At 35.4% G+C, this 60,948-nt stretch overlaps 4 protein-coding genes across 4 annotated transcripts; 1 reads left to right on the forward strand and 3 right to left on the reverse strand.

Moving 5' to 3' along the window:
* Nucleotides 1-4,668: 4,668 nt before the first annotated feature.
* LOC131633160 (uncharacterized) lies at nucleotides 4,669-4,986 on the reverse strand. Its single transcript, XM_058903879.1, has one exon. The coding sequence runs from the start codon at nucleotides 4,984-4,986 to the stop codon at nucleotides 4,669-4,671; it is 318 nt and encodes a 105-aa protein (XP_058759862.1).
* A 6,835-nt stretch (nucleotides 4,987-11,821) lies between these two features.
* Nucleotides 11,822-13,171, forward strand: LOC131633134 (uncharacterized). The gene has a single exon (XM_058903854.1). It carries the CDS (start codon nucleotides 11,822-11,824, stop codon nucleotides 13,169-13,171), a length of 1,350 nt encoding a protein of 449 aa, XP_058759837.1.
* A 14,963-nt stretch (nucleotides 13,172-28,134) lies between these two features.
* On the reverse strand, nucleotides 28,135-30,671 carry LOC131633135 (probable WRKY transcription factor 31). Its single transcript, XM_058903855.1, has 5 exons — nucleotides 30,366-30,671; nucleotides 30,116-30,226; nucleotides 29,307-29,867; nucleotides 29,093-29,206; nucleotides 28,135-28,707 (listed from the first exon to the last, which is right to left on the reverse strand). Exons 1-5 carry the CDS (start codon nucleotides 30,669-30,671, stop codon nucleotides 28,135-28,137), a joined length of 1,665 nt encoding a protein of 554 aa, XP_058759838.1.
* A 10,440-nt stretch (nucleotides 30,672-41,111) lies between these two features.
* Nucleotides 41,112-45,528, reverse strand: LOC131633136 (uncharacterized). Its single transcript, XM_058903856.1, has 5 exons — nucleotides 45,265-45,528; nucleotides 44,325-44,937; nucleotides 43,647-44,036; nucleotides 42,913-43,583; nucleotides 41,112-41,192 (listed from the first exon to the last, which is right to left on the reverse strand). The coding sequence occupies exons 1-5, from the start codon at nucleotides 45,526-45,528 to the stop codon at nucleotides 41,112-41,114; spliced, it is 2,019 nt and encodes a 672-aa protein (XP_058759839.1).
* Nucleotides 45,529-60,948: the final 15,420 nt, after the last annotated feature.

Genomic DNA, 60,948 nt, shown 5'->3' on the forward strand with positions numbered 1-60,948 from the left:
TTATGTGAGGATCAAAAGCCCTCTGGTTCTACTCATTTATTCATCATGTAGACCATTTAATTTAATTTTGAAGTTTTAGGGTTCATACTATTTTTCCAAAAATTCATGAGTTATAGTCTGAATTAATTGTTAATTGATACATGTCTGGACTCGTCTTGACAAGATACACAATTTCATGTTTACATTTTCTAAAATGGTTGAGATTTGGCTAAGGTCGAATTTCCAGAAATTTTGTTCTTGAGGTTGAAGATGAAGTTCAACTTGGTCTTAGAATACGTTTTCCCTTATAATTTTATCAGGTGCATTTGAAAACAACTTATAACGCATTTGTTCAATGGCTATGTTTTGCGCTGGTAACCTTAGGGGTGTGGGTTCAAACCTCCATAGGGCCAAGCTAATTTTTTAGTACTTGTTTCTTTTGTTTATTTTTAACAACTTTAATTATTTATTAAAAATAGCAAATTAAATCATTTTCACTTGATTTTTTGCACACTTCTTATTTAACTTGTCTATTTTATAAATATAATTAAAAACTCCAAAAATATTTAGTATTTAGTCATTTTAAAATTAAATCAAAATAATTCTTTTATATGTTTTTAAAGCTTTTAAAATCATTCCTTTGATATTTTTTCACCAAGTAACTTGTCAAAAATTTTGTGTGAATCATCTAGGGCTAGGTTAAAATCAACTTTGGTGATATCATGTTCCCTTAGACCAACTCTCCTTTAGGGCGTGGCTTTTAATCAATTTTAAAATCAATTAGGTTTAGGAGTTTCAAACTCTAAATTGAAACATCTTTGATTCTTATCTTCAACCATATCAATAAACTTATAGCTTTGATCTTTTCCACTTGTATATACTTGTTGATTTTCATCCTTGTATATTCATACCTTGTTTATAGTATTATCATTGTATATATACTTTGTTTACTAACCACATGCATGAGATATGCATCCATCATCTATCATATTTATTCATACATGAAATGATTCAAAGGTATAAACATCCTATTATCCATCATTTACATTTGAGTCTTATACATTGATCTCTTTGTTATACTCACTTGTTTACCTTTATGATACACATGTTATTACACACATCACTTGATCTATTCATGATTGATTGCTTATGTTATTGCTAAAATATCCAAAGGAATGGGAATGGTATTGACTAAAATTGTCAAGGTACTCAATCTCTCTTCCAAAACTCTTTTATCTTTGTGTTTAGTATTGTTAAAGCTTTGCACCTCACTTGTTTTGAAAATGGTTTTGTATTGTCAAAGCTCAACCTTTTTAAATCAACCATTGGTTTTGTATTGTTAAATCTCAATCAACCTCTTTTAAACCCTAGCCTTGTATTGTGAAAGCTTGGCTCCTTTTAAAACTTGTTAAGTATTGCTAAAGTTTAATATTTTAAAAACCCGTCGAGTATTGTGAAAGTCCAACACCCAAAAAGATTTTGCCATTTGGCTCTTTATTTTCCTTTTAATAGGAACTACAAAAGCTCTGACTTTCCTACTGCACTTAAGGGGTATGTAGGCTTGAGACGCAGCGTCTTACCGAGATCACTTTAAAACCTTGTTTTCTCATCCCCCACTCTATTTAAACAAACACAAAGGCATTTTATAAGAAAAATCATAATATTTTCAAAGAGGTTCCTATGGAGTACCATAGATGTGAGGGGTGCTTAAAACCTTGCCCTTGGATAACAAACCCCACGTACCCAAATCTCTGGTAAGTTTATTAGTTTTGATTTTAAAAACTTCTGTGGATTTTATTCGCTCTTTCTCCCATTTCCTTTGGAAACAATAAAGCACGGAGGCGACTCTGTTTAAAACATATAAGCTAAGTCAATTCAATGGATTTAGTCTCACAAATTCCACCGCTACAATAAGCAAAAGGGGTGAGAATATAATCCAAAAAATTATGTGGTATAATAACAACGAGGATTAAAATTTAACATGCACATACATTATTTACAATTAACCACAATAAAAAAATATTGCAAAACATATACAAAATTAATTATTCATTGTTCATCTCCTCTACTCCCATACATATTGTAACACCCCAATATAGATTTTTTTTATTTATTTAGATTATTTATGAATTTTTTGTATTTATTTAATTATTATGTGGTGGTATTTTAATAAATGGGGGAGATATTAAGGGAGTGTGACCTTATGGTGGGTGTGTGGAGAGTAATTAGAGGAGGATGCAATGAATTAGATTTAGTTTATTAATTAAAATAATTTTTTTGTTTTATTATTTAAATAAATAATAAGATAAAATAAAAATAGGAGTTTGTAGAGATATTGAGGACAAGGTAGGAATTAGAGAAAAAAGGTGAGGGTAAGATATGAATATAATAATGAGGAAATTAGATTTTTCTTTTAAAAATGGAGTTGAGGTAAATGAGCGTTGCTAGTATGTATAATTGTTGAGAAAAAGAGAAAGAGACAGGAGTTTGGGATAGGATAGAGGAGTCATTAACCTCCAATAGGATATCTTATGTAACACCCTTCTAGCCCCGCAGAATAATAATATAAATCCAGAGTAAAACATGTAACAAGGATGCTGCAATTCTCCAAAATCATTTTAAAACCACATGTCATGCTTATCACGAGGAAACTCAATAATTAACATTCATCGAAACATGTTAACACAGCAGAAATAAGTTCATAAGTTGAATAATGTTAAACCATTAATTATCATCTCCAAAAGGTCATCAACTCAAACCCAACAAAATTATTCAACAAAATAAAATTAAGAGTTATCAAACAACTCTAAAAAAAGAGCATTCTCCCATTGTTACAAGACCATAGCATAACACCCGACATAAGTCACACTAACAGATTAGTCTACGAGCTATCCTCACCAAAGCACAAAAAACCGCTACTCTTCAATCTGAAAAAGATCAATAGTAAGGGTGAGACATATTCACAATTAACAAATGTTATAAGCTCATAAACAATAAATCGTCATAAGTACATTACTCACCCTATAATACATATTTCAGATTTTAGAATTCTTTACACAACAACTCATAAAATACAAACAACATAATTCACCACACCACATTATAACATTGGACATCTTCCACTCATGTTATAATAATGCATACATAATAATGTAATGGGACTACATGCATGTGGTACTAATTCATCATGGGATTAACCCATCTGACCGATCTAAACATCACCGAGATACGACCCTGCCGACACTAATTCCACACAATAGGAATTATGCCTCCAATGATCCAAACACCACCCGGATTCAACCACCAAAAATGATTATGAATGCATGCAAAACATATAACATACCCACCATCATCACCGCTACGATGAACAATTTCATCTCAACATAACTCACCATTATCAACACCGAACTCAGTATGTTCATGTCTCAGCATAATTCAATAATCAATCAGACATCATCACAACAATCACGACATTAATATCACAATCATATCATCACCATATTACCACATTGTCACATTTATTAATATATGAACACAACGTATAAACTCACTCAAAATACTCAAATCAGGATTTTTTAAATAAAATCGAGTTACAGCCCGTCTCATCATTTTATCTTATAAAATATTTCATTAGCTTTACGACGATCAAAACAATGCTTAAAATGGTTCAACGGTTTGAAAGTTATGAGTTTTAGAAAATATTTATTTTTTTCAAAAAGCTACAGTGTAACCGGTTACCCAAATGGTGTAACCGATTACACCCACGAAAATGTTAATATTTTCCAAAAAGTCTTCAGTGTAACCGGTTACAAGAAATAGCGTAATCGATTGCGCTTGACATAACTCTATTCGCTATTTCTGAAAAACACTGGTAATCAGTTACAGTAACCGGTTACCAGCCCGAAAACTCAAATTCCAGAAAGCAACGCACAGTGTAATCGGTTACCGTAACCGATTACACATCCTATACAGTAGAAAAACAACATTTGAAAGCAACTCAGTCCATTCAAAAACCTCCATCTCGTACCAATACGAACACAACGCCAATACAGAGCCACATTCAGCAATTCACTACAATTCTATCATACAAAAAGTCTATCTAACATCACCAATCTTTCACAAACATTCAATTGCATCCAAATTATGAAATTGAACCTAAAACTTTAAAACCCCAAAACCTAGAACATATACAATTGGGAAGAACTAACCCACCTAATCAATCCTATCATTCATAAACCAATAATAGATGATAATCGGAATGAGTCCCCCTTACCTTAGCCAAAAAACTTGATTCTTCCTCTTCCTCTTTCTATGCTCTTTCACGTTCTTGCTCTTCTCCTCTTTTCTCCCTTTTGCTTTCTATTTTATTTTCTTTCTCAATTCCTTCTATTTTATGAAAATAGACTAATAGTTAGTAAGACCTACACAAAGAGAACCTCCCTTATACTAACCATCACGCCAAGCCCAATTATCTTATTTTCCATAATTTCTCAAATTAATCCAATAATATGCCAATTAATCCCAATAATTAATTTAAATTCTAATTAAGTTAAATAAGGGAAAATATGGGGTGTTACAACTCTCCCCCACTAAAAGAGTTTTCGTCCTCGAAAACGTACCTCAAGTAAATAATTTAGGATATGAGTCCTTCATCTGACTCTTCAGCTCCCAGGTCACATTACCACCTGCTTATCCTCCCCAAGCTACTCTGACCAATGCTATCCCTTTACCACGTAACTGCTTCAACTTCCGATCTTCAATCCTCACAGGCAATGCTCCAACTGTCAGGTTGTCTTTCACATGTAAATCATCCACTTGGATCACATGAGAAGGATCCACAATATATTTCCTCAACTGAGACACATGAAATATATTATGCATATTCGCAAGCATCAGCGACAAAGCAATATGATAAGCTACTTCTCCTACTCTTTCCGTAATTTGAAACAGACCAATAAAACGCGACATCAGCTTCTTCGACTTCAGAGCTCGGCCACCACCAATCATATGAGTCACTCTTAGAAATACATGATCTCCCTCTTAAAACTCAAGTGTTCTTCGTCTCTTATCATGACAGCTCTTCTGGCGATTCTGAGAAGCTTTCTCCTTCTCCTGAATCATCTTAATCTTTTATGTAGTAGATTGAACAATTTCTGGTCCAATCACAACACTCTCACCAGATTCATACCAGCATAATGGCATCTTACACCTCCTACCATACAAATTCTCAAATGGAGCCATACCAATACTCGAATGATAACTATTGTTGTAGGTAAACTCAATCAAAGTTAAGTAACTATCCCAAGAACCACCTTTCTCCAACCCACAACCCCGCAACAAATCTCCCGATTGAATCATCATCTTCGTCTGACCATCAGTTTGCGGATGATAAGTAGAACTCAATCTCAACTTAGTACCCAAAGCCTTCTACAAACCTTCCCAGAACTTAGATGTAAACCTTGGATCTCTATCGGACACAATACTCGAAGGAATACCATGAAGACTCACTAACTTCTTGATATATAACTGAGCTAACTTCTCCATCGGATAATCCATTCTCATCAGTATAAAATGAGCAAACTTTGTCAACCTGTCCATAATGACCCAAATAGCTTCACAATTCTTAACTTTCCTCGGAAAACCAGAAACAAAATCCATATATATGCTCTCCCATTTCCATTCTGGAATAAAAAACTATTTCATAACTCCATACGGCTTCTGATGTTCAATCTTCGACTTTTGATAAGTCAAACAAGAATAAACGAATTCAATAATTTCCTTTTTAATTCCAGGCCACCAAAACAACTTTTTCAAATCATGATACATCTTGGTAGCACCAGGATGAATACTCAATCCACTACGGTGTCCTTCTTCAAGAATACTCTTCTTAAGTTCAGCAATATTAGGAACACAAACTCGATCACCAAACTTCATTATGCCTGTAGATGTTGTTGATTGGCTGTAATTTTTGGTAAAACTCATTGTGATTTTATCATGTCAAAACTGGTGTCATGACATGCATTCTACTGTTGTGAAGTTTTACTTATGCAGGCCTTTACCTGATGTCAAGGCCGATGTCATGACATTCGTAGCTGTTACGTCTTATTCTGTTACTAATTATGGTTATGTGATCTGTTAAGATTCTATGCGCTTTACTTGGAAATATTGGATTATGATCTGTTCAAGGACGACGTTATTTGCCCTTATTTTAGGTTCCTTGATTTATGGAAATTAGTTTAATTAGGTTTAAAACTAATTTGGATCCAAGGCCCAGCTGCTGCGTTTTCTGAAGGCTATATATTATATGAAGTAGCGGCAGGCCTAATCAGGGTTTTTGTATTGAGAAGCTTTAAGAGGTTTTCGTGTTTTAAGTTTTTGCGTTCTAGCTTTCTTGTAAGCCAAACAATCATCATGATGATTGTGTTGGTCTAGGTGTTTTTATTTGAGTTGTAAGAAGTACTTGAAGCTTTTAAGCAAGAGTACCATTGTACTTGATTGAAGCTTTTAAGCAAGATCAAGTTGTATCCTTGAAGTGTGTCTTCTATTCATATTCTTTGAACGTTATTCATCACTGCTGTGATTGAGGGGGAGTGAGTGGAATCTCTGATCTAAGTAATATTAGGTTGAAGTTGCATTGGGTAGATATTATGTGAAAGGTGTAATCTTGAATTGTATTACTCTGAATTGATATTACTTATAGTGGACTTCCTCCCTGGCTTGGTAGCCCCCAGATGTAGGTGTGTTTGCACCGAACTGGGTTAACAACTTGCTTGTGTTGTTATATGTTCGTTTACTTCTTGTTCATTTGTTTAAGAATATTCAGATAGTAATGTCGTGACATCCTGTTCGACATCGCGTGTCTGAGTCCAGAATTTCAATTGGCATCAGAGCGGGCACCCTGCCTGTTTTTCTTACTGGGTGAGATCTAGGGACAACATTTTCTGGTACTATGGACAAGGAAGGTGGTGGATTTGTGAACAGACCACCCATTCTGGATGGATCTAATTATGATTATTGGAAACCTCGTATGGTGGCCTTTCTGAAATCCTTGGATAGTAAAGCATGGAGAGCTGCAAACAAAGGATGGGAACATCCTGTCACTATTGATAAGGATGGCAAGTCATCCCTCACACCTGAAGAAAATTGGAGCAAAGATGAGGAGGAGCTGGCTCTTGGCAACTCTAAAGCTTCGAATGCTCTATTCAATGGAATTGATAGGAATATATTTAGACTAGTGCACTATTGTGAACTAGCCAAAGATGTTTGGGATACCCTCAGAACTACTCATGAAGGCACTTCCAAAGTTAAAATGTCAAGACTTCAGTTGCTAACTACAAAGTTTGAGAATCTAAGGATGAAAGATGATGAAAGTATTCAAGAGTTTCACATGAATATACTTGAAATTGCTAATACCTCAGGAGCTTTAGGAGAAAAAATGTCTGATGAAAAGCTGGTGAGAAAGATCCTTAGATCCTTGCCTAAGAGATTTGATATGAAAGTCACAACTATAGAAGAAGCACATGATATCAGCAAGATGAAGGTAGAAAAACTAATTGGATCTCTTCAAACCTTTGAGATGGGGATCAGTGACAATACTGAAAAGAAAAATAAAAGCCTAGCTTTTGTGTCCAACTCTCAAGAAGAAGAAGAGGAAGGTAGAGAAGAAAACCTAACTGAATCTATAGCCATGCTTGGAAGACAATTTAACAAGATTATAAGAAGAATGGATCAGAAGTCAAGACCAAATGTCAAGAACACTCCTTCTGACACTAACAGATCCTATCATTCTAGCAGAAAGGTTAAACCTGAAGAAAAATACAATCAAAGCAAAGGAATTCAGTGTCATGGATGTGAAGGATATGGACATATTAGAGTTGAATGTCCCACTTATCTCAAGAAACAAAAGAAAGGACTGTCAGTCTCCTGGTCTGATGAAGATTCTGAGAGTGATGGTGAAGAAGAATCTGCCAAACATGTCACAGCCCTTACTGGTGTTTGTGTCTCTGGTGAAGATTCTAGCGAAGATGAGTTAACCTTTGAGGAATTAGCAGCATCCTACAGAAAGCTATGCATCAGAAGTGCTGAAGTTTGTCAACAAGGTGAAAAGCAGAAGAAATACATAGTTCAGTTGGAGGCAGATAACACAGGGCTTCGTGAAACTATATCTGGTCTAAACAGTGAAGTTACCTTGCTAACATCCAAACTTGATCAGATGTCAAAATCTGTCAAAATGTTAAACAGTGGTTCTGATATGTTGGAAGAGATTCTACAGATTGGAAAGAGTTCAGGAGATATGTCTGGTATAGGATTTGTTGGTGCTATGAAACATCCTCAAGCTAGCAGTAATACTAAACCAGAATCCAAGATGGTGAACCCGATGTCACAACATGTGACTCAACATCATGACAAAAGTAGAATGAAGAAGAAATTTCAAAGATGGAGATGTCATTACTGTGGTAGATTTGGACATATTAAGCCCTTCTGCTTCAGATTATATGGTTACCCAGACCAAGCTCCATACTACAGACCCAAGCAGATCATGCCCATCAAGAAGCAACAGTGGACACCTAAAAATATGGCCTTAATAGCTCATACATCTCTTAGAGTATCAGCCAAAGAAGATTGGTATTTTGACAGTGGATGCTCCAGACACATGACTCGAATCAAGAATCTTTTAGTAGATATCAAAAACCATTCTACTAGCTATGTAACCTTTGGTGATGGAGCTAAAGGAGAAATCAAAGGGGTTGGAAAACTAGACTGCTCAGGAGTTCCAAATCTGGAAGGGGTCTTATTGGTCAAAGGCTTGACTGCTAATCTCATAAGTATTAGTCAACTCTGTGACCAAGGATACCAAGTTAACTTCACTAAAACTGAGTGTGTGGTCACTGATAAAGGAAAGAATGTAGTAATGAGGGGAGTCAGATCCAAAGATAATTGTTACTTGTGGGTCTCTCATGAATCTAACTACTCAACTGTTTGTTCTAAAGAAGAAGAAACAAAGTTGTGGCATCAAAAACTTGGTCACCTTCATCTAAGAGGTATGAAAAAGATTATTTCTATGGAAGCTGTGAGAGGAATTCCCAAGTTACAAATTGATGAAGGAAGAATTTGTGGTGAATGTCAGGTAGGAAAACAAACCAGGATGTCACATCCAAAGGTTAGACATCTGACTACTTCCAGGGTTCTTGAACTGCTTCACATGGACCTGATGGGACCTATGCAAATGGAAAGCCTTGGAGGAAAGAAATATGTTTATGTGGTTGTGGATGATTACTCCAGATACACTTGGATAAACTTCATTAGAGAAAAGTCAGATGTGTTTGATGTTTTCAAAGACCTGTGTCAAAGAATTCAAAGAGAAAAGGAAAATGATGTTGTAAGAATCAGAAGTGATCATGGAAAGGAATTTGAGAATAAAAAATTTGCTGATTTTTGCTCCTCTGAAGGTATACACCATGAGTTTTCATCTCCTATTACTCCACAGCAAAATGGGGTTGTTGAAAGGAAAAACAGAACCATTCAAGAATCAGCCAGAGCTATGATTCATGCTAAGAAACTCCCTATTTATTTCTGGGCTGAAGCCATGAATACTGCCTGTTATGTTCATAATAGAGTTACCTTAAGGAAAGGAACATCTACCACTCTGTATGAGATCTGGAAGGGAAGAAAACCCACTGTCAAATACTTCCATGTGTTTGGTAGTAAGTGTTACATTCTTGCTGATAGAGATCACAGAAGGAAGATGGATTCCAAGAGTGATGAAGGGATTTTTCTTGGCTACTCTACAAACAGCAGAGCCTATAGAGTGTTCAACTCAAGAACGAGGATAAATATGGAATCCATAAATGTGGTGGTTGATGATGAGCACAAACAAGCAGATGTCACATATGATGTTGGAAAATTCTGGGAACACGCAGCTGAAGAATCTAAGAAAGAAGATGATTGTAGCCCCACTATTGCAAAAACTGAAGCTGAACCCTCTAACAAAAGACCATCTATAAGAGTTCAAAAAGATCATCCTAGTGAACTTATTATAGGATATCCCAACAGTGGAGTTGTTACAAGGTCAAGAGAACAGGTTTCAAACTCCTGTTTTGTATCAAAAATTGAACCCAAGAATGTGAAGGAAGCTTTGACAGATGAGTTTTGGATTAATGCTATGCAAGAAGAAATGGGTCGGTTTGAAAGGAATGAAGTATGGGAGCTGGTTCCAAGACCTAAAAATACAAATGTCATTGGAACTAAATGGGTTTACAAGAATAAGTCAGATGAACTGGGAACTATAATCAGAAACAAAGCAAGGCTGGTTGCCCAAGGATACAATCAAGTTGAAGGAATTGACTTTGATGAAACTTTTGCTCCTGTTGCTAGACTTGAGTCAATTAGATTGTTGTTAGGAGTTGCTTGCATTCTTAAATTCAAACTATACCAGATGGATGTGAAGAGTGCTTTCTTAAATGGTTACTTAAGTGAGGAAGTGTATATGGAACAACCTAAAGGCTTTGCTGATCCAAACCATCCTGATCATGTGTACAAACTAAGAAAAGCTCTTTATGGGTTGAAACAAGCCCCTAGAGCTTGGTATGAGAGACTAACTGAGTTTCTTACTAGTAATGGTTACAGGAAAGGAGGGATAGATAAAACTCTCTTTGTTAAAGATGAAGGAGGAAAGATCCTGATTGCACAAATCTATGTGGACGATATTGTGTTTGGTGGGATGTCAGACACGATGATTAAACATTTTGTTGACCAAATGCAATCAGAATTTGAAATGAGTCTAGTTGGAGAATTAACTTACTTTCTTGGACTGCAAGTTAAACAGATGGAAGACTCAACTTTTCTCTCTCAGAGCAAGTATGCCAAAAACATTGTCAAAAAATTTGGGTTGGAGAATGCTAGTCACAAAAGAACTCCTGCACCTACTCATTTAAAATTGTCCAAAGATGAAAAGGGCACAAATGTTGATCAAAGCATGTATAGAAGCATGATAGGAAGCCTGCTGTATCTCACAGCTAGTAGGCCTGATATTGCTCGTGCTGTTGGGGTGTGTGCCAGATATCAAGCAGAACCCAAGATCAGTCACATAAATCAAGTCAAGAGGATTCTGAAATATGTGAATGGTACTTGTGAGTATGGCATGCTCTACTCTCATGGGTGTGAACCAATTCTCACTGGATATTGTGATGCAGACTGGGCTGGAAGTGCTGATGACAGAAAAAGTACTTCAGGAGGATGTTTCTTCTTGGGGAATAACCTCATATCATGGTTCAGTAAGAAACAAAATTGTGTATCCCTGTCTACTGCAGAGGCAGAATACATTGCAGCAGGAAGTAGTTGTTCTCAGCTTGTTTGGATGAAACAAATGTTAACAGAATATAATGTCACACAAGATGTCATGACATTATATTGTGACAATCTAAGTGCCATTAATATCTCAAAGAATCCTATCCAGCATAGCAGGACCAAGCACATTGATATTCGGCATCACTTCATAAGAGATCTTGTTGAAGATAAAGTAATTGCCTTGGAACATGTTGCTACTAACCTTCAACTGGCTGATATTTTCACTAAGGCTTTGGATGCTAATCAATTTGAAAATTTGAGAAGTAAACTTGGCATTTTCCTTTATGAGGGATTATAGCAATTAACTGGGTGTGGGGCCAACAGTATCCTTCTCTCCAAATATTTGTTATCATTACATATTAAAGTGTATTTTCCCCCTCTTTTACACTTTCTCCAAACGGTTCCCATTCCCACAAAACCTATTTTCGGCATTCACGCTACCTCTCTGATTCGCTGCATTCACAAACCTCTCTCCATCATTCCTTTCTCTCTCAACATGTCTCAGACTTCTCCCTCGAAGAACACTACTCCTCGCTCTGAAACTGCATCCGACTCTAGGGCACCAAGTATGGTAGGTGATCAGGATGTTGTGCTGGATGTTGCGCCATTGAACTCGGTCCCAGCCACTGATCCTGTTGGCAGTATACCAAGAAAGATGCATGCAAGAAAATCAACTGGTGGGTCTGTTCCAGAAACGTTTTCTGCTCAGAATAAAGAAGGGTCTGCTTATGTCCACAATGCGATCACAAGTCTTGTCACAAGAATCTTACATGAAGGTCACAAGGTAGCAGGAATATCTGTTCCTCTGGCCCAAGTTCCTGCCCCTGAGAACAAAGAAGATGATCAAGTTGATGCTAGCAAAGATCATGTTGATGTTGAGACATCTGAAGCCAACAATGTTGAGGGTTCTGATGCTAAAAATGCTGATGCATCTGGAGATAAAGATGCTGAGATTCTTGAAACAGAGAAAGCTGAAGAGGTCAATGCTACTTCTCCTAAAGAGAAGCCTACTTGCCCTATTAACAGTGTAAATGATGTGGTGGATCTGGATAATCTTGATGATCCTATTGACATTGTTGATGATAACCTCATCTCCAGCATTTCCAACAGAGTCAAGGCTCGAAGGGGAAAGCAGGTTGATGATCAACATCCTCCCAAAACAAAGGTTGCTCCTCTAAAGAATGCCACCAAAGAAAAGATCAAGAAGGTCTCTGCTGAGCCTTCAAAAACTGGGAGCAAGGTTGCTGTGAAGAAGAGAAAAGAAAGAAGTGTTTCTGACTCCGAAGACAATGTCCTAAGTGATGTCCCTGACATCCCTTCAAAGAAGAAGATTGCTGTCACAAAATCCTCCACAAAGGTCCGTGATGTTCCTTTGGACAACATTTATCTGCACTATGCTTCAAATGCTATCCAGTGGAAGTTTGTTTATCAAAAAAGGCTGGCTCTGGAAAGAGAACTTGCAAATGATGCTCTGGAATGTCAAGGGGTCATGAAGCTCATCAAATCTGTAGGTTTGCTTAAAACTGTTACTCATTTTTCTAAATGCTATGAAATGCTCGTGAAGGAATTTATAGTGAATTTGTCTCAAGATTGTGCTGATGGAAGAACTGAGGATTTTCATAAGGTGTATGTTAGAAGAAAATGTATAGATTTTTCCCCTACTGTTATCAACCTCTATCTAGGTAGAGATGCTGAGGCTCAACCTGAGCTTGAAGTGACTGAAAATGAAGTTTGCAAAGTCATCACTGGTGGTAAGGTTAAAAAATGGCCCATAAAGAGTAAATTGTCTGCTAGTCTTTTGAATGTCAAGTATGCCTTGCTGCACAAAATTGGTGCTGCAAACTAGGTGCCTACCAATCACACTTCTACCATTGTTGTTGGCCTAGGAAGATTCATATATGTTGTGGGAACCAAGACAAAATTTGACTATGGGACTTATATATTTGATCAAACTATGAGGCATGTTGGTACCTCTGCTACCAAGCTTCCCATTGCTTTTCCATCCCTGATATGTGGGATAATCCTCAAGCAATACCCTGGAATTCTGAAAGCTAAAGATTCTGTATGTAAGAGGGAGAGTGCTTTGTCTTTCCAATATAAGCTGCTCCAAAGGTCAGATGACATGACATCTGCTGGGACATCACAACCCAGCAAGTCTGTGAACAAAACCTTTCTCATTGCTGAGCTGAAAGAGACTTGTAAAGAGTTGGACAACAGGAAGATGAAGCTTGAAAAGCTCATTCAAAGTCTTGAGCAGTCTGCAGAGGATGATCATGCTGGTGGAAGTGATGGTGACAATATGGATGAAGACAAAAATGCTGATAGTGGTGATGAGGAAGAGGCTGAGGATGGTGAAGATACTGAAGATGCTGGGAGTAGTGACGCTGATGAAGAGAATAGTGGCTCTGGTGATGAAGAGGTTAGTGGCTCTAGTGATGAAGAGACTGATGGTTCTGACAATTAGCTCTACTTCTGGTGTTTCTTTCCTGCTGATCTTTTGGTTGTGTTTGGCTCCTTTTGTGGCTAAAAAGGGGGAGTGATGGTTGTTGGTTATTTTTGTTGGTTATTTCTGTTGGATATTGGTTGTTGGATTTTTTGGTTTTTCTGTGGTTTTCTGGTTTTTTGAATGTCTTCTGGTTTCCTTGACAATGATAAGTGGTATTCTGTAACAGATGATTAAATAGATGTTTTCTGGTTTTCTAGTGATTAAACAAGCTGGCTGTTGTTTTTCTACAGAATTTATTTTTCTGTTTTCTTGGTGATGCTGGCTGCTATGTGTGCTCTGATATTTTATGGTTACATCTATTCGTGTTTTAGCCAAAAATTTGCCAAAGGGGGAGTTTGTAGATGTTGTTGATTGGCTGTAATTTTTGGTAAAACTCGTTGTGATTTTATCATGTCAAAACTGGTGTCATGACATGCATTCTACTGTTGTGAAGTTTTACTTATGCAGGCCTTTACCTGATGTCAAGGCCGATGTCATGACATTCGTAGCTGTTACGTCTTATTCTGTTACTAATTATGGTTATGTGATCTGTTAAGATTCTATGCACTTTACTTGGAAATATTGGATTATGATCTGTTCAAGGACGACGTTATTTGCCCTTATTTTAGGTTCCTTGATTTATGGAAATTAGTTTAATTAGGTTTAAAACTAATTTGGATCCAAGGCCCAGCTGCTGCGTTTTCTGAAGGCTATATATTATATGAAGTAGCGGCAGACCTAATCAGGGTTTTTGTATTGAGAAGCTTTAAGAGGTTTTCGTGTTTTAAGTTTTTGCGTTCTAGCTTTCTTGTAAGCCAAACAATCATCATGATGATTGTGTTGGTCTAGGTGTTTTTATTTGAGTTGTAAGAAGTACTTGAAGCTTTTAAGCAAGAGTACCATTGTACTTGATTGAAGCTTTTAAGCAAGATCAAGTTGTGTCCTTGAAGTGTGTCTTCTATTCATATTCTTAGAACGTTATTCATCACTGCTGTGATTGAGGGGGAGTGAGTGGAATCTCTGATCTAAGTAATATTAGGTTGAAGTTGCATTGGGTAGATATTAAGTGAAAGGTGTAACCTTGAATTGTATTACTCTGAATTTATATTACTTATAGTGGACTTCCTCCCTGGCTTGGTAGCCCCCAGATGTAGGTGTGTTTGCACCGAACTGGGTTAACAACTTGCTTGTGTTGTTATATGTTCGTTTACTTCTTGTTCATTTGTTTAAGAATATTCAGATAGTAATGTCGTGACATCCTGTTCGACATCGCGTGTCTGAGTCCAGAATTTCAATGCCATTTTTGTCAATTCAAAAATCACCTCCTTTAACTTGGTTAATCAGAGTCAACCTATCGACCAAATCAACATCAGTTTTTTGACCCGCTCTAATTTCATCAAGAATACCACTTGTCAGCTTTAGCATACCCAATTTAACACTATTCAGAATACCTTCACATACCAAAATCAAGTATCTGAATTGTTAAATTAAGTCCAATTCTCGCACCATTAACATAGACATATGTAAGGACTTCCTACTCAATGCATCAACAACGATGTTCGCCTTACCCGGGTGGTAATTCAGCCCAGAGTCATAATTTTTAAGGAATTCTAACCATCTCCTTTGCCTCATATTGAGTTCTTTCTGATCAAAGAGATACTTCAGACTCTTGTGATCATTTAATACTTTAAACCTCGAATCATACAGATAATGTCTCTACAATTTCAACACAAAGACCACGACTACCAACTCTAAATCATGAGTCGGATAATTCTTTTCGTGAACCTTAAGTTGTCTCGAAACATAAACCATTACCTGTTGATTATGCATCAATACACCACTTAATCCCATCAATAAAGCATCATACTACAAAAGATTCCGCCGGATTCGAAAAAATCAGAATATGAGCACTAGTCAACCTCTTCTTTAACTCTTGGAATCCTTTTTCACATTTCGAAACCCAAATGAATGCTTGACCCTTCGTAGTCAACTTAGTTAACGACAATGCTAAATTTGAAAATCCTTCTATAAACTTCTTGTAGTAACCTGCAAGACCCATACAAGGCAAATACTTTCCCACTAGCCTGATTCTTCCTTGGTTTCGTACACTCTGGAGTGATATCGCCTTCTTCACCGCAATTATAACAAGTAACAAGTTTTCCCTCTACAAGCAGTCGAAATATGTCCTGTCTTACCACACTTAAAGCACTTCTTCTCTTCACTCTTGCACTCATTCCTATGATGTCTAGTCTCACCAAAGTTATAGCACCTAACAGGAGCAATAGAGTCTCCTCACTCGGCCTTTTCCAATCACCCTTCTTCGAATTACCTCTGCCATATGGCTTACCTCGATCCATAGGCTTCTTACCTATTTTGTCAACCAACTCGCGGGAGTGAGATGACTTCACCTTGATGTTATCCTCCTCAAAGATCCTACTACAATCCACCAAATCAGCAAATCGGCCAATCCTCTGATATCTAATACCTTGCTTGATTTCATCATGAAGGACATTCTCAAATTCGATACACTTAGAGAATTCACTAGCCTCATCATTGTTGTAGTGAGTGTAGTACTTAGCCAATTCCACAAACTTGGAGGCATACTCAGGAACTGACATACTACCCTGCATCAGCTCTAGGAATTCAATCTCCTTTCTTCCCCGAACATCTTCAGGAAAGTACCTCCTAAAGAATTCTCTTCTGAACACAACCCAAGTAATTGCATATAAAATAATATTTTTTTATATAAAATATAAATCTGACTTTATTTTTTCAAAAATAAAACATCGATTTTTAAAAATTTAGTAAGTGAATTTTTTGCGAAAAATAAAAAAGGCAATTTTTTTCCAAAAATAAGAAAACTCCATTTTACATCGAAAAATTAAAAAAGTAAATTTTTTTCAAAAAATAAAATAGTCAATTTTTTTTACAAATAAAATAAAAAAACCAATTATTTCGTAAAATAATAACATCGATTTTTTTTAACAAAAAAAGTCGGATTTTTTCTGGAAACAAAAAAAGTCAATTTTTATCGAAAAGTTAAAAAACTAACTTTTTGCAAAAATAAAAAAAAGTCTATTTTTAAAAAATAAAAATGTCGACTTTTTAAGAAGAACTAATTTTTTCAGAAACAAATAAACAAACTTTTTTTCGAAAAAAGTTAATCTTTTCAAAAATAAGAAAAATCGGTTTTTTTTTTAAAAAAAAAAATCAATTTTTCATGAAAATAAGAAAAATTGAGTTTTTTTGAAAAATAAAAAAGTCAATTTTTTCGAAATAAAAATCAACTTTTTACAAAAATGAAATTGTCGATTTTTGTAATAAATTTTAAAAAAATGCTAATTTTTTTCAAAAATTAAAAATTTCAATATTTAAAAAAAGTCAATTTTCTCACTAATAAGAAAAGTTGCTTTTTCCAAAAATAAAAAAATTTATATATTTTCCAAAAAATGTTTTTATAAATAGCATTTAAAAAAATTAAAATTAAAAACTTTATAAAAAAATTGCAGGCCTCAAAGCCATACTTGAATTTTAAAAATATTTAGTTAGGGGCCTTCTTATTTTGGGGCTCACTTCCTTTTATAATTTTAGGAAATTTTTTTACGGATTTTCAGCGGTGAAAACCCTTGTTGAAAATCCAAAAATACCTTTCGGAGATGCATCTTTGAAAAAATTGGGATTTTGGTTAATTCGGAGATGTATCTCCGAAAACACAAAAAAAAATTAGAATTTTGATCAATTCGGATATGTATATTCGAAAAAAACCCCCAAAAAATGGTCAGAGATTTTTTCGAATATGCATATTCGAATTAATCAAAATCCCAAAAAATTAAAAAATTTGGGATATTAATTAATTGAGATATCATAAAATTGATATAATTTATAAGTTATGAATATTAATAATGATAATTATACAGTTGATATTTCTTTTGTAATTTCAATTATAAATTAAAAAAAAAACTCATAAAAATTTAATCATTTTTTGATAAATTTCATATTAATAATCACTAAAATTATAACTAATATAATATAATTATAATTAAATAAAAAATAAATATTATTCAACAAAAATTTAAAATAAAAGAGATCAAATTAGAATAAAATTATTTACAACTTTATTCTTATTTTAGTATAAATTTCGAATTACATTAGTTTTTCAAATAATTTTTTTAAGTATCATAAAAAAAAGTAGTCAATAAGGTGTTAATTTAAATATTTGTTATGCTAATATTATTATATCTTGATTTTAGTGATATATATTTAATAATATATTTTTATTAATACAATTGATTATACTATTAATTGTATTGATTCCCCTTGATTTTAATTTTTTAATAATTATTAAACTTTTTCGGATATGCATCTAAGAAGACACTCCCTCTCCAAAAAAATCTGATTTCAGAAACGCATCTCCGAAAACATCTTTTTTTTTGTGTTTTTTTCGAAAGTGCACTTCCGAAATCAATTTTTAAAAAAAAAAGTGATTTTGGAGACGCATTTCCAAAATATAGGGGCATTTAAGTATTTCCGCCGTGGGTGTCCAAGAAAGTTGGGGGATCCATAAAGAAATTTCTTAGTTTATGCCTCATATATTTTGGGGCCTTAAAAGTTATTCCCAGTCCCTTAAATTGACAGCTCTAGGTAATTTTAAGAGAATTTCTTTCCTGACCCCCTCTCTTCTTGGTCACCCTTGCTGAAATTCCCCAAATGGCCCTTTAATTCGGAAGTATATTTCCGAAACCACTTTATTTTTAACGTAAAAAAAAAATTCGGATATACATTTCCAAAATCAACATTTCGGAAATGCATTTCGGAAATAATGCGCGTTTGACTGTTTAAACAAAACAACCTCCCCCCATTTTCATTTTACTCTAAAACTCAAAAACTTCACAAAATCCTTTCATTTCTCCATCCTACTACACAAATTTTCTTTCCAAAGTTGATCTACAACCTTCAAAGGCCACTCAAACTTCAAGTTTCAAAGCTTCTAATTTGTAAGTTTTACATCTTTCAACTATAGGATTGGAATGCATTTTAGGGTTGTTATAAATTAGTAAAATGTTATAGGGTTTAGTTATTATACTTCAATGTGTGTGTTTAGTTAGTAAAAATTTGATTTTGAAGCATTTAGGGAGGAAATGGGTTTGTGCAAAAATGGAGTTCGCAGGGGGATTTCGAAAGTGCATGTCCGAAAACACCTTCTGACCAGATTCGGAAGTGCACTTTCGAATTTTAACCAAAGTTGTTTTTTTTTATTTTCTTGAGTGTCTCGCATTCTAATGACTTTCAATTTTTTCAAGAAATTGGCAGGCAACCCAGCTATACTCAGACAGGGGAGATAAACAGAGACATTATCGGCTAGACGCGAGCGGGCGGCGCAGCTGGCATCGACGCAGGGACGGGGTAGAGTACGAGTACCCGTGCAGATGGACGAGGCTGGTTCCTCATTTGGATCGAGGAGTCGGCTGTCTCGGGTGTCTTCTTCCCGTCAGGAGGAGGTACGGGAGGAGGAGGAGGTGAGATACCAGGAGGCGGAGGAGGAGATACCTAATGCTGATCCTCCACAAGGGGAGGAGGAGGAGATACTTGATGCTGACCCTCCACACTGGGAGGAGGAGGAGGAGGGTTATCCGGGAGGGCCTACGGACACTTCCGTGCTGATTTTCTACCACGAGCATGTCGCTCGACGTGTCTGGGAGGGAGAGGTTTTTTTTATAATTTATCTGACTTTATTATTTAACCGTTTTTTATTTAGGTTTTTATTTCACATTTTCTTCACGGTCTAATTAACAATCTTTTTTATTTTTGTTTTTATTGTAACAGGAAAGGCCAACGCTAAAAATGGTGAACCACGCGCAGAAGATTTTTGTTCTCTTTAAACCAGAGGCACAGTGGTTTAATGATGTGGTGACTGCTTCCGGGTTAGGTGGGTTGTGCATGACCGGGTATACCACCATCAGCCACAGCATGCAGGGGGATTTTGTGGAGCGGTGGCATAGAGAGACATCTTCTTTCCACTTACCGGTTGGGGAGTTGACGATCACCTTGCACGATGTGCATTGTCTTCTCCACTTACCGATTTGGGGGATGCTGCTGAACCATTCCCGGATCCAAAGGGTCGAGGCGATTGAGTGCAGGACGACGAGTGGGGCCATATCCGGTTCTCCACCTTGAGAAAGCTGTATGAGCACCACTTGGTGGCAGCGGCCAATTCCGAGGAGGAAGGTAACGACCTATTTACGGAGTATCACCGTGCATGCGCTCTCCGATGTTGGTTCATGTTCTTGGTAGGCACTACACTCTTTGTGGACAAGAGTGCAACCTACATCAATGTGACTTATCTCCGCTATTTCATAGACCTGACTACCATTCACCAGTGGAACTGGGGGTCAACTATTCTGGTATACCTATACCAGAAACTGAATGAAGCCTCAAACTGGAGGACCAGAAAGTTGACTTGATCTACCACACTCTTGATGGTACGTTTCCTTTTAATTGGTACACAGTTATTTATGGTTCATATTTATTTTTAATACATTATCGTGTTTGTGTTTCAGGGCTGGATCATCTCCTACTTCCCCCGCATCCACGGCTTCGCCATTGATCCTGCGTACGATGATGCTTTGCCCAGGGCCGTCCGACACGTTCTCCAAAGAGGGAAGAATGCAGTGGGACCATATTCCGGGTACCTCGACCGCACAACTCACGTTGCCATTCGTTGGACGCCATTCAGTGACTAAACTGCTGTTGTCCCATTTGACCGCATCGCGTTATACTCTGGGTGGTTGGCATGCGGGGCCAACACCATGGCGAGGTATCTGCCGGAGCGGTACATGAGGCAGTTTGCACGTGTGCAAGTGATACCGAGGTCACCGTTTGAGGCTGCTCCCGACACAGTTAGCCGAGTGGAGCTCACTGCCATATTTGAGGACTGGGCGCATCATTTAGTCCTGGATGAGTATCGTCGCATGTAGGCCACCCAGGATTGGCATTGTGTAGAGGGGTACATGACATGGTTCTATCGAGTGTCACATCCTCTGATGACACCCGACGCTCCCGACACTCCTAAGCCAGCATATGAGGAGATCTTGGAGAACCAGCAGGTCGAGGATGACCATGCCACTGATCTCCTTCCGATATGCCAACAGATAGAGATGCTTGGGCGGGACGCATTGGACCGAGGTATCATCGCGCAAGGCGATCCAGAGGCGGTTGCAGTCGTGGAGAGGATGGTCGGTGACGCGGGCGGTGCGGTGGCATATACCAGGCAGAGGAGGTCTCAAGGCGTTAGGGTTAGGCATACTCAATAGGGGGTGCAGGTTTATTTTTCTTTGACTTTATTGTATTCGGTTTGTATTTTTTACATTTACGTACATTTACGCACACTATTAGTATTTTATTCGACTTATATATAATTCGGCTTGTATATATAATATTAGTATTTTATGTTGATCTGTTGCTTTTTTTATTCGGGTATATTTTATTTATAGTAAGCGTTTTTTTAATTAAAAATACGGGACTAAACGTTGTTTAGAAAATCATAAAAAAACACAATTTCTGCATATTTTGGAAGTGCACTTCCGAAAATCCCCAAAAATGTGAAAAAATGTTTTCGAAAGTGCATCTCCGAAAACATCCCCCATTTGATATTTTCGGAAGTGCACTTCTAAACTCTGGAAAAATCTAAAAAGAAATTTACTTCGAAAATACATTTCTGAAATAGGGGTATTTAGAGATTTTCGCTAGGGATCATCCCATAGGGGGGTCAGGAAAAAAATTCTCCAATTTTAATCCTTGCATAGTTTGTGTTGTTTAGATGTTATTTGTATAAATGACATCTCTTCGATGCATTCTGAGAATATATGTTAGTAGCCATATACTATGATAAATGGTCAAATGGTTCCTACTAGATTGCAAAGACTCTCCATTGTTTAAAAATCAAAAAAATTTAAGGGTTAAATACGTTTTTAGTCCCTAAAATATGCGACCCTGCATTTTTAGTTTCTATAAAAATTTTCTTTAATGCATGCAATTTCAGTCTCTGCTATTTTCTAAAATTTTAAAAACTGTTTAATTACCCTTTAATTTTAAATTTTTGAATAATTTTTTTTATATATGTTTAGAATACTGTAAAATATTTATTTACCAAGTTTTAGAATTTTTTAAAACGAGAAGAATTAAATATGAATTTTTCAAATTTCAAAAAATAATAATAAAACTAATGAAAATCTCAACAAATTAAATTTTGAGTTTCTTTTTTTTTTTTTAGAAACTTTTTAAAATATTATGAACATGTCTGCAAAATAATCATTGTAAAATACACATTGGTTTGACAGTAAGGACTGAAATTTGGTGCATAATAGTTTTACAAGGACCATTTATTGAAGGAAAATTTTATGGGAATTAAAAATGCAGGGTCGCATATTTATAGGGGCTAAAAACGTATTTAACCCAAAAATCAATAACTGACTACACATTCATCTTATTACGCAAGATACATGTAGGCACTGCTCACAGGAGAATGGATATGCATGTTTGCAGAAGATTAAAGAAATCTATCAATAACTTTATTTCAATTGGAGTTCAGGTAAAGTAAACTATGTGAAAATAAATACTTTATAGATACATAGAAAGGCTTTTAGTTATCACAAAAAGATGGGAGCTATAATTGCTTTAGCTATGTTCATTGGGTGTTAGATTTCAAATACTAGCTCAAATATTTTGTAGATGCTCGTTACTTTGAAGAATGAGGGCACGATTTAATCCATTTAGGTTCATGTGCCTAGATTCTCTGTTGATAGTTATATGGCTAAATCAAGTGTGTTTTTTCCATTATGCCTTTGGGGTATAGATTCAAGTGTGTCAATTTAAGGGCTACAGCCTAACTTTTAAGGCCCCAAAATATATGGGTCTAAAATTATAAAAGTAAATGAGCCCCAAATAAGTTGTCTCCTAAACTAAAAACTCTTAAAATTTAAGTAGGGCTTTGAGGCTCCTAACTTTTTCACAATGTTTTTTTAATTTTAATTTTACAAAAAATATTATTTATAAAATCATATTTGGAAAAATATTAAGTTTTTTTTCTTTTCGGAAAAACAACTTTTCTTACTTTTGGAATAATTTTTTTTTATTTTTGACAAAAATCGACATTTTCAAAAAATCGACTTAATTATTTTTGACTTTTGGAAAAAGTTGATTTATTTGTTTTCGAAAAAAAATCGACTATTTTATTTTTCGACAAAAATTGACATTTTTATTTTTGAAAAAAAAAGGATATATATTTTTTTTTATTTTTGACAAAATCAACATTTTTATTTTTGAAAAAACTCTATTTATTTGTTTCCAAAAAAACAATTTTTTTTTTTGAAAAAATAGACTTTTCTTATTTTCGCGAAAAATTGGTTTTTTTGTTCTTTGATAAAAAAATCGACTTTTTTATTTTCGAAAATATTGACTTTTCTTATTTTTAGAAAAAAATGAATTTTTTGTTTTCGAAAAATCGTCTGTTTTAATTTTTTGGAATTTTAAATCGGTTTTTTACAAAAAAAAATCAGGGGTTATTCTACATAAACTTGCTCTTCAAGCGGTCGGTTAAAAAATGCAGATTTCACGCCCATTCGGTAGATGGACCAATTGTTGTTATTTGCAATACCAACAACTAATTTAATGGCTTTAATTCTAGTCACCGGTGAAAATACCTCTTCAAAGTTTATGCATTTCTTTACAGAAATCCCTTTGCAACTAATTGAGCCTTATGCTGATTATTTCACCTTTGGGATTTGTCTTTACTTTGTATTCCCATCTTACACCTATTAGCTTTTTTACTTCTGGTAGATACCCTAACTGCTAAGTCTTATTCTTATCAATCAATTCTAGCTCCTCCCTCACAGCACAAATCCATTTTGGATCACTTAAAGCCTCCTTTGTTTTAATGGGTTCAAATTTGGCCATAATTGCGAAATGGACGAAATCACCATCATCATTGACTTTGTCATCTCAGAATAAATCATGATCTTGGAGTCTTCGAGGCAAACCTTTTTTCCTAGTTGATCTTCTCATATTTTCTTCCATTCGGGGTTTAACGACGGTTGGTTTTGCACTCTCCAAAACTGTTGGAGCGGATTCTTTACCAGTTTAATCGATTGCACTTTTCTGCCAATAAACTACACTCTGTTGCACCTCCTTAATTTCGTCGGAAATGACATCTCGGATGATCAAAATTCTTCTATTAGCGGCATCATAAAATTTGTAACCACTGATACCCTACAAGTATCATCTATTATCCCTTATCATCCATCTTTTTTCTAATTTCTCTTGACACATGTCAATTCGCAACCGATTCGAGAACTCTCACGTGATTTAGATTCGATTTTAATTGCGACCATGCTTCATGTGGTGTTATTTTCTCAAGTTTCTTAATTGGATACATGTTCAACAAATATACAATTGTGGATACCACTTCTCTTCATAACTCTTTAGACAAGTTCTTCCCTTTTAAGATGTTTCTCACAATGTTCATAATCGTTCGATTCTTCCTTTCAGAAACACTGTTTTGCTGTAGTGTGTAGGGTGGAACTAACTCATGTACTATCCCCTCTTGATCACCAAACCTCCTAAAGTCATTTGGGACATATTCTCCTCAACCACTGTTTTGAGAATTTTGAGCTTGTGATCTCTTTGTCTTTCAACCATGGACTTGAACTTCTTAAACACTTTGAATACCTCATCCTCTTTCTTGATTAGGTATGTCCTTAACTTTCCACTATAATCATCGATGAATCTAATAAAATATCTATTATCGCCAATCGATTTAACTTGCATCGGTCAACACACATCAGAATAGACCAACTCAAGGTGATGCTTTATTCTACAACCTGCATCCTTGCTGAATTTTTCCTTATGTTTCTTCGCTTGCACACATTCTTCCAAAATTTCAGCCAGAATGTTGATCAATGGCAACCCCTTTACCATCCCGTTCTTATGAAAGCCATTGAAATCTCTAAAGTTGATATTCCCTAGCCTATAACGCCATAACCACTCTTCTCGATTAGTCGTTGTAGCAAGACACCTATGCTCCATAACATTAATCTCAACCTTGAAAGTTCTATTGGTAGCCATAGAATCTTTTAGGACCAAAATTCTATTTACATTAATAACGCGTAGAAGGTTACACTTGATTCCAGGAATATACAACAGATTTTTTTATCAAAGAGTTTATAGCATTCATTATCTCGATCGATACACCACCAATACCTTCCGCCGCTAGAGTGGTATCATCTGCAAACTTCAGTTTATTCTTCATGGCATTATTATTTGTAACAAACCGATATTTCCTCACCGTTATTTTAGTTAAACACTAGGAGTCTAGATATCATTGATCACTGCACTACACTGCTTCCTTCAAATTCACCATTGCATTTTCTTTAGTATGTAATCAGTTGACATAAATATGCAACCAATTACATTTAAGTTCTGCACCTTTTTTCAAATTGTTGTTCGTCCTATCTTGCACCTTGTTGCTGCTTCATTCTCCCTCTATAATCATGACCAAGAGTGTGTTCTCTTCATTGAACACTTGACGTGCAATTCTAGCTTCATATTTTTGGGGTTCTTTCTTGTTGAAGTTGAATTCTCTTGCAAAATGGCTATGATTTTCAAAATTAAAGCAATGCACGCTGATCTTGTCAACCATTCTTGTTCTACCTCTACCCCTTAGATTTATAACTCTTGAATTGTTTGATCCAACAACTTTACTACTACTTTTTTCACCCTTTTGGAATGTTAAGTTCTTGAAATTTTAGGACTCTCTTCCACCAAAATTCTAAAATTTTCCTCTACCTTTGCTCATAGGACATTTTCACTTCGCCTTCTTGTACCACTCATTGAAGTGGGCTTGCAAAGCGATCTTCCCCGTTTCCTTGTCAACATTCATTTCCTCCATTCTCTGACCATGCACCTCAATAGAGCTCTACAACTCCTCTTTGCTCATTGTCGTAAGATCCTTTGATTTCTCAATCACTATGACTATGTTATTGATTTTTGCTGTCAAAGAACGCAAGATTTGCGCGACAACATACTGCTTCGTGATTGTTTCTTCACATGTCTTTACTTGGTTTACCAACCGAGTAATTCTTGTCGTAAAATCGTTGATTTTCTCCTTCACCTCTACTTGAATCAATTCAAGTTGACGCTTGAGAGCTTGTAACCTGACAATCTTCGCCTTATCAGCCCCTGCGTATGCTTTCTCAAGAATTTCCCACGATTGCTTTGGTGATTCACAATCACTAACTTTCTCGAAATTATTTGTATCAATGCATTGATGGATTAAAAACAATGCCTTGAAATCTTTCTTCTTTTCTTTCTTATGCGTTACTCGTTGTGCATGCATTGCACCATCCACAAGAGAATTCACATCATTCTTGATCACTTTTTGAATATCTTGGTAGCCACACAACACATTCATTTGCCTGCACCATTTGTTGTAGTTCTTTGTATCAAGGATGAGTAAGTTTGTAGGAATTCTTTCATTTGACCCACAATTCATGTTGCACACTAGGTGTTTATGGATCGAACCAGGATCTTGATGTCAAATGTTAGAATTTGGAACCACAAAGTTGATGAAAATACTTTAGTAATTGAGTATGGAGAGGGAGAGATTGAGAGAGAGAATTATAGAGTAATTGAGGGTGAAAATATAGTGAATTCTCATTAAAATTCAAACATAAGATACCCTAGGGGTATTTATACATCAATATAAGAGTTAATGTATAATTAACTAACAATAAAACTGAAAACTTTCAGAGTGTAATTGGTTGACATAAAAGTTCAACCGATTACACTTTGCTACTAACTTTAGTTTTAACTAAAAAAAATACATAGGTGTAATCGGTTGACATAAAAGTGCAACTAATTATATTTTATTACTGTAAGTTATGTTAGTTAATTTTCAAGGGTGTAATCGATTGACATAAAAATGCAATTGATTACATGCAATATGAATTAGTTTTTCTCTTAACCAATACAAGAACCCCTTCATGAAAAGAGTCGCGAGTTTCTTTTATGTTTTCAAATCAACATTAAAAATGTGGCACTGGATGTTAGATTTATTTTCAAAATTTATCACTTCATTAAACAGTATCTCACCATCAACTAATTGCATCCCTCTTACGAAAGTTGATTGGTTCGGAGTTATAAAAGAGTTGATTTTACCTCAACTAACTTACAATAAATTTTACAACTAACTTGTACAAACACTCAAGAAAAGAAATAGGTTTATATTCCTCCAAAATCCAAATAAAGAGGGGAGTCCACTTTGTCGATCCAAGAAATTATCAAACAATAAGAATATAGTTGGAGAAGAAATAGAAAGTTACTTAAGATGTATGTTAGTGAGTAATATTGAGATACAAGCTACTATCACATGTTTGCGATACCTTAAAGTTGTAGGTTATGGATTCTCACTTATAAATGCTCAAATCTCAACTTTTTTAACCAATGTATGATTTCTCCACATTTTATTTTCTTAACATTTCCAACTCACACTTGTTATTCTCAATATATATATATATATATATATATATATATATATATATATATATATATATATATATATATATATATATATATATATATATATATATATATATATATATATATATATATATATATATATATATATATATATATATATATATATATATATGGTGCACCATCACTATCATGTAAAAAATTGTAATGCTCACTTCATGAATGAATATGAGAAACTCTTAATCTTTATTGCTTTGTATTCACCCATTACGAATGAATCCTAATGATGATATCATGGTATTACGAGTCTTGGTTTTAAATCCAAAGATTCTCTCATCGACCTCCAACATTAATAATCTAACATCAACCCTAATTACCTTATCTAAAATTCAATCTATCTATAAATATTTCAATAACTTATGGAATCATCATGGTAACATAGTTCAACTTTCCTATTAACAAAAAATCAATCACAAGAAATCAAACTAATGCAATCAATCATAAAAGTTTAGCACTTATATTATTAGAGGGAAAAATATCCCATAACCAAAATACGCAAGACAAAAGATATGGAAAAATAAACTAAGTATACAACAAAAATTTGGTTGTTTTGGTACACAATCTTTCAAAATACCACTGAAAGATCATATAACCACAAACATTAAATAACCATCCCAAAAATGATATCTATGTAAAATCTAAGTACTTTTCTGAATCTCAAATGATAAAAATAAATAAACCAAACAAAGTGCATCAAAATCTTTGAGCCTAAAACAAGAAAAAATAAACCTCAGAGTTTATTCCTTCTCTTTATTATTATTGCTGCTACTTGTGACATTTCCATTGTTGATGCTTTCTGTGCCGCCATTGTTATTTGTCGCGTTATTGTTCGGCTGCGCAGCACCGATAAAGGAAGTGAAAGCAGCTGCTAAAGCTGCAGTGAAATTCGGATCAGCAGCCATGGCAGCAGAAACTGTGTCAGCAACATTTGGTTGCGACAATTGTAGGCCAGAAAAGGTTGATTGGTTATGAGGTACCTGATTAAACATCGGAGGCAAAGGAACTTGCAACTGATTTTGAAGCATTCGGAGTTGTAGCGGATTTGGAGGTTGAGTGAAGTCGAGCGTTATGGTAGGAAACGGAGCAGAAGATGAGATAGTTGCGAGACTTGAAGAACCAGGAAGGGTTCCTCTTCGAAGGAAACTCGCATTCATTGGTCCGTTGTTGCTTGAGGTTGATCCGGAAAGAAGCATTCTTGCAGCTGCTGCAGTTGTCTGTGCCATTTCCATGGCTGCTGGAGGTAAAGTATGGCTATGATATCCTTCGTATGTTGTGATTACCACGGATTTGTCTTCAACACTCTTTTGTACCTGTAAATTTTGAACTATATATATCAAATATTGCGTTACAATGCAAAAACAAACTTCTGTATAGAAATACTTACAGATTATCCACCAACGAGTTTCTTATACTGTCATCAAGTTACGGTCTTACACAATATGAGTCATATTTATATAAAAAAAATTAACTTTCATGGCAGTTCATAAATATTTTAATTAATCAACCTAACTCGCTACTAATTTGTTAGATATTTTACAAAATATCTAACAAGATCTAACAATCTAGGCAGCAATCAAAGATTTTAATGTCTATGTGACTACTGTGCAATCGAGGTTGCATTGCATTAGTCATATTTGATTGTAATTCTCTACAATATACTATTGCAATTTGATAAATTTAGAGTAGAAACTTTACCTGTTTTCTAACCGGGCAACCACTAGCCATGGTGCACCTATAATAAGAACGAGGACTCGGGTTTCCTTTCGCCATTTTCTGGCCATACTTCCTCCACTGGCAGCCATCAGAAACCTAATAATAGAACAATAATTTCTCGTTAAAAAATTGTGTAGTTTAAAAGCACGATGCAGACTGCAATTTAAAACCATGTTATACACATTAATGTATTTACCATATTTCCATCTGATCTCGATCTTGTTCTAACGGAAACTCTTGCTCTCCTCAAAGTAGCATCAACATCAACAAAGTTTCGAGCATAGTTTGGAGGATTCGGCCTTTGAATTCTCTCAGCATGAGCAATGGGATTTTCCTCTCTTTCAATCCCTTTACCATTCTCCTTCTTTTCTTCATCACTAACATTCTCATTCTTACTTAGGACTAACTCCTTCGAAGCAACTTCAATGTTGTTCTCGGGCGGAGATCCTAATGGATCAGAACTTATTGTTCTTGAAGAAGAGGGTTCAGGATCCATCTTGGGCTCAGCATTAATAGCCAATCCAAGCTCCAAAGAATCTCTTGGAACCAATGCTCCACCAATCTCAAATTTCCTTTTCTTTTCAAACTTTCCAACAAACCCTTCTTGTTCTCCAACTTCCTCGGCCTTCTTGTCCTGCATCATTTTCTCAAACTGCATCAAGAGGGTATCATAATCGGTTTGAAGCTCATCAAGCATCAAACTCAATCGATGATTCTCCTTTTTCATTCGAGCAAGCTTGCCTCGAAGAACAGCCATCTGAAAAACAGTTCATAGAATTCAAACACCAAAGCATGAAAACACTCGATTGTGGTTGTAAACATGAATTGCACCCTTAATATATACACAAACCTCATCCAAACTACAACTCTATCGACAACATTTTATGCAATATAATGATTCACTGGATAACCACAACAACAGCTTAAAATCATGATAATAATAGGAAAAAACATAGATCAAATTCATTAAAGTAAACTATGCATGAATGTAACCATAAAATTTACCTCATTCTTAGTGTTTTCGTCATCGGATTTAGATGATACGTCATCATCATCTTGTTCACTAGCATCATTGGTAGCAAGAACATTGAGACCGAGACGGAGATCAGTGCCGGTCTAATAAAAAAAAACAATTACAAGTTAACATGCACTCAAATTAACGTAAAATAGTTGAGATTATAAATCAAAAAGCTTAGAAATTTAACAATTTTATACAATAAACAAAAACACAATGATGAACTATTGAATGACTCACGCTGAGTTTGAAATCCAACAAAGACGACATGTTGGTTTGATCAATGTCAACGACAGAGACAGCAGCAGCGGTAGAAGCAGATGGAGAAACAGCAACCTTATTATGATCATTGTTATTGTAATCCTTAAAGAAATCGAACTCCTTTAACGTTTGATGTTTTTTTTCAGGACTCTGGTTGACTTGGCAAGGGGTGACAGTTTGAGAAGGTGAAGAAGAATCCATGTTTTTTGCAGGACTTTGTTTCAACTTAGGATTACTTATGTCTTCGTTGAAAGAGTTGAGAACAATAGGGTTGTTGGGGTCCATAATATTCAAAGGGGGGAGTTTGCGACGAAAGAGAGAAAGGGAGTAAAGTGTGTTTCAAAGTATTATAAATGGTGCAATTCATTCGGCTATTAAAACGGGTGAGTTTAAAACATCATAAAAAAAAAGTGTACTTGTGAAATTAGTAAATAAATAAATAAATAAATGTGTGTAGTTTATCTCTCGTTTGAATATATTGGAGAAAATTTTATTCGCCAAAGTCATAGTCTTTATCTAGAATAGGAAAGCAATGGTAAATATTAATAAAGTAATTTTGAATATAAATAAATTTATTTGATATCTATAATCAATTTATTTTCTGATGGTGATTAGTCAAATGTTAACATTATAAAAATAAGATTTATGTTTATAATATATGGTAACTTAAAATACTATAAATTAATTTAATTTAATGCATTTTTTTGGTCAAATAAATAGTCAATATATTATTTATTGAAATAGTTATATATAGTATTTTTTATTTATTTATATTTTTTTATGAATAACATATATCTAGATGAAATTGAAAAATTTAATAATTTGATTACGGTACAAATGATTTTATATTACTAAATTTTAAGACTAGTTTGACTTATACAAAAAAAAAAAAAGAGAGAGTTATTTTATTTAATTATGATTAAAAACTTTATTAATAATTAAAAGATATTTTTAACAAATTTTATATAAAAATAAATCATAAAGTATGAACTTTGTTTGGTGAAACACTTTTTTGAGTTTATAGTTTATAAGCTGATATGATAATTTAGACTTATTTGATAACGAGTTTATAGCTTATTTTACGAGTTTATAATTTTTTTTCAAACGCTATTTCAAATTGTGTTTTACTTTATAGCTTATATCTTACATTTTTTTCTTTCACTTATACTCTTATTATTTTAACCAAAAATCACTTTTATCCTTTATAATTTATTTTTAATTTAATATAAAATAATTTTATATTAAATTTATTTTAAATTATTTTACCTTTATTGATTAACTGAACAATTAATTTTACCAAACATTTTAATTAATTTATTTTCTAATAGTCAACCATCAATTATAAGTTTTTTTTGTGTAAGCAAGATATATTGAAAGGGAGAACTAAGGGTTCTCCAACCCGATTACACGAAAACGGATAAACCGCTCAAAAAAGAGAAAATTACATCCAATTAAGCTTATGAAAGATAAAGAAAAGGATCTTTAATGAACTCATAAAACGAGTAATTGGAGAAAGTAATTTTCCCGCAAAAGGACCACTTCCAAACCATGGTCTTGATATTCCACACCGTATCGTCAAAGTTCCAATTATCCTCCCGGAAACAAACTCCATTCCTAACCAACCATAAAGTCCAAGTAGTAGCTAACCATACTACATCCTCCTTGCCACTCTTGACCTTTTTTTTACGGAAAAAGAAATGCCAATCCATAAAATTCGATAAACACCCTTCCTCCATAACTCCCACTTTTCCCACCCAAAGCGCAATGGCTTTCCAAATATCCATCACCACCCGGCAACCAAAAAAAGAATGAATTCTATTCTCTAACTCATATCCACAAAAAATACAATTTAACTTGTCTAAAGGAAAAGCGATACCCCTATACACCAAAAGATCCTTTGTCGGTAACCTATCAAGAAGAAGCCTCCACCCAAAAGCCTTGATCTTAAAAGGCACCTCCGCCTTCCACACCAAACCAAACGCCTCATCAAACTCTCTTTGAGGCCCATACGGAATAAGATGATTGAACAAAAAAGAGTAACAAGAAGCTACCGAAAACACGCCTTCGGTGTTGAACTTCCACAACACACCGTCTCTCCCTTCCCCCGAACCGCCAAACTCGGAAACCCCCTCCTTCAACCGAGCCAACTCCGCCCCTAAACCCCTATCCTCCAACATCGCCGCGGTAATCCCAAAATCCCCCCACCTCCACCTCCCCTCGAAACCGCCTCCCATTCCCGCCACCGACACCCCTTTTAGATTAGAAACCCCAGACAAATCCGGAAAAGTTTCCTTCAAAATAGAATCACCCATCCAATTAGCCTCCCAAAAAGGAGTGGAAAACCCATTTCTCACAACAAACTTACAACCCTCCACAATAGGATCGCTCACACCACTCCTACCTACTTTCAATAAGTCCCTCCACCAAGAAGAAGAACGAGAAGAAGAAGAGGAAGAAAGATGAGATTTTGAAGCAAACGTACCGTACACCACGGAAGAAAGATCACCATACCGAGATTTCAACACCCTTAACCAAAGAGAATCAAAACCTTGAAGAATTCTCCATCTCCACTTAGAAAGAAGAGCCAAATTGAAAACCGCTAAATTCTTTACGCCGATACCTCCTTTGTCAAACGGAAAGGTGACTTTTTCCCAACTAACCCAATGAATCTTCCTTTTTTCTTCCGAACCCCCCCATAAGAAATTCTTTTGAATTCGATTAACTTCTTCCACCACTTTCAATGGCATTTTGTAGAAAGACATGGTGAAGATAGTCAAGGATGAGAGAATGGACTTCAAAAGCGTTATTCTACCTCCCAAATTAAGAAAGCGGTTCTTCCAATTCCATAACCTCTTCTTCAACTTCAACACTAAAGGCTTCCATGTTGAAACCTTCCTCGGATCGAAACCAATGGGAATACCAAGAAAGTAAAAGTTGCTCCCCTCCACATTACAAGAAAGAAAAAGAGTCGCGGCTTCCAAAAAAGAATTATTAGAGTTAATACCAATCAACTTACTTTTATGATAGTTGATACCGAGACCCGACACCATCTCGAACGCCCTTAGCACCCCTTTAATGGCCTTGATATGTTTCCAAGTCCCTTCCCCCACTAATAAGGTGTCGTCCGCAAATTGAAGAATATCCACCCAACAAGAATTCTTAATTAGTCATCAGTCATTCTATCAGCTAACATATCAATCAACCACTAACACAAACATAATAAAAAAATATTATTATAAAATATATAAAGAGAATTATGAGTTTTATTTATTCTGTAAATTTTTTTAATTATATTAAAGAAAAAACTTTTTTAAATGGTTTGAAAATAATTAAAACATTATTTTCAAAGTCGATTCAATTTTGACCCGACCCGACTTTTATTCCTCATACTCAATTGTATAGGTATAAGATATTTTATTAAAAATTAATATAAAAATTCACTATTTTATATGTGAATTTTAAATTAATTTTAAATTTAATTTCCTTTTTAATAGAGATTATGGGGTGATGGTGTTAATGAATAGTTGAGATCTATTCTTGCATTTCTTATTTTAATGTTTTCTTACTGATAAGTATTTTTCATTAAGAAATAATCATTTTGTTTTTTCTTACAATAAGCAATTTTCTTCGTTTGGTCGTTATTCTAATATAATAAATAGTAATTGTTTTACACATTTTTCAAAACATTAAAATACTAAAGAAGGTGTTTTTTTAAAATAAAAAGGAAAGATATTATAAAATAAAAGAGGGAATTGAAGAACAAAATGGGGGCTAAACCAAAACTCTTTAATGAAAAAGTCTAAGTTTAGGGATACCATCCTTGTCAAGCAAGAATTCCCTAAGAATATCTTAAATAACATGAGGAAACCAGGTAAAATTTCTAAATTTAAGGCCTAAACTAGCCAGGAATTCGGCCCGAAAATTGGCTTCTCGATAAATATGAGTGATCATGAAATCAATAGTAAGCGTGAAAGACCGACACTTAAGCCAACGAGACTTGATATTCCATGGAACCAAGTTAGTGTTAGAAAACACGTTAACAACAAGAATGCAATCCGATTCCAACCAAATCTTCTGCCAACCAAAATCTCTAGCTTTCTTTATAGCCACCATAACGACACAAAACTCCGCAAAATCCGCTTTCCCTTCACCCTAAAAGTTACAAAAGCTGCCAAAATGATCACCCTTGCGATCTCTAAAAGTAAGGTAAAGCATAAGAGTAAAAAAAACACGATATATCCTAGTTCACTTAAGAAATCCTCAAGCTAGCCCAGTCCACCCTACCAAGGTGATTTCAACATGAACTCAAGGTCATAATCCAGTATAACCAAACTAATTACAATTTCACGGGAAACTATCGGTGACTAACGCTGCATGGGAAACCGCCAGTGACTCACAACCTTACATAGGAAACCGCTGGTGACTAAGAACTTTGCACGGGCAACCGCCGGTGACTAAGAACCACTAAGAGTATCATCTTAGTCTTCTCAAAGCTTATGACCTAACCGGTCCTTTGAGGAACACAATATCTTCCTAAAGCTTCTGATCAACCAGTCCTTTAGAAGAATTGTAAAAGACCTTCCTAAAGCTTCAGACCAACTGGTCCTTTAGAAGGAACAAACAACTGTTTGTTTTCACAAGGTTTGTTTGTTTATAATAAAAAGCTTCTACACAACTATATGTAAACTCAATTAAGTACATCAGAAGATCCTAATACACACTAAGAATGTTAAATTTTATTGTAGCGTGATGCGTGGTCTTCTTTTCTTCAAGTAGCTTCTTCGCGACAACAACCCAAAGCACTTGAATCTCTTACGTCTTCTTCTTCATAAGCTTCTGACAGCTTTGTTGATCTTAATGTTGCAAAGAGAAGAATGTCTTGGTCTTGATTCTTCTGAGAACATTATGGACAACAACCCTTGTTCTTCATACTTTAATGATCACCTCTGAGCACAATATTTATATTATGGATTTGTAATTGAAAAGCTTAAATGATCATATTATAATCAACAACATGATGCAAAAGCCATTTGAAGGCAATTGTTCTTGTTGGTGTTGAAATTCTAGTATGAGAGACTCGGATGTCATTCACGATGTCAAGACATCTTATCTGTGATTAATGTAGCAGAGGTAGAACAGAAAGATCCCTCAATTTTTAATTACTCCTAAGACGGAGTCAATGAGACTTAGGATCACATATGTTCAGTCAACATAACCAGATTGTAAAGTTTATATGGTTCTGTAAAGGAACAACTAACACTTCTGAACCTGATGTTATACACGATATCATAACATCCATGACTGAACAAAAAAAACAATGCAGAAGATAAATAACACAATTAATTGTTAACCCAGTTCGGTCTAACTACCTACTCTGGGGGCTACCAAGCCAGGAAGAAGATTTCACTATCAGTAGTACTATTTTATGTAAACAACCTCAGGTTTACAGATAAACAACCTCTGTTTTACCTAGTGACTACCCAATGCAACCTTTATCTCAGACATCCATCCAAGACAAGAGAACCTATGCTCACTCCCTAGTGATACCTAACTGTTATAACCCTGCAACAATTATTTACTCAATTAACAATGAACAATAACTTGATCTTGCTTCACAACTTCAATCAAGAATACAATACTCAACTCTTACCTACAAGTTTCGAGTGAGAACAATCACTTCTCTTACCTACAGGTTTCGAGAAGGACATGGCAGCCATCCCACAACCTGTGTGGTCTACCTATAGAAACCCTAATGACTACATCTTTTCTAAACGGGGTTTTCTCTTTTAAAACTAGGTTACAAAGATTTCTATTTATAACCTATTCTCAATTGGACTCGGACTTACAAATCGCAACACTCTTTGCTGTTACAAATCTGCAGAAATCTTCTGCTAAAATCAAGGTCTTTTTAATCACGAGTTTCCTAATTTATCTCCAAAATTAGAAACTGCTAAATCTTCAATCTTTTGATCTGATTCTCCCTGAATCTTCAATCTTCTGATCTGATTCTTCAAATATTCTTTAGACCTTTAAATTTGCGCCACATAGGATTACAAAATATTCCACGAATATTCTGTATCTCTTGAGAAACAAACTGAATATTCCTTCCAGTTCTGCAGGCGCGATGTCATGAGATGATGTCATGATATTCCATATAACATCTTGCTTGTACCTGTTTTGCTCTTTTTATATTTGCAAGATTACACTTGTATTATTTTTTACTGCTATTATGTTTTAGCTAAACATAGATGCCAATAAGTCAATTAAAACACTAACAATCTCCCCCTTTGGCATATTTTGGCTAAAACTAAACATTCATTAAAAATGCAGAAAAAGATAAATACTTCAACTATCAAGACAATAAGGAAGAACATAATTTTACATTCTCAGAATTGGGCTTTTACCTTCTGTTCTTCAGGACTTGAACCACATCATAACATCTTCACTCTGCTACAAAATCTTTTTTTTCTTTTAACAGTAGCAAAATCAGAAGATGATATTGATGATATTCTCTCCCCCTTTTTAGACATAATATGACAAAGAATAATCCGATGTCATACTGATGTACACGAGGAAGACAAAGGGAGAAGGCCTTTGTCTTGGAGGACCAATGGTGGCATAAAAGACCCTTTCCTTAGTCTTGAACCAGAAACCAAATCCTAGCTTAGACCCTGAGAGAGGACTTAAATGAAAACTGTCCACCAGTCCTAGTAACTTAGAATACAAATCACAATAGTGTTCATAACTCATATCACAAATCACAACGACAATAGTTCCTATACTGAAGGTTGTATATGGTGGAACATCGTTGTTGTTATTGCAGAAAAACCCATGGTAGAGACCATCAACATGTTAGAACAAGATTTGTTCTGATCAATATTCTTAGTTTTGATGATAACAATGGATATGAATTTTGTATAAGACAATGTGGTACTCTAATCCTATGCATTTTCCATTTCAGGAAATATATGAAGAGTATGCATAATTCAGCGCAAGAAGCACTGACTCAGAAGGTTCAAGTATGCAACATCAGAACATGCTCTCGCAAGACATCAGAAGATGGTCAAGCAGAATCAGAACATGGTCTATTGAAGCATCAGAAGAACTTGAGATCAGAAGCAGAAGCACTGAAGTTCTTATGGTATCACGCTAAGAAGCAATTCAAGGTTAGAAGACAAGAAGATGCTCTGCACCAAGCTGTTTGACTCTGATTAATTCAAACATTGTATCTACAAAGATCAGATCAGAAGCAAGTACAAGATGGCAGGCTACGCTAACTGACAAAAGGAACGTTAGAAGCTATTAAAGGCAAAGTCAGTTAAAGCAGGAAAAGCAAGGCTCGAGGTAGTTGACAAAAGAGTGAAACATTAAATGCAATGCTGTAAGGATCATGCAACGCATTAAATGCTCCCAACGGTCATCTTCTTAAAACGCCTATAAATAGAAGTTCTGATGAGAAGCTGAATACAACACTCTATGCAAACATACAGAAACGCTGCCAAAGTGAAAAGCTCTCAAATTTCATCTTCAACCTCACTTCATTACTGTTGTAATATCTTAGTGAGATTAAGCTTAAACTTAAGAGAAAAATCATAGTTGTGATTATAACTTATTAAGAAGCATTGTAACTCTTGTAAGAATTTGTTTTATATTCATTTGTAAAGAACTAGAGGAGATCAAGTTGTGATCGGATTCTCTAGAAGTCTTAGAGGGTATCTAAGCATTGTGTTCCTAGAGTGATCAGGTTGTGATCAGAATACTCTAGAAGACTTAGAGGGTATCTAAGTGGAAAACCATTGTAATCAAGATTGATTAGTGGATTAAATCCTTAGGTGAGGTAAATCACTCCAAGGGAGTGGACTGGAGTAGTTTAATTAACAACGAACCAGGATAAAAATCATTGTGCAAATTGTTTTTATCTTAAGAGTTTTAAAGCTACACTTATTCAACCCCCCCCCCTTTCTAAGTGTTTTTCTATCCTTCAATTGGCATCAGAGCGCCGGTTCTAAGGTGCAAGCACTTAACCGTGTTTAGAAAAGATTCAGGAAGAGAAAAACGCTAAGTCAAGATGGTTGAAACTCCACCACCTACATCTACATCTGGCTCTACTGAGCAACACAATGGAAATGGAAACAATGGCTACACTAGACCACCAGTATTCGATGGTGAAAACTTTGAATATTGGAAAGTTATTTTCTGGGTCTAGATGGTGATTTGTGGGACTTGCTTGTGGATGGTTACAAACATCCAGTGAAAGCTAGAGGAGTAAAGCTGACAAGACAAGAAATGAGTGGTGATCAAAAGAAAGAATTCAAAAATCATCACAAGTGTAGGACTATTCTGCTGAATGCTATTTCTCATGCTGAATATGAGAAGATATCAAACAGAGAAACTGCCTATGACATATATGAATAATTGAAAATGACTCATGAAGGAAATGCCCAAGTCAAGGAGACCAAAGCTCTTGCCTTGATCCAGAAATACTAAGCCTTCAAGATGGAGGATGATGAAAACATTGAAACAATGTTCTCAAGATTTCAAACTCTAACTGCTGGATTAAGAGTTCTTGACAAGGGATACACAAAGGCTGATCACATCAAGAAGATCATCAGAAGCTTTCCAAGAAGATGGGGTCCAATGGTGACTGCTTTCAAAATTGCCAAGAACCTAAATGAAGTCTCTCTTGAAGAGCTGATCAGTGCTCTGAGGAGTCATGAAATTGAGCTAGATGCTAATGAACCTCAGAAGAAAGGTAAGTCTATTGCGTTAAAATCTAATTATAAAAAATGTACTAACGCATTTCAGGAAGAAGAACAAGATTCTGAAGAATCAGAATCAGAAGAAAAAGAAGATGAACTGTCCATGATCTCCAGAAGGGTAAACCAAATCTGGAAGAGCAAACAAAGGAAGTTCAAGAACTTCAGAAGTTCTAAGAAGCCTGAAAGAGGAGAATCTTCTGGAAGTAGAAGATCTGACAAGAAGAAGGTCACATGCTACGAGTGAAATGAGCCAGGTCACTACAAGAATGAGTGTCCAAAGCTTCAGAAGGAGAAGCCCAAGAAGAAGTTTCATAAGAAGAAGGGTCTTATGGCAACTTGGGATGATTCAGATTCATCAGAATCAGAATCAGACTCTGAAGGCGAGCAGGCAAACATTGCGCTAATGGCCACTGTGGATGATGAAGAAGAATCTACATCAGAATCAGAATCTGACTCTGAAGAGGTATTTTCTGATCTAACTAGAGAAGAGCTTGCTTCCAGTTTAGCTGAAATTCTTGAAATCAAGGCTAAGCTTAGTATCAAGTACAAAAAGCTGAGAAAGCTCTTTGTATCTGAAACTAAGAAGCTTGAATTAGAAAATTCTGAACTTAAAGAAAAAGTTTTAAAACTATCCAAAGATGCTGAGTCATCTTCTGGTTCAGAAGAATCTATTCCAAGCTTGAACCATATTCTTAAAGAATATGACTTAAGTTTCAGGAAATTCTTATCTAGAAGTATTGGCAGAAGTCATATTGCTTCTATGATATATGCTGTTTCTGGAAACAAGAGAGTTGGCATTGGCTATGAGGGTGATACCCCATACAAACTTGAACCTGTAGGTGATATGAAAATCACATACAAGCCATTGTATGATCAGTTCAAGTATGGTCACTCCCATGATATTAGGCTCACTTCACATGCCAAAAGCTTTCATATTACACACACTAAGAAGCATGTGACACAACCTAAGGAAAAATAACATTATATTAAATATAAAAGAAAAGAGAAAGAAATAATAAAGGAAATTTAATCGGGACTTAGCTTTGTGAAAGGCGTGGCGCGTGATCGGGAGGTATCTGAAAATAACCCTGAAAAGAATGCACAAAGAAATATTTTTCAGTGTATGACTGATCGAATGATGAACCTCGTAAACACAAATTAACTATGGTTAATAAAATAAATAAATACCAAATTAATTGACTATTGGTTATTTAAAGTAAACCCTATTTTAATTAAGCAAAATAAAATGATAAAAATAGAATCAGAAACTTAGCTGTTTCGATCTGGCATGGCGCGTGGCTGAAGAATCCTGATTAATTCTGAAAGCTGGGCGCCAAGAAGAGAAACGTTAGTGCATTACCAATTCGTTGATTGCAAACACAAACCCTAATCCAAACCAAAAGAGGCAAATAAAATACTACGAAATCGACCGTTTGATATAAAATAAATATCTAAATGAATAAGTAATCTTAATTTTTAATTAATATAAATAATGTTAATATTATATAAAAAATCAAAATTTCGATTAAATAAATTAAAGAGTTATGAAAATATGATTTTATGAATAAATAAGTTTAAATAAAATAAGTTTTCCTTTTTTAAAAATAATAAAGAAGAAAAAATAAATAAATAAATACAAGAGGAAATATGTAATTAAAAAAAGATAAATAAAAGTTAGAAAACTTAGCTGAATATTCCGGTGTAGCACATCCCTGGATACCCATGGTAGACTAGCGCTTCTTGGCCTCTTGATCTGGAGACTTGCCCATCAAACAGTGAGGCGCTGAGGCTGCACCATGGTTGCGTATGGAGCTGCTACATGGGATCTGCAAATAGCTATACGCATGTCATTGAAGCGTCTTTACCAACTTAGCCAGCCACAATTATTGATATGGACTTGGGATGAAACGTAGATAAACACTGAAGTGACGTAAAAAAATTTTAAAAATAAAGAACGCGCCCTTTACTATTCTCCTTCTTCTTCGTTGATGATTTTTTCCAGAAACCAATAACCTTTAGGCCACGGTTTTTTGGCGTTTCCATAGACCTGCAATCTTCAAAAACACATTATACACAGTATAAATCCAAGATAAAGCCATGGACCGAACCGAAATCGTTGCCCGAGCATGGACATGACCTTAGTTTTTTCTAATTTTGGTTATTTCGCATAGCCCCAATCTGAGAGCTATAAACCCTAACCATGGCGGATTGCATACCTTGCGACGAAGCTTCAATTAAATAAACCAGAAACGTTGCAAACACGATGGCAAACATAAACATGCATTCAAACGTGATTTATATTGCACATATAATCGAATTGGAACTGAAAATTCTAAGGGCAAACCGTGACTTGGTGGTGATGATTCTCGGCGCCTCAGCACCTTGCGATTATCGTCACAGCTTCAGGGGTGATCCATGAACATCAATTAATCTTCAAATCTCCTTGAATAAGGCTGCAACTACAAAAACGTTTATAAAAATTTCTTGAACTTTTGCACTTGATTAGGATTCTTTTAGACCGAATTCTCCCCCCCTTGAAGTTAGGAATGCTTGTATATATATAAGAGATCCATTTAGGTTAAAAAAATTCAATTGAATCTTCCTAAATCCATGATTGGTAGCTTGATTGAGATATGGCTTCAAAACTTTCTTAACTTGGACAAATTTTGTTCCAATCTTACCAATACAATTAAGCACGAAATTGAATGGAAAATATGATGGTTATATGATTTTATTTGATTGGAAATTAAGGTTTAATCAAATCTTCTTGTATTTTCATCTTTTATTTGATTTAAATCTTCTTTTTAAATGAATAAAATTCAAATAAAAATCAAATATTCATGATAAATTCGTGGCACTTGGATATGGGGCCTTGGATATCATAAGGAACAAGATTGGGCCACAAAACGTTGGGCTCCTTTGCAAAAAAATTCAATTTGAAGCCTTTTGTTTCACATTTTCCTTCTCAAAATCGTCCAACTTTGACAAGGCATATCTCCCTCAATTTTTAAGGTATGGATGGGTTCTAGGACTTTTTAGAAACCTTGAAGAGTCCTCTAACCAGTATTTTTGGTCTCATGTCAAAATCATTTTCCATTCTCCTTGTGTGTTCTTTTGAAAAAAAAATGACTTTTGGTTGACTTTTGAAAGGGACCTATAATGTTTTGGTCCATATCTCCCAAATGAAGCATTTTTAGACTTTGCATGTGAGAGACAAAATTGTAGAGAATTCAATTTCTTTCAAAATGAGCTTTGGATGGAAAATTTCTGATATTCCATGTGAGAGTTATGGCTGGTCAAAGTTCAGTTGACTTTCTCCTATACAAACCCTAATTTAGAAACGTTTGGAATCATTGATTTCTGATCTTTCCTTGATGAACCATGATCAATTCTTGATCAAATGGTGAATGATACTTAAATAAGAGTATTTTGACAAAAAATCAGGAGTTTTGACTTTACTTTGACCACCGTTGACTTTTAGATCAACCCAGTCGAATGTTGACTTTCTGAACATTTGAGTGATCAATCCTTTGAGCTGGGACTTGATACTTGTCATAGAGGTCATGCGAGATATACTGAGCCATATGGGATGCCTTGGAGCCATTGATTCATTGATTTTCCTTTGAACAACCAAACCCTAGTTTTTGAGCCTTGTTTAGGAGAGTGTGTCTAGGAGCTTTATGTATTGATTTGAATTTGTATAAGAGAAATAGTATGGGCAAATTTTGGGGTATGACAATATGATACTTGTCCAGCACTTTAGCTACCTGCTCGTTAACAAAGTGAGATCCACCATCGCTTATAATCACTCTAGGCATCCTAAAACGTGTGAATATGTTTCGATTTAAAAATTTTAGCACAGTTTTGGCATCCGCTTTTGGTGTGGCGATGGCTTCTACCCACTTGGAAACATAATCCACTGCAACTAGAATATATTCATTAGCAAAAGATGGAAGAAAGGACCCCATGAAATCTATTCCCCAACAATCAAAAACTTCTACTTCAATAATGGTTTGAAGCGGCATCTCATCACGTTTACTTGTTCCTCCAACTCTTTGACATTTGTCACAATTCTTTGCATGATGGTGGGCGTCTTTGAAAATAGTAGGCCAGAAAAATCTGGATTGGAGAACTTTTGTTGCCTTCCTCCATCCGTTGAAATGCCCACCACTAGGTGAATTATGACAGTGCCACAAAATTTGTTGAGCTTCTTCTTCAGTAGCACATCTTCTTAAAATGCCATCCTTACCTATCTTGAACAAATATGGGTCGTCCCATACATAGTATTTTGCATCGGCTAACAACCTTTTCTTCTTGTTCCAATCAAAGTCTTCTGGTATGATACCGGTTGCTTTATAGTTAGCAAGATTGGCGAGCCAAGGTCTTATTTGGAGTTGAAAAAGTTGCTCATCCGGGAACTCATCATTTATTTCAGCTTCTTGGTTGGTGACATTTACATTGACCAAACGGGATAAATGATCTGCTACCACATTTTCGGAACCTTTTTTATCCCGGATCTCTATGTGAAATTCTTGCAAAAGAATAACCCAACGAATGAGCCTTTGCTTCGAATCTGGTTTAGTAAGCAGATATTTAATGGCCACATGGTCTGTGTAGATTACCACTTTTGTCCCAATGAGATAGGATCTAAACTTTTCAAGAGCATACACTATGGCTAACAATTCTTTTTCTGTGGTAGCATAGTTGACTTGAGCATCATTTAGCACCTTACTTGCATAGTGTATGACATGAAATATCTTTCCTTTTCGTTGGCCTAATACCGCACCTATGGCATAATCGCTAGCATCACACATCAGTTCAAAGGGGTTTTTCCAATCGGGTGCTACGATCACAGGTGCGGTGGCCAGCCGGTCTTTTAGGTCATTGAAAGCTTGGACACAAGATTCATCAAAATTAAAACAGGTACCTTGGTTGAGTAAATTACTCAAAGGCTTGGCAATCTTTGAAAAATCTTTCACAAATCTTCTATAGAATCCCGCATGACCTAAAAAGCTTCTTACTCCTTTGACATTTATTGGGGGTGGAAGTTTTGAAATTACCTCCACCTTGGCCTGATCTACTTCAAGTCCTCTGGAAGATACTTTGAGTCCGAGTACAATTCCTTCAGTTACCATGAAATGGCATTTCTCCCAATTTAATATCAAATTAGTTTCAATACATCGTCCAAGTGCCACATCCAAATTATTTAAACACATATCAAAAGTTTTTCCAAATACTGAGAAGTCATCCATGAATACTTCAATACTTTTTTCAATGAGGTCTGAGAATATGGCTTGCATACACCGTTGGAAAGTAGCTGGAGCATTACATAATCCAAATGGCATCCGTCTATACGCGAAAATTCCAAAGGGACATGTGAAAGCTGTCTTCTCGTGATCCTCTGGGTTTACCACAATTTGATTGTACCCGGAATACCTATCTAAGAGGCAATAGTAATTCTGCCCCGATAACCTTTCAAGCATTTGATCCATGAACGGTAAGGTAAAATGATCTTTCCTCGTAGCTTTTTTGAGTCTACGATAATCGATGCACATTCTCCACCCGGTTACTGTTCCTGTTGGTATGAGTTCATTCTTATCATTACGGATTACCATCATGCCTCCCTTCTTTGGCACAACATGTACTGGACTCACCCATGCACTATCAGAAATTGGGTAAATCATACCTGCTTCTAGAAGTTTGATCACCTCTTTCCTTACTACCTCTTTCATTGTTGGATTTAGTCTTCTTGGCGGTTGAGCCACCGGTTTGAATTCTTCTTCTAACATAATCTTGTGCATGCAATAGGCAGGACTTATACCTTTCAGATCCGCCAATACCCATCCAATTGCAGCTTTGTTCTTTTGGAGAATTTGGATGAGTCGTGCCTCTTCATTTGGAGTCAACTTAGAACTGATCACGACAGGTTTGTTTCCCTCTTCATCTAGAAAGACATACTTCAAATGAGGTGGGAGTAGCTTTAATTCTATCTTTGACTCTTTAACTCCTTTTTTTAACTCCAAATCTTCTATCTCGTCCTCCTTTGTGACCGTGTCGCCACCTTTCTCTAATTCCTTTAAAAACAACTCAATTTCTTTTTCTTCTTCTTGAGTAAGTACATTGAAAGATTCAACAAGAGATCTCTCTAAAGGGCTAGATAAATGAATTTGGTTTGCCACTTCCACTACACTCTCTTCAGTAACATCCATGCGAAAACAGTCATTCTTGTCTTTTGGTTGCTTCATGGCATCGAAGAGATTAAAGCATAGCTCTTCATCTTGAACTCTTAACTTCATTATACCATCATCAATATCGATCATCATTCGGGATGTTTTCATGAACGGTCTCCCCAGAATGATAGGTGACTCCTTGTCTTCTTCCATGTCAATCACAACGAAATCTACCGGAAACAAAAATTTGTCAACTTTCACTAACATGTCTTGTGCAACACCATAAGGGAGAGTGGTTGATTTATCTGCTAATTGTAAAGTCATTCTTGTTGACTTCATCTCAATATTTCCTAACCGCTTCACTATTGATAGAGGAATTAGATTGATACTTGATCCTAGATCGATCAGTCCATTCCCGATATTTTGATTGCCAATTGTAACCGGCAATGTGACTCTTCCGGGATCTCTCGCCTTTTGAGGGAAGCGTGATATTATGGCACTACATTGTGCATCAAGTAGAACAACTTCTTCTTCTTTCGGTCTTTTCTTCTTTGTCAAGATATCTTTCATGAATTTTGCATATTTTGGCATTTGAGCAATTGCTTCGGAGAATGGAATATTAATTTGTAGCTGTTTAAAAATTTCCATAAACCTTGCGTATTGCCTGGCGTGGTCCTTCTTTGATGGAGCATGGGAATATGGCAAATGTTGACTTGGTATAACGTTGCTTGCCATCTTTTCTCTACTGCTTTTTCTTTTCAGCTTTTCTTTCTTTTTAACTTCTTTATTCACATTCTCTTCTTCAGCATTAGTATCGATAATTTCATATTCTTCATCTGCTCAAGCATGTTTTTCAGCTTCCTCTTCCGTATCATCTTCAACTACATTCTTTTCAACTTCATTATTACTTCCTTTTTACCCAGTCCTTGTCACCACCGCTTTGCAATGCTCTTTTGGATTCTCTTGAGTGTTGGCTGAGAAAGTTGCATTTGATTGATTAGCTGCAATTTGTTTAGCCAGTTGGCCCACTTGAGTCTCCAAATTCTTTATAGCTGCCTCTTGATTTTTATTATTTGTCATTGACATTTGTATGAACTGATTCATGGTCTCTTGTAAACGGCGCCAATTTGTTGAAAGTATTTTTGGGTAAATATTTTCGGTATATATCGTATCCACAGAGATTGGTTTAATATTACTACCGTTCTATAGTGGTTTATTTTGAGTGAGAAAAATAGTTGAGTTTGTTTGTTTATCCTCGAGTTGCATATAACAGAATAATAATTGAATGATAAAAAGCTTAAAGATGATTAGCAATGGTAAACGAATATGTTGAGTTCTAGGGTTCATCAACCTATTCCTATATAATTTATTAATTAATCCTTATTCGAACAATCATTTGAAATATTATCTTCACTTATCCTCAAATATGATTCCATGTCTGCAAATCAAATTAGATAAACTTTTACCGGTATTGTATATTCATAAGTTAACTACTACCTTAAACTCAACAAAAGGAATTTAGCTCTCCATAGACATGAAGAACAAACAAGGTTTCATGGATGGATTCATCTTCATCAAGGGAATGTCTTCAATTGATGTTGAATTCTCCGTCGGAAGTTGTTTGTTGTTCTGGATTAGGATTGCTCTCTGAATTTCGCTCACCAAAAGTCTCTCTTCCAAAAGTTATGGTTAATGAAGATTAGGGCTTGCATTTATAGCCTTTTTCTTTATAACGTAGTCACCGCGGCGCGACACGGCCTGGCGCGACGCGAACCCAAGACAGAAGGTTTTGCGCGTCTCGCCTCTGCTTTGGCGCGGCTCGCCACTTGCTTTAACCCAATTCTTTGTGATTCCACTTCTTCAGAGCTTCTACGCTTGCGTGTTCCTTCGTCTTTGCTTCTTAACTTCAATATCTGCACAAATAACACCCAAAGTGACGTAAGTTGTTCTACAATTAACATCGAACCTCGAAAGGTCAATTCTAACTATAAAACCCTTAAAAATCATAAGATCTATTCACTTTTAGCTCAAAAGGTAGTTAATGTAACACATGAATTTACCATTAATTCACTCCTAACAAACTCTCCCCAACTTAGAGTTTTGTTTGTCCCTAAACAAAATTACTTACCTCCACAAAAACAACAAAAACATACCAACAATCATGCACAAGTTTTTCAAAACGGTTTTTCAAATGGCTCAATTCAGCAACCAAATCAGATATTCCTCATCTCCCTGCAAACTCAGAACACATACATGAAACAAATTTTGAAAGAAAATTACCTCCAGAAGTTCAAAACACTAAACAATTGCAATTGAATCGGCACTAATCACTCTCATCAAAAAGTATGATGAATAGTAGAGGGGTTAAACACTCATCCAAACAATTAAATCAACAAAAATCCATATCATACGTTCACCATATTGTTAGCATCAAGTCCTGTGGAATCTGAGAATCAGAAGGTCTTTCCAGGGTTGTAGTGTGGTTTAAGATTCAAAGAAAAGAAGACAAACAAGGGTTGTTCCTATTCTAGGGAAGCATCTGAATCATAACTCCTTTCCTTTTCCTTTATACCTTTAACTTTTTCACCACTTCTTCTTTTTCATTCGTAGCTCGACGTTTCTCTTTTTTCCAACAATTGTTTTCTTTCAAACATTGTTTTTCTTTTGTTTTTTTTTCTCAAGCTACGAATTTCCTTCGTTCTTTGCAAATCACCACTTACATACTTACTCTTATTTTGATTATGATTCTCCCCAACTTGGAGATCAACCTGTATTTGGATTATATGAATGCTCCCCTACTTTCTATGAAGGTCAAAGAGAAAACACATCACCAAATTTTTTGGTTGATAGTCCACAACAAAATTTTTTATTGAGATCAAAACTCACCAGGTTTTTCCTTGGTGTATATGATGAAATTTACCTTGACCTCAGGCTCAAAGAATGGTTAGCAAAGGATCACACTCTCTCAGAAGAAAATAAGTTTTAAGATGGAATCGGCTCAAAGAAACTCTCAGATTCAAATAAATGCCTAAATCACTTCCACAGATATCCACAAACGATGCGACAGATGGTTTAGCATGATACAAACAAGTGAAAATAATCGATGGTCTCCTGCATATAGTAAACAACGGAAAGCTTCCTCACAATGGTTAAGGCTAAGCTGATCCAACAAAAATAGTGTACCATAAAGAACTTCTGTCAAGTATTTTTAACAACCTATGTTTCATGCACACAGTAGCAGTTTGAGTTTGAAAATTCATACCTGACTTGTTACTTATTGAAAAAGAAAGTGAAAACTGAAATTTTTGAACATTCACTCACTACCACTTTCATACATGTTGCTCCATTGTTGATACTTTGCTCGAGATTTTCTTTGCGTTTTCAAGACTACTCACTCTAAATTGGGAACAACATAACTAAAATAAAATCATTCAAACATAAATATTAAAACTAAACTGAGTTATGGTGACAAAAATGCCACCTTAAATTCACAATTCAAGACAATAACTAAATGACAGGAATTAAAAAGAAAAAAATATCATCAGACAATCATAACAAAAAAAAAAGGAAATCCATAAAATTCTCTCATTCCTCACAATCACCACATGTGATCCTCATCATCTGACATGCTGTCCTCCTCATGCTCTGGCTCAGGTTGCCCTTGCTGATCAACTTCACTCGTGGCCCCACCCCCTCCAGTAAAAGGATCGGACTCCGGCCATCCACAGTATGTGAAATAGCTCTCTCGAGGGGGGAAGGTTCGCTCCTCAGGGGCACAGATAGTGTTCCTGTACTGCTGCTGCATTGCATCATGCAAGAAAACATGAGACCGCTGACTAGCCTCCCACATGGATGCATAATAGTGATGTGCTACCAGCGGATCAAATGAGGGAGGAGGTCCAGTAGACGGTCCTGCCTGAGAGCTTGTTGCTGCAGCCTGCTGTTCCTTCTCAAATGGAGTCTTGCAAAACCTGTCAATGTAAACATCATCAATGTAAACCCGGGAACGGCGCCAATTTGTTGAAAGTATTTTTGGGTAAATATTTTCGGTATATATCGTATCCACAGAGATTGGTTTAATATTACTGTCGTTCTATAGTTGTTTATTTTGAGTGAGAAAAATAGTTGAGTTTGTTTGTTTATCCTCAAGTTGCATGTAACAGAATAATAATTGAATGATAAAAAGCTTAAAGATGATTATGTAAGTATCAGACATGCCTAAGAGGGGGGGTGAATTAGGTTTTCAAAAAATAATCGGTTTTATGAGAATGTCTTTACTAAATTTTTGGTTAAGTGTTTGAAGGCTTTTGATGGTTTTTATCTTTTTCTTGGTAATGGTAATGAAAGCGGTAAAAGTGAAAAGATAAAGAACACAACGATATATACTGGTTCCCCTCACAATCCGAGAGTACTCCAGTCCCCTTTCAAACACGAAAGAGATTTCACTATAGTTAGAATTATTGTACAAGCCTATGCCTACTATCTAACCTATAGGGTGATCAAAGGTTCTTAACACCTTTAAGATCAAAAACAACACTAATGTGAATGAAGAACAATCCTCTTCAAACACAACACTTACTTCCAACAATCCTGGATAGTAAGGAGAAATAATTTTTGAATGATACAAGAATTTATGAAGATGAATAATATATCAATCTTGGATTGATCTTCCCTTTCAAGCATACAATTCTTTTTAATGATAAACAAGTGTTCAATGAATGTATGATATGAAACTTTGGTATTTGAGTGAAAGTTATATGAACAAAGTTTCAAATAAAAATGAAGTATGGACACTTGGTGATTTTTGTGAAAGATATGGACACTTGAATTGTTTGAATTATTTGAATGAAAGAGGTAAAGAATAAAATCTGAAAAATCTGAAATATATAGCCTCTAAGACACCTTTACAAATGGTTATTTTGTATGGAAGGATGCAAGAATAAAAGATGAAGAGGTACCTTTTGAAGAATGAAAGGAAATCTGAATTTTTGAAAAAATTCACGTGGGAACCGGTTCCCTTAAATTAGAACCCGGGTTCCCTTTCTGTAACGTTAAAAAAATTTGAAAAAATCAACGGGGGAACCGGTTCCCAGAAAGTGGAACTCGGTTCCTTGACATGATGAACGAAAATTTGCTGGGCAGAGGGAACTGGGAACTGGTTCCTCCAAACTGGAACTCGGTTCCCACATGCAAAAAACACTAAAAACATATATTTAAAAGCTTGAATGATTTTATAATGTTTTGCAAGTATTATGGATCATGTATGAATGTTTGAGAACACTTGTTTATGCATCAAGAGAGTTGTATGCCATATACCTTAATATTTTTTATCAATGAAGTTTAAGCTCTTTTGATATACTTGAATCTTAATGCTTTCATATGAATTGATCCATTCCTTTTGCAATTGAAATCTTGTCTTCATCAAAACCAAGTTGTAGAAAGATTGTCTTCACATTCTCCCCCTTTTTGATGATGACAAATTACTTGAAATTGATAGAATGGTGATGTTTCTTTAAAATTTGAATCTCCTCCCCCTAAGACAAAGCTCCCCCTTAATATGATAATTGATGCTTTGCTTGAGTCCATTCTTTTATTGAAGATTTGCATATGATAATTGATGCTTTGCTTGAGTCCATTTTTTATTGAAGATTTGCTTGCTACAAATTGTTAGAGAAACATACAAACATACATGTGCATATATATAATTTATATATAATTCTTCTCCCCCTTTGTCATTAGCAAAAAGGAATGGGAAAGAAGATGAAAGATAGAAGAAATCATAAATAAAAGTTAACACATAGAAATAATGATAAAGATAACGTACCATAAGTCTTACAATATAGGAATTGAAACTTAATGAAACATAACATAGAAATTAAAACATAGTACAAACTAGAAATGCATAAACGAATAGGACATACAAACTTATGTTTTGGAAGCAAAACATAAGCAATGATGAAATGGAGCATTCTCTCATTAACCGGAAAGTTTGATCCAAACATGTTAAACTTTGTTGGGAGAGGGTTTTGTTGAGTCACGGTGGCGGTTTGGGATGGTCGGATCATATCTAAGAAGCTTTGTGTTTTTCTAAAGCCTTCCCACTCGGGTGTATATCCGGCAACCAAAACTTGGCCGGTAGTAGGGAGTCCTAAGCAATTACCAAAAGAAGCAACATCCATCCTAATGGTTTTATTACGAACCGAAGAGGTGAGCTTAATTTCTTCTAGGTTAGAGAGGTCATTACCAAACACAATAGTCAAATTATCATAGAACTCCTTAACCAAATCTGGATATATTTTTCCATAATCACTAACAAAATCATAAACCCCTTGATATCTTAGTTTTTCCGGAAATATAAAACTATGAGAAGGAAAAGATTCAAGGTTACCATATTTTGAAATCAAGAGAGGCCTATTCCGAATGTTAAGCTTTGGATTCTTTGGAAGAGGTTGTTCATTAAAATCATTCCTAGCCTTTTTCTTTCCCTTTGATGCTCTTGATGAGGAAGCCATGGATGAAGCCTTTTGAAAGTTAGGGTTTGAGAGGGGATTTTCGGATTTGATGTTGTGGAGAGTTTTGTGATATGTGTTTTAGATGTGTGAGAGTATATATAAGAGATTGGATGAGTGGGTTTTAATTTTGGTGGAGTAAGAGCTTGATTTAGTGGGGTTTAATGGTAGTGGAGGGAGGTTGAAGAAGATGAATAGTGTAGTCAAGAGTGAGATGAATGAGTTTGAATGAGTTTGAATGTGAATAAAGTAGGTCAAAGTTAGGTTGAATGGAGTGAATTAGAATGAGTTATGAGATAGAGTGAATAAATTCAAAATAAGAGACAAGTTATGACACATAGATAAATGGGAAGGAAGCATAAAAAGTAGAGTTATGACATATAGAGAAGAGAGAAGGAAACATAAAAGAAGAAAAATGTATCACATGTTTGAATAAAGAAAAAAATAATTTAAAAAAAATGTGAACGTTGCGCAGGAACCGGTTCCCCCTTTTGGGAACCCGGGTTCCAGACCTTAACAATGAATAAAAACTTGGCAGACGTAACTAGGAACCGGTTCCCCCTTTTGGGAACCCGGCTTCCTTAACCCAAAAAGCTAAAAAATACATAGAAAGAGGCATTTTACACATAGAAAATCATAGACATTATTGCTAGTATATATATATATATATATATATATATATATATATATATATATATATATATGAAATATTAATCATACGTGTACCTTTGTTTTACCAAATGAAGAATCATACATCTTTTTCATCTAAAATTCCAAGTTCTCGCCGAATTTTGTAAAAAGGTTCTTTTGCGAGTGGCTTGGTGAAGATATCCGCGAGTTGGTTATGAGTATCCACAAATGTTACTTCGACATCTCCTTGAAGGACATGGTCTCGGAGAAAATGATGTCGAATGTCTATTTGTTTGGTTCTAGAATGCATGACCGGATTTTTTGTAATATTAATTGCACTGGTGTTGTCGCATCGAAGAGGAATGCATCCGAGATCAAGTCTGTAGTCACGAAGTTGTTGCTTAAGCCAAAGAACTTGTGCACAACAACTACCCGCTGCTATGTATTCCGCTTCGGCCGTGCTAAGAGCAACACATGCTTGCTTTTTACAAGCCCATGATACTAATGCATTTCCATGAATGTGACAGGTACCACTTGTGCTTTTACGATCAGTTTTACAACCTGCATAATCCGCGTCAGAATAACCAATTAAATTGCAAACACTACCTTTAGGATACCATAGGCCAATGTTGGTCGTTCCTTTGAGATACTTCATGATCCTTTTAACCGCCATAAGATGTGATTCCTTTGGATTTGCTTGAAAGCGAGCACAAAGACAAACACCAAACATTATGTCAGGACGGCTTGCCGTCAAATACAATAAAGAACCAATCATACCTCGATACTTAGTAATATCAATTGGAGTACCGGATTCATCTTGATCAACATATGTACCGGAGCCCATTGGAGTATTCATTGCTTTACAATTGTCCATATCAAACTTCTTCAATAGTTCTTTACAATATTTGGATTGATTGATAAAGATTCCATCTTTGAGTTGCTTAATTTGTAGTCCAAGAAAGTAGTTCATCTTTCCCATCATAGACATCTCGAATTCTCCTTGCATCATCAATGAGAATTCCTCACACATTTCTTTGTTAGTCGATCCAAAAATGATATCATCAACATAGACTGGAACCAATAAAGTGTTACTCTTGATTTTCTTAATGAACAAAGTTTTATCAACCTTACCCTTTTCGAAACCCTTTTCACACAAAAAATTGCTAAGTCTATCATACCATGCTCTAGGTGCTTGCTTTAAGCCATAAAGAGCCTTTCTCAACTTAAAGACATGTGTAGGATTCTTGAAGTCTTTAAATCCCGGGGGTTGTTTGACATAGACTTCTTCATTGATGTAGCCATTCAACAATGCGCTCTTGACGTCCATTTGATAAAGCTGGAAATTTAATGAACATGCATAAGCAAGTAAAAGACGAATAGCTTCTAACCTTGCAACCGGAGCGAATGTTTCTTCAAAGTCGATTCCTTCTTCTTGATTGTAACCTTGGGCCACCAATCTTGCTTTGTTCCGAACAATTATACCATTTTCATCAAGTTTGTTCTTAAACACCCACCGGGTACCTATGATGTGCTTATTACTTGGTCTAGGAACAAGTTCCCAAACTTGATTTCTCTCGAATTGATTTAATTCTTCTTGCATTGCATTTATCCATTGATCGTCTCCTAAGGCTTCATCAACTTTGGAAGGTTCAATTTGAGAAAAAAAGGCCATGTGTAAGCAAGCATCTTTGAGATTTAATCTTGTTGCAACTCCTTGACTAATATCACCAATAACTTTATCAATAGGATGATCTCTATGAGTTCTCCATTCTTTTGGTAGATCATTGGTGTTTGATTCTTATTGTACACTTTCTTGTTGAACACTTTCTTGTTGAACTTCCGGTGCCTTCACAATTGTATCATTTGAAAGTTCTTTCGGTGCCTTCACAATTGTATCATTTGAAAGTTCTTCCGGGGGTAAATCTAAAGGATCATCATCATCACAAACAACTATTTCCTCTTTGGAGGTGTTAGTCTCATCAAAAGATACATGCATGGATTCTTCAATAGTTAAAGTTCTTTTATTATAAATTCTATATGCTTTACTAGAAAGAGAATAGCCAAGAAATATACCTTCGTCGGATTTCTCATCAAACTTACCAAGATTGTCTTTGTCATTGTTGAGAACAAAGCACTTGCATCCGAAAATGTGAAAGTGAGCAATGTTTGGCTTTCTTCCCTTGAAGAGTTCATATGGAGTCTTCTTTAAGATAGGTCTATTGATTACTCGATTTCCAATATAACATGCCGTACTAACCGCATCCGCCCAAAAGTATTTAGGAAGATTTGCATCACTAAGCATTGTTCTTGCAAGTTCCACTAGAAACCTATTTTTCCTTTCAACTACTCCATTTTGTTGTGGAGTTCTTGGTGCTGAAAAATTATGAGAGATACCATGTTCTTCACAAAATTCTTCAAATGATGCATTTTGAAACTCTCCACCATGATCACTTCTTATGGATACAATTTTTAATGACTTCTCATTTTGGATTTGTTTTGCATACTTCTTAAAGGCTTTAAAAGCATCACTTTTCTGCACAAGAAACAAAGTCCAAGAATATCTAGAATAATCATCAACAATAACTAAGGCGTATACATTACCTCCGAAGCTTCTTGTCCTTGATGGACCAAATAGATCCATATGCAACAATTGAAGTGGTCTTGTCGTAGTCACCACATTCTTTGGTTTGAAAGATGATTTGGTTTGCTTTCCCTTTTGACAAGCATCACATAGTTTATCTTTGACAAACTTTATCTTAGGTAAGCCAATAACAAGATCATGTTTGGTTAACTTATTTAAATGGTCCATATGAATATGGGCTGCTCTTTTATGCCATAACCATGATTCATTATTGTTTACCAAAAGACATTTTACTTTCAAAGATAAATCATTTAAAGAAATCATAAAAATGTTATTAATTCTTGTACCTTTGAGTTTTACCTCATTGGTGACTTCATCGATGATCAAGCATTCCTCCTTAGTGAATTTGATCTTGAAGCCTTTGTCAAAAAGATGGCTAATGCTTAGAAGATTATGCTTTAGTCCTTCAACATAGAGAACATCTTCAATGGATGTGAAAGGTGGTGCACCAACTTTGCCTTTGCCAAGAATTCTTCCCTTATTGTTGTCTCCATAAGTGACAAAACCCTTGGCCCTTAACCTTAGATCTGAAAATTGGTTTAGGTCTCCCGTCATATGCTTTGAACAACCACTATCTAGATACCATAGGTTTGAAGTGGTCTTCAAGCATGCCTACAAAACAAATTAAGTTTTGTTAGGTACCCAAGTGGCTTTGGGTCCATCATAGTTAGTTCCTTTCTTCACCCATACATAATGTCCACTAGGTACACTAAAGTTTCTTACATAACAAGCATTGGGTGTGTGACCAATAATACCACAATAAAAACAAGTAGGTTCAAAGTTACTTCTATATCTAGGAGGATAAGATTTCTTCTTAACAAAGTTCTTCCTTTTAGGATAATGTTGCATTACTTTAGGCTTGATCACTTTCTCTTGAATTGGTTGGTTACTAGCCTTGACAAAGATAGTCTTGTTGGATCTTGGTTTATCAAATTTAGAGAAACCAAGTCCGCTCTTATCATTGGAGTATCTTTGTGTGCTAAGAACATTTTCCAATCCAATTTTCCCTTTTTCATATCTTTCTAAAACACGTTTTAATTGGACAATTTGGAAGGAAAGTGATTCACAATTCTTGCATGCAACATTATCTTCTTGAACACTAATCATTTTTTCTTTGTCATCTTTATGTTTTACTTCAATTATCTTAACCTTCTCTTCTAAAGATGATATTATTTTCTTTTGAGATGAGATAGTTTTATAGAGAATTTTGCATTCTTTTAATAATTCATCTATTGCACCTTGTGCACCATTATCAAAAAGAGAATCATCATAACTAACCTCGCCTTCTTCATCGTCGGAGTGGTGTGATGCCATTAGTGCTAGGTTTGCACTTTCGTCACTATTGGAGTCCGATGAGGAACTTACTTCATTATCTTCCCATGCTATGTAGGCCTTTTTATTTTTGAACTCCCTTTTGCCTTTGAATCCATTCTTCTTCGAAAGCTTTGGACATTCCGGCTTTATGTGTCCTTGTTTCCCACATTCATAGCATGTAACTTCTTGTGATGAAGTGGATGCTTCCTTATCTTTATACTTTGAGAATTTCTTTCTTTTGACATAGTTAGTATTATCAATATTATTTTTATTAAAAAATTTGCCTAACCTTTTTACAAGAAGCAAGAAGTTTTCATCTTCATCCGATGCATCTTTCAATTTGCTTTCTTTTGAATCTACCTTTAATGCAATGCCTTTGGATTTCTTCTCTAAGTTCTCATGCTTTTCCAATCTTCCAAGTTCCGTCTCATATTCTTGAAGTTTTCCAAATAGTGTTGCGGAAGTAAATTTTGATAAATTTTTCTTTTCGGATATCGCCGTCACCTTTGGTTGCCACTCCCTTGTCAAAGATCTGAGCACTTTAAGATTAAGTTCTTCGTTAGTAAGAGTCTTACCAAGTGCCTTCAAGTGATTTGTCAAATGTACGAATCGTTTTTGCAAATCGAGAATAGTTTCTCCGGGCTTCATTCTAAACAGTTCGTACTCTTGGCTTAAGGTATTCAATCTTGATCTTTTAACTTCAGTGGTACCTTCATGAGTTTCTACAAGAGTATCCTAAATTTCCTTTGATGTTGTACATGACGATACTCGGAAAAATTCATCCATACTAAGAGCACCTTGAAGAAGATTGACCGCCTTTTTGTCAGCAAGAACCCTTTTTCTATCATTATCATCCCATGACGCTTTAGATTTCTCCGATCCAACACCATTAACGACCGTTATAGGGACATGAGGACCTTGTAGGACAGCCTCCCAAACTTCTTCTCCTTGTGCTTCTAGATGAGCCTTCATTCGGATTTTCCAAAAGTCAAAATATTCACCACAAAACAATGGAGGCTTGTTGTTAGAACCACCATCTTTGAAAACCGGATTTTGATTTTCGGAAGCCATTCTGGATCTTTAGGAACAAGTTACCTATAACTTGCTCTGATGCCAAATGTAAGTATCAGATATGCCTAAGAGGGGGGGGGGGGTGAATTAGGTTTTCAAAAAATAATCGGTTTTATGAGAATGTCTTTACTAAATTTTTGGTTAAGTGTTTGAAGGCTTTTGATGGTTTTTATCTTTTTCTTGGTAATGGTAATGAAAGCGGTAAAAGCGAAAAGATAAAGAACACAACGATATATACTGGTTCCCCTCACAATCCGAGAGTACTCCAGTCCCCTTTCAAACACGAAAGAGATTTCACTATAGTTAGAATTATTGTACAAGCCTATGCCTACTATCTAACCTATAGGGTGATCAAAGGTTCTTAACACCTTTAAGATCAAAAACAACACTAATGTGAATGAAGAACAATCCTCTTCAAACACAACACTTACTTCCAACAATCCTGGATAGTAAGGAGAAATAATTTTTGAATGATACAAGAATTTATGAAGATGAATAAAATATCAATCTTGGATTGATCTTCCCTTTCAAGCATACAATTCTTTTTAATGATAAACAAGTGTTCAATGAATGTATGATATGAAACTTTGGTATTTGAGTGAAAGTTATATGAACAAAGTTTCAAATAAAAATGAAGTATGGACACTTGGTGATTTTTGTGAAAGATATGGACACTTGAATTGTTTGAATTATTTGAATGAAAGAGGTAAAGAATAAAATCTGAAAAATCTGAAATATATAGCCTCTAAGACACCTTTACAAATGGTTATTTTGTATGGAAGGATGCAAGAATAAAAGATGAAGAGGTACCTTTTGAAGAATGAAAGGAAATCTGAATTTTTGAAAAAATTCACGTGGGAACCGGTTCCCTTAAATTAGAACCCAGGTTCCCTTTCTGTAACGTTAAAAAAATTTGAAAAAATCAACTGGGGAACCGGTTCCCAGAAAGTGGAACTCGGTTCCTGGACATGATGAACGAAAATTTGCTGGGCAGAGGGAACTGGGAACCGGTTCCTCCAAACTGGAACTCGGTTCCCACATGCAAAAAACACTAAAAACATATATTTAAAAGCTTGAATGATTTTCTAATATTTTGCAAGTATTATGGATCATGTATGAATGTTTGAGAACACTTGTTTATGCATCAAGAGAGTTGTATACCATATACCTTAATATTTTTGATCAATGAAGTTTAAGCTCTTTTGATATACTTGAATCTTAATGCTTTCATATGAATTGATCCATTCCTTTTGCAATTGAAATCTTGTCTTCATCAAAACCAAGTTGTAGAAAGATTGTCTTCACAGATTAACAATAGTGAACGAATATGTTGAGTTATACGGTTCATCAACCTATTCCTATACAATTTATTAATTAATCCTTATTCGAACAATCATTTGAAATATTATCTTCACTTATCCTCAAATATGATTCCATGTCTGCAAATAAAATTAGATAAACTTTTACCTGTATGAGATTCGATCTCTCCTTGTTGTTGTGGCAACGGTTGAGTGTAAGGTTGAAAGGCTTGTTGTTGATATCCTTGATTATGTGGCCTTTGTTGATAACCTAGGTTGTTATTCCTTGGTGGATAACCTTGTTGATACGGAGGATTCTGATATTGATTCTGCCTTTGTCCTTGATTGTTGTTCATGTAATTTACTTCTTCTTCCAACACTGGTGGGCAAAATCCTGTTCGATGCTCTCCTTTACATAACTCACACTTCGCAACTTGATAAGAATTAGAGACACCATTCAGCTCCTTGAGTTGTTGTGGTAATTTAGACATTTGTTGTGTCAAAAGTTCCACTTGCGATGTTAGTAACTTATTTTGGGCCAGCAGAGCATCACTGTTATTTAATTCCAAAATTCCGGCTTTCTTATCTCTGACAGTTCGATCATGATTCCCTTGCCGATCATTCAGAGCCATTCGCTCTATTATCTGAGTAGCTTCAGCAGGTGTCTTGGACATCAGTGACCCACCAGCTGTGGCATCCAAGAGTGTCTTGTTTGTAGTTGTGAGACCATTAGGGAACATGTGGATTTGATCGACTTCTACAAAACCGTGTCCTTTGCACTTTCTCAACATAGCTTTATACCTTTCCCATGCTTCATTCAATGACTCATTACTTCCTTGAGAGAATACAGCTATTGCTGTTTTTGCTTCAAAGAATCGGTTTTGAGAGTAAAACCTTTCTAAAATTTTTTCTTCTAAAGTGTTCCAGTCCGTCATCACTGTTTCGGGTTGATCCAAGTACCAATCTTTTGCCTTAGATAACAAAGAATGTGGGAACAACCTCTTGAATAGTGTCTCTTCATCAGCTTGAGCTACACCAGTTGTACCCGCTAACTCATAGAACCGAGTAAGGTGCGTGTACGGATCTTCGTGGTTCAATCCGGCGAAAGGACTTGCACAAATCAATTGTATGACACCGGTCTTCAATTCTGTCGGTCGCCCGTTGGCGGCAGTTCTAGCGAACTGCGGGTTGAGTCTTGGACTATTTGCATATGGACCAGTAGCAGCCATGTTGACAACAGTTGGTTGTATAATAACTTCCTGTTCTTCTTCAGCAAATAGTTCGTGAAAGAAAAATCCTTCTTGCGACTCGTCAATTGTTTCAAGTTGTTGTGACGATGTCGCAGTTGCGTTGTCTCTTGCTCTTGCTATGTTTGCTCTTCTTCGTGTTTTGCTGTTTAACCTCCTAGCGGTCCTTTCGATCTCGGGAGCAAAAAGAAGTTGATCACTGGGAACTTTACTGCGCATACACGAATTTCTGCACAAACTAACAGACGAGTGAAACAACCAAATCAATAAAATAGTAACAAAAACTCAAAATAAAAACTATTGCAATGCGTGCAATATTGACACCAATCCCCGACAACGGCGCCAATTTGTTGAAAGTATTTTTGGGTAAATATTTTCGGTATATATCGTATCCACAGAGATTGGTTTAATATTACTGCCGTTCTATAGTTGTTTATTTTGAGTGAGAAAAATAGTTGAGTTTGTTTGTTTATCCTCAAGTTGCATATAACAGAATAATAATTGAATGATAAAAAGCTTAAAGATGATTAACAATGGTAAACGAATATGTTGAGTTCTAGGGTTCATCAACCTATTCCTATACAATTTATTAATTAATCCTTATTCGAACAGTCATTTGAAATATTATCTTCACTTATTGTCATACCCCAATTTTTGACCCTAAGATCCTATATCATTCACATCTCAATCACTAATCAAGAGCTTCACTTGGAAGTTTTGTTTATGGTGTTGCACTCACCTCATCAATAAGAGGGACCATCAAGCACCAATGATTGTGTATCTTGTATGCTTATACTAACCCAAATACCAAAAATATTGCTTTGTTTCTTTGTAGACTTTTGTTTTGTAGGTACCAAGCCAAGACATGCAATAAACAAGGCATTTTTCACATTTTTGACTGATGAAATCGATTTCCCTACTGG

Source organism: Vicia villosa, unplaced genomic scaffold (genome assembly GCF_029867415.1).
Source record: "Vicia villosa cultivar HV-30 ecotype Madison, WI unplaced genomic scaffold, Vvil1.0 ctg.001080F_1_1_3, whole genome shotgun sequence".
NCBI lineage: Eukaryota > Viridiplantae > Streptophyta > Magnoliopsida > Fabales > Fabaceae > Vicia > Vicia villosa.

What these genes read in the sequence shown, in the direction of transcription:
- LOC131633160 (XM_058903879.1), bottom strand. Translation starts at nt 4,986, where the DNA reads ATGATTGGTGGTGGCCGAGCTCTGAAGTCGAAGAAGCTGATGTCGCGT.
- LOC131633134 (XM_058903854.1), top strand. Translation starts at nt 11,822, where the DNA reads ATGTCTCAGACTTCTCCCTCGAAGAACACTACTCCTCGCTCTGAAACT.
- LOC131633135 (XM_058903855.1), bottom strand. Translation starts at nt 30,671, where the DNA reads ATGGACCCCAACAACCCTATTGTTCTCAACTCTTTCAACGAAGACATA. An exon ending in ACGAAAACACTAAGAATGAG is followed by an intron (nt 29,868 to 30,115) that starts GTAAATTTTATG and finishes ACTGTTTTTCAG; the next exon opens with ATGGCTGTTCTTCGAGGCAA. An exon ending in CGAGATCAGATGGAAATATG is followed by an intron (nt 29,207 to 29,306) that starts GTAAATACATTA and finishes TTCTATTATTAG; the next exon opens with GTTTCTGATGGCTGCCAGTG.
- LOC131633136 (XM_058903856.1), bottom strand. Translation starts at nt 45,528, where the DNA reads ATGGAAGAAGACAAGGAGTCACCTATCATTCTGGGGAGACCGTTCATG. An exon ending in GGATGTGGCACTTGGACGAT is followed by an intron (nt 44,037 to 44,324) that starts GTATTGAAACTA and finishes CTTGTGTCCAAG; the next exon opens with CTTTCAATGACCTAAAAGAC. An exon ending in CTCACTTTGTTAACGAGCAG is followed by an intron (nt 41,193 to 42,912) that starts GTAGCTAAAGTG and finishes TGAAGATTGCAG; the next exon opens with GTCTATGGAAACGCCAAAAA.